Raw genomic sequence first — 52,524 nt, 5'->3', positions numbered from 1 at the left:
GTATATAACACTAGGAATCATACCTCATGAGTAGGAGTGGAACTAAAATTTTATGAATGGAGGACAAAATAATAATAAATATAAAGTTGAACCAATTTAATAGTGTCATATAAGAAATATGAAGAGTTTGGGGGGCTAATCATATTTCTTTGGAAAATTTTAAGTAAATTTAGGGGTAAAATTATAAAATTTAAGAAGTTTGGGAGGGCCAATCTTATATTTTTTTTGAAAAATTTAGAAAACCTTAAAGGTAATTTTATAAAATTAGAAAAGTTTGGGGGGTCATGGCCCCCACCCTTCTAAGTGGGTCTGCCCCTGCTCTTGAGGTGAAGATCATTAATTAGTTCTGATGGGTAATTAAAAAAAGTATATATTGTCCATAAGAGTTGTCTAAGAGATCTAGAGATCCACGTCTAAGATAGTTGTCCAGAAGGAAAAGAAGGAAAAATAGTAACATCAAGGAGCAAGGTCATCTAAAGGAAAGATAGATTGTCTACTGACAAAAGACTATGGACGACTAATACTTAGTGAATTCTAAAGTGTTTTTTGCAAACCAAGAATAGTTGCACTATGTTCCACTATTCCAAGACATGGAGTGAATTACTTGAAATTCGACCAATTATCCCCGCTAAATCCACACATCTCCCATGATGTTAGTGGTACCTAATAAGTAAATCCACTCCAAACTCTCTATAAAAGGGACCAAGTCTCACCAAACCAAGGTATGCATGACCATTCATCCACTTATCATACTTGAGTTATTGAGAGAAATATTGACTTAACCATTGGAGAGTTTTTGGCCAGTTCACTTCGGTCACCTTCAATAGTCTTTATTCTTTTTTCAGGTTGTTGATCTACCGCTGAAGTTTGAAGCATACGACCTACTAATTTCACACATCATCAAGTTTGAATACACAAATAATGATATATAGCAAAAAGAAAAGTCTTCTCACATTTATAAATAAATAAATTCTAAATATTAGATAGTTTTGTAGGTTCCTAGGAAGATGGGATTTTTACTTTTATTTATAATGCAGGCAATCAAGCTTAGGAATCTGAATCATACAATATAAGAGTAATCATTTTTTCTTCTTCATATTTTACTCTTTAAATATGACAAGATTCAGTCTTAGTCTTAGATTACTCAATTCAAATGACACATTAAGTAATCTTGTCACTTAGGTTTCATCAGTGATTTACATCTGTCTTGACGGAATCTTATCACTTAGTCATTTTTTGGTGACTTACATCCATCTAAGGAATCTTGTCACCTAGACTTCGTCAGTGATTTACATCCATCTTCGCGAACTCTTATCACTTAGCCATTTTTTGTTGACTTACATCCATCTAAGGAATCTTGCCACTTAAGCTTCATTAGTGATTTACATCCGTCTTGGAGGACTCTTATCACTTAACCATTTTTTGGTGACATACATCCATTTAAGGAATCTTGTCACTTAGGCTTCGTCAATGATTTACATCTATCTTGGCGGAATCTTATCACTTAGCCATTTTTTGGTGACTTACATCCATTTAAGGAATCTTGTCACTTAGGCTTCGTCAATGATTTACATTCGTCTTGGCGGAATCTTATCAGTTAGCCATTTTTTGGTGACTTACATTCATTTAAGGAATCTTGTCACTTATTGTTGGAAAGATTTCTTGACACTATGTCGTTTTGGACCTTCTTAAGGCCGTGTTGATATCTGCATTAAGTAGCAGATGCACTTGCCAAGACTTGGTTAAACAAGAATTTTAGAACAATTCATATATAAATAATAAGTTACCAATAGCCTAGGTGGACCTTTTTCTTATTTCCTTGTAATCCTAGAGTTTTATCTCTTTTGTGATCTACCTAGTAATGCATACATGTTTGCATTAAACCTTGCTAGGTGTAAATTCTTATAGAGGAATATAAAAGAGACAGAAATAAATGTGTTACCTTAAATGACGACATTATTTTGTCACATACCTCGATATTTTTATTGTTGGAATCTTCTTGACAAACTCTTCTCTTTTCAAGATGACGAGCTCCTCTCTTTTCAAGATTTTTCTTAAGCTTAACATGATACTTCATGTCTAAAGCCTAGATCTTTTTTGCCTTCAATTTTTTGAAGGCATAAAAACTAGGCCATGTTGTTGCCCTCGTTCAAACATGAAGAGTGTAATTCTCATTTGTTGATGGCTATAGGAATGCTCTATCATGATTAGAATTTTCTCTTTCTTTTTTTTTCTTTTTTTGCGTGCTTTTATGACTATGGTCATTGCTCTTTGTAATAGCAATTTCCTCTTCCTTCTTTCTTAATTGTACGCTTAAGACTTCAATAGTGGTCGCTGCATTTTGTTAAGAATGACAATGTACAAATATGCAATTGCATGCTATACAATTATGAATGTCATTTGACAAAGTGCATTTTATAGGAATCATAGAGAGGTATTCTATGAAAAGTAAAGCTTTTTGACCATATGCTTCTTTAAACTGATCTTTGTTAGGTGCTTGCACAGTAAATAATTTTAAAAGCAATTTAAAAAGATTTTGGTGAGTTAATGAATACAGTGGAAATTTATTGAGACTTAAACTCATGATGATATAGTGAACATGACCATCGATCATTTTAAGTCTAGGAGACTTAATAGAATTTCTCAAATTTATGATGATGAAACATATGCTACTAATAATATAGTCATATTGGTTGTGATAATTGTAACGATTTCATAGCAATATTTTCAACATGCAAGCTTGATATGTACTTAGTTCTAATAAGATCATATTTGGCATGGCTAATTAGAAAGAAATAAATAAATGAGTTACCTTAACAAGAGATCTTAAATCATGGTACTATTTTGTATGTACTTTGATCTTTTCATTGTTGTACTCAGATCTCTTTTGCTTCATTCTTTTGAAGGTGCAAGGACTAGGGCATGTTGACCATTCAAGGGTATATTTCCTTCCTTTAGGAACGAAGGCTATCCCACGAGCTTCTATCATTACTTCCTTTATCGTTTGATCACGACTAGTGAAATGACCCTTCGCTTTTTGTCTCTTTGTTGAGACAGTGGCCTAGTTGGCCAATTTCTTTTCTTATTTTTCTTGGACTATTCACTTGACTGTTATGATCGATTGTCTAAAGTCCTATCATTCTGCAATTTATACATGTATTTGCAATGTGTTTCATTAAACACATGTCATATGAGTAAAGAGACCACTGGTAAGATTTTATAGGGCATTTAGCCTTTGTTCTAGTTTGTTTTAAGGGGTGATCCCATTAAGGTCAAGATTGGCATGTGCATAGGATAAGATTCTTCTGAACACATGCCTAATTGGTTACGCATATACTATAATTTAAAAAGAGTACTTATGCTTGATACATGATCTATCATCATACTTTCACATTCAATATATATTCAAGCTAAAGTTTTAACACCATGTCTCTTACATATCATTGTGTGAACCATTATATATCAAACATATAGCATACTGATATAGCATTTTTTTTTTTTAAAAGAAAGAAATATTCATGATGCTATGGAAAGACTCTAGGCTTTTCCATGATTTTTGGCCTTGGCACAAAATTACCTTATAGTAGTGTCAACAATTATGTACAGATAGAGATATAGGGTGATATGATGCTATCATGTCACATACCTTTGATCTCTTTCTTAGCAGGCTCTTCTTGACAAGTTCTCATTATTAATCTTGTGGACTAGACAGTATATGTAAAGTCGAAATAGTCTAGTTGCTCTAGTCTAGTTGTTGTACTACATGTACTCTTTTTGTGCAAAGTGTTAGACTAGGAGCAATGATACCAAAGACTAGGAGCAATGATACCAATAAAGAAATTCACAAATAATATTAATCACAAATGTATAAAATTTTCTCTAACTTAAGGGCGATATATGTTGATGCATCTATGACATAGCGTAATATCTCTTAGTGTTTACATAACACAAATATATTTTGGAATACCTTCTCAAAAAATTAAAGCAGTTGATATCATTTAGAAAGGTTTTGAATAGTGGGTCATGATTATTATTTGTGAATTTATAATCAATCATATGCTCGTGGGATTTCTCCTAAAAAGAGAGCTAATGAGAAATATTTCTTCCACTACTTGCATACATTAGTGTATAACATATGAGATATATATATATATATATATATATTGACGAACTATAACATATGAGATATTGATCAAAAGAAAACAATGTTTTGCACATGTAATTAAATAGTGTGCTTGTGCATATGCTAAAATCTAGAATTTAGGCATGTCGTGCTCCATTTTAAATGAGCAATTAAAGACTTCAAGCTCAAAAATACCTAGTTTCATGCTTTTAAGTACCCAAAATTGGGATCTTTAAACTTTGAAAAGTCAAAAAGCAGCTTCTCTTATTTTTAGGCCTATAAGGCAAATATAAAATTGACGATTTTTCTTGAAACTTTCCTTTTAATTTTCTAGGCTTTGGATGGAATAACAAGAGGGACTATCTTAAAATCATTTAAGATTGACAGTAAAAAATAGGCATATTCCCACGCAAATAAATTACACCCGGTAAAGTGTTTAAAAAGCTATGAAACCCGATGTGTTAGCCTATTCCTTTATGGATGTGAACCATGCGGAGTTCTTATGTGAGATAAATAAAATGCATTATTAAGTTATGGTGTAAGAGCAAAACAGATTTGTGATTTGCCTATGATTGGCCTTGTGAACAATGGTTTAAGTCCAGACTAAAAACCATTTGAACTTCTAGTGAGAGCTTAATTGTGTTTTATGTGGCTGTTCGGATTGGGACAAATAAAATTGGGTAAATGGTAGCGGTTTGCTACCCACCACCTCTAGCATAACAACATCTACAGGACTTAAATTTTGATTTGATTCCATATGGGATACACATAATTCTTCTCCACAACAACAGTTATGGTAAATATTTCAAAAGAATTTGATTTGTTTTCTATTTTCTGCCATTTTCATAGTTGACTTCCTTAATAGGCACTCTCCTTAATTGGTACCATTCTTTATCAAGCAACTTTCTAGTATACTTTCTAGAAATTGCGTTGCCTCATGCAATAATGAGAATACAATTAAGATTATATACATGGCAGCTGGCTTTCCTTAACCGTTTTCTTCCTTTTCTTAAATTTTGTAGACAATAAATGGTCTTTTAATGCGGCAAAACTGTAGTGATATTGTTTTTATGCCAAAAACTTGTATTTTCAATTGCAATTTGACCTCACCTCTTTAATACCCAAAATTGGGGTCTTTAAGCTTGGTAGGACAACAAACAACCAAGCTTATTCTAAATCTAAAGCCAGTGAGGAAAGCATTTTAATTTAGAAAATTTTTAGCGTGAGGCAATCTAATATTTTGAAAGTAGTTTAGCATGAAATTAAAAAGAAGCCACATGCCAAAACAATCATATAAACATTGTTGCAACTTGCAAATATTTGGAGAGCTAGAACGGGAAATGCATAAATCTGACCTTAAGACCCAAGAATTGGGTCATACCCTTGAGGCCTTTTGAGGTCGCTTGAATTTTGTGGTCGTCTTTTGTTTAGTCCATGCCTCACAATGAGCCACCCACTTGATTACCTCCACCTTTAGACCCAAATGGATGTTATGTTTCTTTGTTTAAAGGCCAAAGGATTTGAGACATTGCATCTTGGGTCTCACATCATCGTCTACTTGTTTGGTTGAAAAGCCATGCTTTGAAGATGAAGGTGTCTTGGTGATGCCTCTTTATCTCCCCCATCTCAGCCCAATCGTAGATTAAATGAAATAAGCATGGGCAGAATGAAGAGATGATAAAAGGGTATTATCCTGTGGGGTACTCTTAAATTGGTACCGTTGTATTTGTGATTCTCCATTGAACTGAGTGAACCCTTTGTTGTAGGAATAACTAGATGACTAATCACTTCTCACAGACGGCGCCAAACTGATGATGCCAAAATCGTCAGTTGGGTCACTCATCCAATCCGGAGCTTTAGACGATCTTGTAGGACCTGCAAGATAAAGAGAGATAGATCGAAGAGACCACCAGGTTGTGCCCGGTGGGGGAGCCTCCGATACTTAAGTTAGTATCAACCCATATTTCTTGTATTCAGATAGTGTTTTGTTATAGCTTTTGACGTACCTTCACAAGTGTGACAGACTGTCCCTTTTATAGGTGATTTAGATAGTTGTTGTACATAATTAGAGGTGATTATTACCCATGTGTAACAGTTATCGTATTGATGGGCGTTTAAGACCGATGAGTAACGGTTGCCATTAATGTGTTGAATATGCTTAAGTAGTACATCTTTTGGTTTGTTAATGATGCAAGGTCGTCCATATTAAAGGATGATCTTAATGTTTTTTTTTTTGGACTCAACAAATACCATTTTTATTATACACTAATCATAATATGTTTTCTCAATAATAATAATAATAATAAAATGTGTGAAATTTGTTTGTAAATAGACTTATTAATATGAACATATAGGGGTTGAATGAGTCGTCCAAGGGCCCCAAAATAAAAAAGTAAAACTTAAGTACAGTAGTTTAAGAGCAATACATTAGACTCTTCATTTAAATTCAAACACATAACTATATTAAATTTAATTTTACTTGAATTGTTTTATATTAATTAATGCAATTAAATGTTAGAATTTAATTGAAAAACTTATTATACACTATTTTCCAAAAAGTTTTTTCCCCACCAAAAAAAAAAAAAAATCCCCAATGGCTTGCCTAATATTTGCACATGCTTAATAATATCTTCATTAGGTTAGTCAATTAGTTGATGCTAAAAATATAACTAAATACCCACAAAAACTCAACAAACTAACTCCAAAAAAAAAATTAAAAAAAAAATGTTGACAATGAACAATATTTTTTTTTACTAGTGGCGTGAGATTGTTGCTTGCCAAAGCTAAATAAATAAATAAATACTAGCCTCTAAGTATGTGCTCATGCGCGTGCCTAGAGGCTCTTCTATTTTTGGGTAAATTTTAATAATTTACATCTATTATAATTTGAGATTACTACATTTCCAAATCACCAAAAAAAAAAAAAAAAAAAAAAAAAAAACTAGGGGTTTGATGAAAATTTGATGAGTATTATGAGTTTGTTGTTGATGTGCAACTAACAAAAAATCTATTTCAATTAGGAATAATATGTGGGGAAGTTTTATTGTACACGTTTCTTTTTTATGAGAAATTCTATTCAGAAAATGTGGGAAAGGTAATTACATGTGGAGTTTTTTAAGCTATTGAGTAGAAGTAGGAATTTACTAGAAGTAGAAAGGCATTTTAATGTAGAAGTAGAAATTTATTATTTTTGTCAATTTACTATTTTAACCTCATTTTTAAGTTTTAGATAGGGGTATTTTTTACAGTAAAAAAACAATAACTAACTTTCTTTTGTCAATTTACTATTTTAACCTCATTTTTAAATTGTTGGTTAATTAAATTTAGGGGTATTTTTTATAGTAAAAAAAACAATAACTAACTTTCTGAATCCTCTTAATATATACTGATAAATTTTTTTTTTCTCTCTCTATCATATATGTCATCTTTCACTTATATTGGATTTAGTTGTTTGATGTCGTTGTATTTGGGATTCATTGTATATGGTGTTCTTGTGGTGGTGGCTCTAGGGAGAGTTTTGTTGTATTTGGTGGCGGTCTCGTATCATGGTGGGCTGACAGTGTTGGATTTTGTTCTTCCCGATTTGGGCTTTTAATTTGTGTAAATGATCTGGCTTATTCTAGTTGGTGGCCAAATCTATCATCTCCACTTCATGCAATGGTGGCTAGCTGATTTGGTTAGTTCATGGCTATGTGTGGTGGCAATTGGGTCTTTGGCGGTTGATATTGAGAAAGAAAGAAAATAAGAATATGTTAAGAGGAGAGTGAGCAAGATGAGAGAAAAATAAATATTCAAAATAACGTAAAAGATAAAATATTAAGTCAAATATGTGTAATTTAAAAAAAAAAAAAAAAAAAAAAAAAAAAGATAAACTAGAAAATTGTTTTTAAACTCTTAAAGTACACATTTTCAATTTTTAAACAACATTATATACTTTTTTACCCACACATATTTCAAAAAAATGCAGAGAACGTTACTAGAACAACGTTACCAAACGGGCCTTGAGTCTTCTTGAATTATTTTAGTTATAATTCTAAAGAAACTAATATGAATGCTTTAAATCCTTAAGTATACCAAAACTGTTAATCCCAACTTCAAGCCTTAAAACAAGTCTACTTCTCCACCCTAAAACAAGTCAACTTCGATTATCAAAAAGGTTCAGTTTCAACTCTTAAAATATCACTCCACAAGTATAAGTACTTGTGAAGTGTGGGGGATAAATGTTGAAATTCAAGTTTTCAGGGAAATTTTACACACATATACACTTTTATTAGATTATAGTAGAATTTCTATTTTTAATTAAACTCTTAAAGTACCTAGGAAAATAATGATGATGATGAAAAAAAAAAAACTTTTATGACCAAAATACCTTATTTAAAAAAAAAAAAATAAATTTGAAATCAATAAGAGAGTAACTCTATTTTTTAGACAATTTTTAGTGGAAATTAGGGTCGTATTTTTTTATTAATTTGTTCTTAATTTTGTCTCGACTTAAACATAAAAACGTCAGGATATTTAAAATAAATAAATAAATAAATAAATAAATCCTGTTCAAACTGAGAAATACCCTTAATAGTAGTACAGATATGACAGATGGAAGCACACGTGTCCAATAAGCTTCCGTCAAATACATTATCACCCGGTAGACCGAACTACCCTTATTACCTAGTTGGAATAACGAGACTGCCCCCTCGGTCTCTGTCCGTACTCTGTAACTATCTTCAGAAGCAGACAAGCCGAGGCACTTTCTTTCCCATTTCCTTAACAGAAAATTCAACTTTCAACTCACACTACATTAACACAACAATACATAAATAAAACAACGTAAGACCCATTCTTCTCTCAGCCATGTCACTCACTGTTAAAAAATTAGCAATGTCTCACCTCGTGTCCCTCAACAAAAACGCCTATATTCGTGCTTATCTCCGTGGACTAATGGTACTAGTCGTTGCAGCTTCTCCGTTTGCGTTGGCCAAACTGGGTCTGGTGATTCCTCTGATACGTCTGGTGTGTCTTGTTGAACTATGAAGTTGAAGGTGTTTTTTTTTTTTTTTTTTTTTTTTTTTTAATTTTTTTGCACTGGAACTGTTTGTGAAAATTTCTGTGAGAGTAAACCCAGTTAGAGAATAGTAGATGCCTTGCTATATACCATGTTGTAGCATGCTTGGTATGTGTTTTTGATTGAGCTTATAATGAATGCGTATTTGAATTGTACCAAGAAAAAAAGAAGAAGAGAAATACTCATGCTGAAGGCTTGTTGAGAAGTGAGCTTAGGCATTGTCCAAAAACATTAAGCACAGTGCGTAGTCTAACATTGCTGACTGCAATACAGTTACCATGAGATCATTGAGATGCTAGGTGCTGACCACATTTTATGTTATTGTGTTAAAAACCACCTCAGTAAATGCAAATGTTTATATAATGTAATGTAATAATAGTTTAGCTTGAGGTGTTTTTAATGAATGATGATTGATTTTTACTGAAATTCAAAAGACTTTGTTGCATTGTTGACGTGGGTTATGAAGTTTATTTGCGTTGTTTTAATTTCAGTGTGATGTTAACTGTCCTTATAGAATTCTCCTCGTCTTTTGGGCTTAAAATTTTTTTGTTTTTTTAAAGAATTTTATAAGCATATATTATTGAAGCTCATGTGATTTACTTCATTGACTTACATTAACTGGCATTTGTCACATACTCACATGCCTTGAATTCAAAGATTAGAGGATGGTGCTGGAATAAGTCACCAAGAATTTCAAAGATGGCATAATGGAGGTGGAACTTTCCCCAAGTCAACTTGCATTGACCCGACTGTGCTAATAGAGATGGGTGCCATAGTTCATCCAAAATCTGTTGTTGGTGCATATGTTCATACTGGATCAGGAACTGTTATTGGACCTCATGTTACAATCAGCCATTTGACAAAAATAGGGTGAAGTTTCTTCTTTATGCAGCATCAGAGATATTGCAACTAATATTATATAATTAATACAATTTGTTGTTACTATGCACTTGATATCTTATGGTAGTTATCACTTCTCATTTCTCTTTGTAGTTTCACTAAAGCCTAATTGCAATAAATATTTAGTTAAAAAGAAAAAAAAAAGAAAAAAAGAAAAAAAAAGACCCTGAATCATATATTATGTAGTAACACACTACTGATGTTGACAAGTCTTTCCCTCTCCCCTCTTCTTGTATTTAATTAAGGGTAAATTACACAAACCACTCTTAAGGTTTGGGGAAATGACAAACCGCACCAAATCTTAATGGAAATAACACTCCCTGCCGTTGAAGTTTTGAGGAAATTAACACATTAGTCATTTCCTTAATAACAGTAACAGAATATTCCACATTTTGAAAAGATGTCCTTGACCAAACCTTATGGTTGGTAAAAGTTTTTTTTTTTTTTTGGTTAAATATAGTTTATCATCACTAAATTGTGGTTAGGGTTTGACCAAAGGAATCTTTTCAAAATTTAGAATATTCTGTTACCGTTATTAATGGAAGGATAAATGTGTTGAATTCCTCAAACCTCAAGAGAGGAGAGTGTCATTTCCCTTAAGGTTTGGGGTGGCGTGTCAGTCACTCATTCCTCCAAATCTTAAGGTAGATTTGTGTAAATTACCCTTAAATTAATTGGATTTTGTTTCTTGATTAAGGCTAAGTATAAAAGCCTTGACCTTTTTGAAATATCATTAGTAGTTCCTATAGGTTGGGTGCCTTTTCCAGGAAAATAGATAATAGCAAGAACATGTTAATTGTCAAAAGAAAAAAACAAAAGGACATTTTACAAAGTTTGATTCTTTAAGTTATAATCTAGTAATAATAGGTTGAACTTCTTTTAGCTCCATTTTTTTTTTTTTTTTGGGTTCCTGTTTCTTGTGAAAAATAATTTAAAATTGTTCTTACACATGTACAAAGTGAAGAATGAAACAAGTTAGAAACTAAGGCAAAGCTAACATAATTTTGCAGTGGTAGAAGCTAGGTTTGGTATTCTGCTTCAGTGGAACTTCTAGAAACTGTGGGTTGCTTCTTGGCAGCCCAGGTGATTGGATTGGAGCTCATGAAGACAATAAAACTGGTTGTGGATCTCTGATTAGATGGGTCACCAGCCACTCTGCATCTGAATATGCAGAGAGTTGTATAGGCCCAGGTATGAACAATAGGCTAGACAATAGAGTGCCTTTGAGGTGCCTAAGGATGCGTTTAGCAAACCCGACTGACAACAAAGGAAAAATCAGGTTTAGTAAAGTTTAAGTATTGAAGGGATTCAATTAAGCTTCTATAGGAGTGAGGAATAGAAAGGGGTGTACCAACAGTGGGTGAAAGCCTAGTAGAAGAGCAAGGTTTTTGGCAAGGTTTAGAATGAAACATATGATGTTTGTGAAGTAGATCAGCGGCATAATTGGTTTGAGTTATGGAAAGACCTAAGGAAGTATGGGACAATTGAAAACCAAGAAAGTAAAATCTTTAAGATCAAACTCATTACTGAGTGAAATGGTAATGGAAGCAATAGAAGAGGGTGAATTACCTGTGATGACTGTCATCCACATATAGAAGAAGGTAAATGATGGTGGTTTGTGAAAATGAAGGAAAAAGGAAGGGTCTACAGTATAAGAAGTGAAGCCTAAGTGCAGAATATGTATTGTAAATCTTTCAAACCAAGCTCTGAGGACCTGCTTTAGACCATAAATAGATTTTTGAAGGAGACAAATATGTTGGGGATGATCAAGATGAGCATAACTGAGAGGTTGGATCATGTAAACCTCCTACTTAAGCACACTATGCAGAAATGCATTCTTCACATCAAGTTGCCCTAAAGGCCAATTGAATGCTGAATTAATCTCATAGTCGTGTGTTTGATGACTAGGGTAAAGGTTTCATCAAAATCAATACCCTGCTGTTGACGGTAGCCTTTGGCTACCAACCAAGCCTTGTACCTTCCAATTGTACCATCACTATGCCTCTTTAGCTTAGAAACCCATTTAGGACCTACAATATTCTTGTCTTAGGGTGGTGGCACTAGAGTCCAAGTTTGTTGTTGTTGAAGAGACTGAAATTCTTCATCCATGGCTATGCAATATTGAGGATATTGGCTGGCAACACCAACTGAGAGTGGTGCTGTAACATTGTAGTCAATACTGGACTTAAAGCATTGTTTAGCTTTATAGATACCCTTTTGGATCTAGTATGCATAGGATGGACATTGATTTGATTAGAACCAGTGGAGGGAACAGGATTAAAACAGGAGGTTGTGACAGGTAAAGGGTTGTCTTGGGTTGAGATTGATTTGAGGTAGTAATAGAAGACAAGTCTGTAGATAAATTATATGAAGTAGACTGAGGAAGGTGGATGGTGATGGTGATACATCTTGAGGAACTACAGAAGGAAGAGGTACTGATGGGTACAAAGGAGTAGAAGAGTGAGGTGTTGTAGTATTGACTTAGGAAGGCTTTGTTGTTGAGCACAAGTGATAAAACAAGACTAGTGATATCCAAGATTGAGCAGTGAGAGAGGGAGTGCAGGAGACTCAGTGTGGAAATGGTGAAAAGCCCATTTCATCAAAAAGGACATGTCTAGATAAGTAAATTTTGCTAGTAGAAGGGTCAAAGCAAATATAACCTTTGCAATTAGGAGGGCAGCCCGAGAAAAGGCAAGGAGTGGTTCTAAATTGGAGTTTGTGTTGGATAACAATGCAACCAACGATTCTAAGTTGGGACAAATCTGGTTTAGATTGAAAAAGAACTTCCCAAAGAGAAACAAAATTCAAAACAGTGGAAGGCAGCCTGTTAGTCAGGAAAATTGCAGTGTTAACTGCTGAGGACTGTTGAGTGAGATGTAATTTGGCTTGAAACACCATGCTAAGGGAAGACTATATAGTGCGTCTGTGTTTTCTTTCTACCAAACCATTTTGCTGTGTGGTATAAGGCCAACTAAATTGATGCATGATTCCATTCAAATTGCAAAAATTAGTAAAGGACTTAGATATGTATTCACCCCACAGTCTGATCTAAGTACTTTAATTTTGGTCGAAAATTAGTTTCAACTAAAGAATTAAAGTGCATAAAAGTGTCTAACATTTCATATTTGGTATTCAAGAGAAACAAACATGTCAACCTGCTCTAATCATCCACAAACAGTTTACAAAATTTGAATCCATTGATGGAAGTAATGGGTGCAGGACCCTAAACATCAGTGTAAACCACCTCAAAGGGTTTATTTGAATTAGTAGCAGATTTGGGAAAAGGCAAACTGTGCATTTTCCATTTCAAACAGTGTTCACACAATGACTTATCAATTAAATCATTATGTACATACTTAGCAATGAAATCAGGAAATAAAGTTTGTAAAACTTTATTACATAGGTGGCCTAATCTTTGATGCCAAAGATAGCACTTATTTGTAGTAGAACTTGAAGACAAAGCAATGCAGACACAAAACTTGTGAAGAGGACTTTTGGTAGATGTAGAATATGAAAGATGACTAGGATAGAAGGGCACAAGCAATTCTCACTCAGGCCATTGTAAAGAACCTTCCCGAATGCAAATTATGAATACAAAAATGGTCAGCATTAAAGTGACACCTACAATTAATATCTTTGCATAATCTATGCATAGACAAGAGAACTGAAGCTATTTTTGGTACATGTAAAATATTTTGAAATCTAAAATTAAAAGTTTTAGTTCTTAAGATTACATTACCTATGTTATTGAATGGCAATGCTTGTCCGTTGCCAATTGTAATATGTTTTGCTCCCTTACAAGTTGTTTGCATTGTAAGGTTGCCAAGATTGACAATTAGGTGATCTTTTACTCTGGAATCAGTCATCCATCGATCATTGGCTTGACTGTTATGTGACCCTACGTCCATAACAGCCAATTTGGCCGGTGGATGCCTTCCTTGATTGGTATAATTCATGCAATGGAAACAATCCAAGGCCATGTGTCTATATTTTCCCACAAATTTAACATGATGGTCTAGAATCATACTTAGAAGATGGAGACTGATGATAGGTGTTACCTTCTTGCCGGAAAGATTGAGAGGATTGATTAATCCTTCCTCTATGATTAGAGTTCCTTCCATTGCCTCATCCAAATCCTTGCTTGAGATGGAATTGGGCTTGAGAAGAATTAGGGCTCGTGTCCAACAGCAAACATTGCCATTATAATGGTGCGACACTGTGATTCTTAGCATTCTCATTCAAATCTTGGTTCTTCTTCTCTTCTGCTTAGAGAAGAGTATGTAATTCATCAAAGAACAAGTGCTAAGTTCTTGTAAGAATTGTGCATAGCACAAAGCATTGTATTCTTTAGGCGTTCCCTTGTGTACATTATGCAGTAATTCCTCATTATCTACATTGACTTTTTTTTTTTTTTTTTTGAGATAAAGGTAGAAACTTTTATTTATATAAAAGTATAAAGGTACAGCACCATAGCCATCACAGCACAAGCGCATAAACTCCAAGCCTACTAGAAAGAAATACATCAAAATAACAAATACCACAACAACACACAACAAATTATAACAATATTCAAAACAGAATTAATGGTTCTCCATTGCCCCTTCCAATATCACAGCAGCTTCATCATTGCTAAAGACACATTGCTAAAGACCAGACCAGCATACAAACAACCCCATTACTGCACATAATCTTTAATACTCTTCCAAGCCAATTGCCCTTTCTAATATCACAGCACTGGTGCATAATTTCAGAGCTGCTGGAGAAGTACATAAAATACCAGAATAGCCTCCAACAAATTATAACAAGGTTCAAAAAAACTCCCATTACTGTACATAATCTTTAATACTCTTCCAAGAAGCCAATTGCCCCTTCCAATTTCACAGCACATGTGCATAATTGCAGAACTGTTGGAGAACTACACTAAATACCAGAACAACACACAAGAAATTATAACAAGGTTCAAAAACATTATTAATGGTTCCCCATTGCTGCACATAATCTCTGTTATTCTTCCAAGTAGCCAATTGCCTCTTCCAATATTGCTTTAGGATGTTGTTGGACCTTCTCAAAATAGAATTTATTTCTAGCATTCCATAATGCCCACGATATCGTTGCCCATTTATCCAATTCCATCTGTGTAAGCCTATTTGCCATCATCCTAAAGAGTGCAAAGAAGTCTTGTTCTGCATTCAAACATTTTTGGATTTTCCCTTGGCAAAGTGCCCATACATTCCTTGCTAAGGGACATTCCCAAAGAAGATGACCAATGGATTCAGGTTTCTAGCAGCATATTTCACATTGGGGGTCAATTTTCATTTTTCTCCCATGCAAATTTTCTCTTGTAGGTAAAATATTTGAGCATGTGCGCCACACAAACATCTTAACTTTAGGAGGAGTCCTTAGAGTCCAGATTCTTTTCCAGAGAGCCCGGTCAGTTACTGCTCTAGAGTGCTCAACCCGATTTTTTTTTCTTTAGCTTTAAAGCAACCTGATATGCAGACTTCACTATAAACAACTTTGCTGAATTTTCCTTCCATATCAGCTTGTCCCCAGAGGCAGTCAAGGACAGAGGAATGGCTAGTATTTCTTTTCTAGTTTGATACACAAAGAGATCAAAGATCTTTTCCCTATCCCATTGCATTGTTGTACTATCAATCAAGTCACTCACATGCAAATTCGGCTGGTCATCACCCAAAAACACAGGTTTGTGTGGAAGCCACATATGGGTTGAAACTAAACATTCATAGAATCATTAACCTTCGTGATGCTATGGAGTTCAATCTTTAGATTCAAGATGTTAGGGTGAGATAAAGAAGTGAGTCTCTTCTCTAAGGTCCTCCAAGCTTCGATTGCATAATCAAATCCTACTACAACATAGAAGATAGATGGAGTGAGAGTTGAATTGATCAAGGTAACAAGTGCTTGATCAAGAATTTTCCAAGCTTCGAGCTCTAGATTGACTTGGTTCATGAAATTTCTTTTGCTATTGCTATCACGAGGATATTGTCCAGGATTAGGAATTGAATTATCAAGATGTTGAATCAGTGTGTAGGTTTTGATAATCGAAGTGATTTGGTGCATCCAAACAATGTAGTTGGAGCTATCAGGCTTCACGGACTTGAGATTACCATATTTAAGAGTAAAAATAAATTTGTTTGATTTGCAGAATGAGTAGATGACATTGACACCATTGTAGGTGCAGATTGAGTGGATGACATGGAAGACATTGGTTGTGCACATTGTATAAAAGGCAGTGATGCCATGTGAAAATCCCATCGAAAATTATGAAAAATATTAACAATGAAGAGAGGAAATGAAAGTTTGGAGAAATTGGAGGGAAAATGCTCGAACACCCCCCCTGCTAAACTTTCAAATAGTGGCCGTAACACCCCCTGAACTTTAATTTTGGCCAATTTACTCCTTATACTCTAAACACCTGCCAAATCAATACATCTGTTACTCTTCCGTTAAAACCTAAAGCTAAACAGCCTGAACCGTTGAGAGAGAGGGAGAAAGTTTGAGCTTAGTTTAGAGAGAGGGGAGATGATCCAACCAGAAGTCCATAATCACCTCAGTATCCTCTCTTCGGTGCCGGATTTCCACCGTCATCTCACTGGCTGTTCACCGCTGGTGTATTTTTCTCTTTCCCCTATTATATTTTTTTGCTGCTCTTTGTTTTTCCAATTCTCCTTGTGCGATTTTTTTTTCTTGGTTTGATAGTTGGTTGTGGTGGATTGGGTAGGCTTGGTTGTGGTAAAATGCCCATAGTTGTTTGTTTTTCCAATTCATTGTTCTTTGTATGTAAAATGCAATGCTTTTTAAGTATGCTACATAGTTGTTTGATAAAATGCCTGAGAGGGATATGGCCATTAGAGGGGTTGGTTGGTTGTTTGGCAGGATTTTAGATGGGTTTGAAATTTCTTGATAATAATTCTAGTTTATTTTGATGCATTTCTAATAACTTAATATTTTTGAGTATATTATTACGATGAATCCGTTGATGAGAATTTACTTTGGCACCATATGTTTGTGAGCTAATTGGTGGGAGAACAAGTTGGGCTACTATTATTAACTATTTACTTGGCTCTTCTATAGTGAATGTGGTATATGTAGTGTGGTTAGATGATTAATAAGTGAGCTTGATTGTTTCATATAAGCTAATGGAAATTAAAAATGAAACAAACATTAAATTTGGGACTTAAAATTAGTGTACATATCAAGTGAGGTGATTTTGTTCTCTAGTATAATATCATGCCATTCTTTTAACGATTTGCGAAAGAAAATTTGAAAAAACAGTGGCTGTATTACATTTGGTGGTTCAATAGGTTACACTGGTTTTTAAATTTTTCTTCTTCTAAATGGTTCAAGTGAGGTGATTGATGATTTCATTAGTTTAATTCCCAGAGAAAAAGAAGAAAAGGATCATTTTAACTGTCCTTGAGTTTGTTGGCGGGGTTTAAGTATGTAACAAATATTTGATGTTATGAGCTTATGACTCATCCAGTTGAGGTTGATGAAATGTAGAAAACTATTATTTCATTACTTATTTCTTCTATATGCAAATCCTTTTCATTGATTCAATTATATATTTTTGTTCTTTAGAACTTCTTTGCTTACATTATCAGAGTCCTGTTAATTGCAACTCAGTTTTGGAAAGGAAAAATTTGACAATACCCAAACATAATGAATTTATGATTATGGTTTTATTAGATTTAGTAATATGAACTATTATCAACTGCAGTTTACGTCTTGATCTAATAAGCTAAGAATAGAGCAATTAATTTTCATGACATGTGACACAAAGTTATAATTTTTTGAATCATGTGGTGAAAGTACCTGGTTTAGGGGGTGTTCATTTGTTTCTTTTTGGTTTCATTTACTTGTGTTTGGTTTCTAAGTTGTGCATAGTCTAATAAATTTATTTTTCTTTTTATTTAATTTTTTGTTGTTGCGTAGAATCATAATGTATACTGTTGGAGAAGAACAAAGTTGCAATGCACATAGAGGATCCCTAAGTGGCATGGAGTACATATCAATATATTTTACCAAAATGTCAAACTCGTTTGTCATATAGAGAAAATCAATCAACATGAAGGAGATGTTTTCAGTGGCTTTTGTAAATCTGGACTCTAGTGCCAGCTTACTATATATACATTGCAGTGACTATCTATGTAGGAGCCCCCAAAAAAGGGCTTGTGATGTAATATACCTACCTATTTAGATTAGATGTAATATAATATAAAAATATTCACAATTATGTAATGTTCAACTTATGAAAAATCATCAAGAAAATAGTGAAATTTATCCTACCAGGAAGAGGCCAATATATGGCTTGCATAAAATCATTCTTCTCAGCTAACATTGACACTATCACTTTATTTGATTGCTTTGATATACATTAAGCAATGAAATATCAAACCAAAAGGTTTACAAATAGTAAATTGTTCTCCTCAACTACCATGAATTAAAATAACAATGAGTGTTTACAAATAGTAAATTGTTTCAAAAAAATAACACCCAACGAATCAATAATTATACAAAAAATAACACCCCTTTGTGTTTGGGATGCCTCTTATCTTCCAACCACATTTTTTTTTTTTTAATTTTTTTACATCTAGTTGTTACTCTCCACTTATTGCCTAATCATGATTTTCTCTAATACACCACTCCTTTAATGCCTCCTTGAAGACTACATGTGATACAAATTTGAGTCCATTTGTTGGCTATACATTCTTCATGTCAGTGTGTTGGTTAAACTCATGGAATCTAGGCCTGGAATTCCCTTCCTCATCAGATGAATTTGTAGGAAGTGACAGTAGACATTCATACATAGCTGCAATACAAAATTAACAAGAAGATTAATAGAAAGAGATGGAAAGAAAGAACAATATAGAGAGTAGAAAGAAAAAAAAAAATACTAACTTCCCCATCCATAAGCTAAATTGTTCCCTTAAATCTAGAGATTTTTACCCGTTTTATTCCCCCCAAAAAATAGAAAAAAAAAAAAAAAAAAAAAAAAAACTAGTTTGTCCATATTCTTGCCACTTATTAAAAAAAAAAAAAAATATATATATATATATATATATATAGAGAGAGAGAGAGAGAGAGAGAGAGAGCATAATTCATTGCAAGTTCTGTGACACACAATATCCCAAATGCAAAAAGGTTCCCTTTTTTCAAAAGGAATTGAATGCAAAATCTTAACATGATCATTTGGTGTACATATTACAGTACCAATAACTATTAACTAATTGAGGTTTGAAAGCCAAGTGCTAAAATATACACACCAAGTGCTAAAATACCACCTCTTTGCAAGCATTGAAAATCAAAATGAAGTTTTTAACCCACAAAAGCTTGTAGAAATGCATCAAAATAAACTTGAATTAATATCAAAAAATTGCAAACCCAACTAAAATCCTACCAATCAACCAAACCCCATTAGAGAACCCTGGAATATGGTTACCTAACTGCCCTGATTATATCATTTGTCCAGCTTATTATTACTAATATATGTAATGTTGTTTTAGTATTAAAGAAGTAGTTCTCATGATGAACTACCTTAATTTGTAGCAAGTAAATCGTTCTATGTAGGAGAAAACAAAATGGAGCCAAAGTAGCAGAGCTTGTTCTCCCACCAATTAGCTCACAAACAAATGGTGCCAAAATAAATTCTCATCAACGGATTCATCGTAATAATATACTCAAAAATATTAAGTTATTAGAAATGCATCAAAATAAACTAGAATTATTATCAAGAAATTTCAAACCCATCTAAAATCCTGCCAAACAACCAACCAACCCCTCTAATGGCCATATCCCTCTCAGGCATTTTATCAAACAACTATGTAGCATACTCAAAAAGCATTGCATTTTACATACAAAGAACAGTGAATTGGAAAAACAAACAACTATGGGCATTTTACCACAACCAAGCCTACCCAATCCACCACAACCAGCTATCAAACCAAAAAAAAAAAAAATCGCACAAAAGGAGAATTGGAAAAACAGAGAACAGCAAAAAAATAAAATAAGGGAAAGAGAAAAATACACCAGCGGTGAACAGCCAGTGAGATGACGGTGGAACTCCGGCACCGGAGAGAGGATACCGAGGCTGTTACGGACTTCTGGTTGGAACATCTCCCCTCTCCCTAAATTGAGCTCAAACTTTCTATCTCTCTCTCAACAGTTCAGGCTGTTCAGCTTTAGTTTTTATTCCCACACATGCCTCTCACGTGAGTTTTACCGCTAGTTTATTAACAGAAGAGTAACAGAGGTATTGATTTGGCAGGTGTTTAAAATTTAAGGAGTAAATTGGTCAAAATTAAAGTTCAGAGGTGTTATGGCCACTACTTGAAAGTTCAAAGGGTGTTTGAGCATTTTTTCCAAAATTGGAATATATGGAAAATGCTTTGTGTGTTATTACTAAAACAGAGTAAAAGATATATAAAATCCGTGTGAACATTGCACAGTATCCAAAACAGAAATAAAAGAAAATCTGAACCAATCTTTTTTTTTTTTTTTTTTATGGGAAAATCTGAACAGAATTAGTTACAAGTAATCAGTAACAATAAAATACATGTCGCTTAAAACTGAGTCACACGGTGATATAATAACTTGAAACGATGCTGTATCATTTAAAGAGATTACTTCAACTCTTGAAACAATGTCATGGCAATCATTTAAGCTACAAAACAATTTCGTGTATAGTTTTAAAAGGATTGCCATGATATTGTTTGTATTTGTCTAGTGTTTAAAGGATATATATATATATATATATATATATATATATTTTTTTTTTTTCCCAACGGGGGCTTAGCTTAGCTGGGTATAGTTCGTTCGCTCTGCCTAATACGCTCAGGTTCGATTCCCGCTACCAACAGGAGTCTGTTGGTGGGCATCGCATCCCTAAACATGTGTGCTCTGCTCGGGGGATTTAATATTACCATAAACACCCCCATTTTTGGATTCTCAAAAAAAATAATAAAGGATATTTTTTGATACATTGATAGTTAAGGTTAGGAGAATTTGAATCTTGAGTGTCTATGATAAAAATATTAGGAGGTGAGTCTTTAGCAATATTAATTAAAGATAAGTTAAAAATATATAAACTGTTGGTCAATATTGGCACAATTTGTTAAGTTTAATAAATTTACTTTTTTGGTTATAAAATACGTAATTTTACATTTCAAAGTATGTTTAGTGTATTCTTTTTTATACAACCACACAGTAAGAATCTAGGTTTTTTTTTTTTGGTTTTTCAAATAGTGTTTTTCTTATAGTATATTTATTATTATATAAATATTATTAATATTTATTATACATATAATGATTGCACATACTAAAATTGAGAATTTTAAAAAATTACAATTTAAATGAAGTTTCTTTTTCATTTGTTACAAATAAACTTATATTTATTTTACAAGTAGATATGTTATATTTTCAAATATACAAATATTATATATAAACTTGATAAAACTTTAGATATAATTATTTGTAAAAGTATCTAATGTGTGCATATGTATAAGGTTACAAATTATCTAGTTACTCACATTAAAAACATGCAATTATTTTCTTCAACCTTTCATTTTTTTTTTTTAATCATGAATATTTGTTTCACTTTCACATCTCACACTTGCACTGGGGAGCTAAGCCCATTTTATGTTGAGAATACAAAAGATCGACAACCTACTAAGTTTTCCTGCTTAATTAACCTGTCAAATTCCGGATGAAGATCACTCCCATATTGAAATATCACCAAATCATAAAATTACAACTCTTGTGCCCACCTAATAAATAATGCAACTCTTTCACCAATTGGAACACATGAAAATATTTTGAGACCAGATGTAATTGGTACACAACTTCTAATTTTTTTTCCCCTTACAACTTAATTCTGATGATAAAAGTCATGCTGAAGCCTGAAACCCCGAAGAGGCAATCGTGACAGTTATCATCGTGGAGAAACATTGGATAAAGTAAGCTCATTTACAGAAGGATTTGCTGCTGAAAGCTGATCAATCTGAATTACTCTAGATATAGCTAATGCGGGATGTTTTGGCTCAGGAAGAGGTACTGATTCGTTTCCTAAAAGAACTACCACAGACGTCATTGTGGGTCTGTCCTCTGGATCCTCTTGCACACACAAAAGCCCCATATGCATGCATTTTAGTACTTCTATTGTCTGGCCAGATTCCATCAACAAAGGGTCTATAAATTCCAATCCTTTTCCTTCCTTCCACAGCCTCCATGCCTGTCCATGAACATTAAATAACAAAAGGTTTTGTTTATTAGTGCCTCAAGGGTATAGGTTTACGTGTATAAACAAAGTTTGTAACACTAGGAAGATGACATATGTCAGCACATGACTTACTAGATCAAACTTAACTTAAATGATTATATATGGTCATTTTAAGTGATTATATATCGTACTATTTTGCATGTTATCTTCCTATTGTCGGTTGTAGCTACAACCAAGCTTGTAGTCAAACTTTGTTCAATATGTATTTAATACTTTATTAAATAATGATTTTACATGTTTTCTAAAACCAATAATACCAAATTATGTGCAATTATCAAGAAAATTAACAACCACAATGAATTTATGCATACAAACCATTGAATTATAGAAAAAAAAATTTTACTTTACAAAAAGTGTACATTGTGTTAGAATATTGGGGTTAAAAAATTAAATATACCATTTTCAAATCTTCATATTTTGGGACAAGTGAAATTCACCATAGTATTATAACAAGTGCTCAAATCCTATTTTTCACTCTTTTTTAAATGATTAATTCATTATTTCCCAAGAACATAGTTAAAAAAAGAAACGTACATATCCAAGGAGTGTCTGAGAATGTTCTGTGAGAAAGAAGCCATTATTTTTCTTCCCACTTATAATCTCAAGCAAGATCATGCCAAAGCTGAAAACATCAGGCTTTATAGAAAATATGCCTTCCATTGCATACTCAGGTGCCATGTATCCACTGTATTGAGCATAGAATTACAACATCTACTTCCAATTGAAATAAGAAAATGTTTGGGAAAATTTGACAAAACAAAAATAAAAGAAGGAGACTCACTATGTTCCTGCAACTCTCGTAGTATTAGCAGTGTTTTGGTTTTCACCAAAGATTCTTGCCATTCCAAAATCTGATATTTTGGCAACCATTTCATGGTCCAACAATATATTGCTAGGTTTTAGATCCCTATGAATGATTCTTAGTCTAGAGTCCTCGTGAAGGTAAAGAAGTCCTCTAGAAATACCAGCAATAATGTTGTAGCATGTTTTCCAATCAAGTTGAGTGCGTCTTTCTGAATCTGAAATTAAACAATAGAAGAAAGTTAACTTATGGCATCATGTTTGAAGGCAATTTGTATGATGTCTTTAAGCAAATTGAATATAACAAAGCTAATAAGCAGGAGGGTGGAAGGAACAAGCCAAAGATAAAGAAATCAAGGCTTTTGTTGGGCATGAATTCATACACAAGCAGCTTTTCGTCTTCGTCTATGCTATATCCCAAGAGCCTCACAAGATTTCTATGTTGAAGTTTTGCAATAAGTATTACCTCATTTTTTAATTCCTCTAACCCTTGCCTTGACATCCTTGACATTCTTTTAACTGCTATTTCCTTACCATCTGGCAGGACACCCTGATAAGAATATCCATACTTACCCATAAAATCTAGCTTAGTGACATACAAAACACATGCATTTTGGATTAGCTTTTGTAATGTAAATTTATAGGGTTTTACTAACGGGTGCCATTAGAGTATATGTTAGTAAATTATTTTAGGAAATTTTTTATGAAAAAATGATTAACTTTTTGGATAGATTTTTATATATCTTATAAAAAATTTTCTAAAATGAATGATTAATGTGTGTCTTAAGGGCATACATTAACTAGACCTAAGTCTATATTAGATAATTTGCTTACATTCCAACAACTTTCAAGGTATAACTACATTTTTCCCAACTTTTAACATATAAATATATAAATAACATATTCAACAAAAACTAATCCAAACCCACGTGCCTATGGCCTTATGGTATAAAGGCACTGTGGCAGGCTGCTCTTAGTGGGTTTTGTTTCAAAGGAAGCTGCTAACATAAATTAAACATCCAATACAGATAGTCTAAGGTAGTAAGTAATAGCCCTCTTCCATAAACAATTGAGCAAATTGAATATATATAATTAAGCTTGCTTACAACAAAAGTAGGTGAAATAGGAAAAACAGTAAAAGGGGAATCTAATCTAAACCGCGTCCTACTTTTGACCCATGGAAATATAAAAGTCGTAAACAGGGCCAAACCCACCTTGTCCCAGCTTATTCGAATCTGTAAAGTCATCTGTAGCAGCCCTTATAGTGGACAGATTCATGAAATGGAGATCTTCAGAACCCGGTACCAATTCACCATCTTCTGTAATCTCAACTCTAGTGGGGCCTGCCAACACATGTAATAGCGCGTTTTGGTTATTCTGAAATACATTTATGATGATCATTCATTTAGATAACACTCACCTGGTTGTGTTCTCTTCTTCCGCCTATGATAAACAGCACAAGACCCACTGAGAACTGCTAGAACTAACAGCGGTACACACGTGATCACTACCACCATCCCATTCTTCCTTTTAACACCTGCGTTTTCTGAATTATAGAATTTTTAGAGATCTGGTAACTAGCTTTCAAATCAAATTCACTGTGACTCTGTAAAAGTAATATAATTAAATTCACTTTTTTTTTTGGCTCTAATCTAACATAATTTAATTGCATGGGTGTGTGATTAACTTTGAAAAAGTTTTGACCCTTGAGGGTTGGACAAAGCGCACCCCTATCCAGTCCATCCAGAATTTGGTGGATATATAGACCCATTCTTGTGAAGAAAGGGAATAATAAGATAATGACAATAATTTTTCAACATTAAAATTATCACCAAATTAGTTAATTTTAAATTGACAAGAGGATATTAAAGTTTCTCTTTTCTAAACTGGATGGCAGCATTAATGCATTGAAATAATCAAGATTGTATTTCTTTACCTGCGAAACTTGGATAGGTCAATATCAAACTTGAGGCGCTGTAGAATTGGTACGTCTCAAACCTCATATTACAATTTCTACTAAGCAAAGTTCCACCTCGAAGAGAAAAGCAGCTTGTCTCAAAAACTCCAAAGGCAGACAGCAAACAACTATGACACTTATCTTCAGACATGTCCCTAGTACATTGAACAAGACCATAAATTGTTACCGTGAAAATTTAATTTCCCCAGTAACAAACATTCGTTTAGAAGGATCATAGGAAGCCTCAGTTGAGATGTTATTGATTAAATACGTTAGGACTTCATTATAATGAACAGGATGTGATGAATTCTGCTCCAGATTTTTCAGATAATATGCATCCTTTCCAGGATAAACCATCAAGGAGAAGAACATCTGATAGGAGTAGCGAACTTCACAAAGTTCAAACCATATCATTGCATCTTCACTTTTACACTGTGTTAAGATTTTCTGGCTTGCATTCTGTATGCAATTCTGACAAACTGTGGAATTGACATCCCCTCTACAAAGTGCTTGGCCATAGACAGTATCTTGATAATCCCCATCCCCAATAGAGGTGTTATAGAAACCTGTTACTGAAGTATTGGAAGGCAATAACTCAAGAAGTTGTTTGAGGTTGTTTTCAAATGGGCTGTTGTGAGTGTAATTTCTAAAATCATTGGGACAAAAGATACCGAGAAGTTCTCCACTAGCAAGGATAAGGGGCATGAATATTGGTATAATAAAGAAAAGCTTAGCTGAAACTACATCTTTGTCCATTTTCCAAAGATAATAGCACATAGGAAGTCGAGATGCAAAAGATATAATGTAACGTCTCAGCCCAATTAAAATATATAAATATATATATATATATATATACATATATGAAATAAAATAAAATAGAAGTCAGATTTTTTGAAGCCCACACTTGACCCTCAAGCACACAAATTTTGTAAGGGCCATTTGGTTAGAGTATTTGAACAACAGTTTTTAGTATTTAAATACTGAAAAACTGTGGATCCAAAAAATAATAATAACAACGCGTTTAGTAAGGGTGTTTTTTACTGGAATGTTTGAGTTACATTGCTCATTTTAGGATGTTTAAACATTGAATTTAGAAAACTCATTTTATTAGTTTTCAGATTTCAAATAACATTACTCAATAATATTTTTGTAAATATGTTGAAAATCATGGGGCCCACTTGATTAGACAACACATAATCTGACTTCTCTCTCTCCTCAAATAAAAAAAAAAATTTAATTTGTATTGTGTTTGTCAGTTTTTTTTTTTTTTTTTTTTTTTTTTTTTTTTTTTTTTTTTTTTTAAATACGCACATACCAAACAAACAATTATGGTATTTTACACACTGAAATATGTTATTGAAACATAGTACCAACCACTTTTTTTTTTTCTTTTTTTTTTCTTTTTTTTCTTTTTTTTTATGAATATTGTCGCAACACTTTTTAAACCACAATTTTTATATCATTTTAAACAAAGTATACTAGAAATCTCCAACCAAATGGGTCCTAAATATCTCCCCCTCTTGGTCGGCTAGTTAAGGACTTCCCCTTATTTCTTTTCTTTCACACTTAAATACAAATACATAGACATCTCTATCTCTATTACTCTCCCACCGGTGCCTCTCTCCACCATCACTTTCTGGCGAGATTTACCAGAAAACTGCATAGCAACCTCTAGGCCTCCATTATCTCAAATTTTAAAGGTAAAACTCTTAACCATTTTGGTAGCTTTTCATGTTGTTGTAAGATTTCTTCTTAATCTAAGCTATTTGAGTGATATATATGTGTTTGAGTAAATGGGTTTTTGATTTGGTGGACTTATTTGATAAGTAGTTAAGGATTTTTACAAATGGTGATCATTTGGGGTTCCACGGTTAAAAAAAATTTGGGTTCCTTGAGCAATCATATGGGTTGATTTTTGGAAGTGTATTTCTTTGCATTTTGAATGACTTGGCATATGTGAGTGTGAGAGTAGTGATAACTCTGAATTTGTGCTAGTGATGTGAGCATGTGCTTTTGCATACCAAGTGTTTAATTATTTGTCTCTATGAGTTATGAGTTTTGGTTTCTTGATTTGTTGTTGTGGTATTTGTTTGTATGAGATAAAGGGTTTCACTCCATGTTTTAAATTTTATTTAACATGTGGTTTTAATGTGAATAAAGTCTCAAAGTATTTTGCTAGTATTAAAACTATAGCAATTTTCTTTCAGGAACCTAAATCAGTCATGGACAGATTTGAGTCAGCTGCAATACATGATTTTTAACAAATTATAGAAAAATTATTTTGAGTTGAATGTTTGATGGTACATACAAAACATATAAGAGCTTACCCCTATTTAATTTCAAGTTAATCAGATAGCGTTTCATGGACCAAACTATTTTTACAAAAGGGTTGACCTGTTGTGTAGTGAACCTGAAACTATGAAGAGTATGTTGGGATTTTGTGGAATTTACTTGAAACCTTTCTCGAGTGGGTTGGCTTGTAAATTCCAAGGTTTTCAGACCCGGACCGTTCATTGAACCGTAAAAGGGAGAGGTTCAAGGTTTTTGAGATCGAACCGAGGTTGAACTGGGATCGAACCGTGATGACGTCATAATTAATTTAATAATTATTTAAAATATGAATTAATATATTAAATTAATATAAGTAGAAAAATGAACTAAAATAGTCTAAATAAAAATAAAGATCTAATTTTCAAATGTCTTTTTTATATCACAACTTTCATAAGGCAAATAAAAAATATGAAATGTTAAGCAAACATAAATATTGTTTGATAAAACTCAATATTTTACTTTTTTTTAAATTTTTTTATAAGAGTTTATGTCTAAATTATCTCAAGTTATGCTCTAGCCCATTAGACCATCCAATCAATTGTTTTATGCCAAAGCCCATTTGAATATTCAACTCTTTATGAAAATTTTTAAAATAAGCAAAAGCTAGAGGAGTGGCCGGTTAAAGACTTAGGGTGAGTTTGGTTCAGTTTTTTGTAAAAGTGCATAATGAAAAAGTGAAGTTTTGTTAAAAGTGCATAATGAAAAAGTGGAGTTTCAAAAAGTTGAGTGTTTGGTAAAACCTGTTAAAAAGTGCATAATGAAAAAGTTGAGTGTTTGGTCAGCATTTATAAAAGTGGCAGTTTGAGGGATAAATTACCAAAAAGGACAATGTGTATATAAGGGAATTTATTTCATACTTTTTTTTTTTATGTGAGTTTATTTCATACTTAAATCAACTACTTCATTATACTTAAATCAAATTTTCTCTTTCTAAAAAAATTATTTTTTTCTCACCAATATTAGCTAATAATAACCTACCACTTAAGATTTATTACAAAAGTATTGTGAAAATATTGTGATAAAAATTGATACTGATTTTAATTTTAACATACCATTAAAATTATTTTTTTCTCTTTCTAAAAAAAATATTTTTTTCTCTTTCTAAAAAAAATATTTTTTCTCACTAATATTAGCTAATAATAACCTACCTTAAAATTTATTGTGAAAAATATTGTGATAGCGTTTCTTTTCTTTCTTTCTTTTTTTCTCTCCACACACGTGGCTCTCTTTACTTTTTTTTTTCCTTTCTTTTTTTCTCCTCCACACACGTACCCACACTCTTTTTTTTTTTTTCCCTCTTTAATTCATTCATACCACTCCCTTCAGTCCAGAACGTTCCACCACAGCTCTCCTTCTTCTTTCCTTTTTTTTCCCCTCTTAGCACTTCAAAACGAACGGAGGATTTTTTTTTTTCCTCAGTCCTTTTCTTTCCAGAATTTTTTTTTTTTCCTTCGTTCGTTCCACAGTGAGCTAAACCAAACTCACCCAACTCATCCAACTCCAGAGTAAATCTGTATCCTTTTCTTTCCCATTTTTTTTTTCCGTCCTTTTCATTCATTCCTTTTCTTGTTAGATTGGCTTCTATTCCGGAGACGGCGATGGCGGGGACTGTTTCGGTGCCGGTTGCTTTGATGATTGCGTTCCGGACGTGTTCTAAGAGCCACCGGAACTCATCCGTCCTCTTGGAGAGACTCTTCAACTTCTTCTCCACCGGAACTCATCCACCGCAAGATGGGTACAAACTCCATTTGAAAGATTTTGCTATATTCTGATTTTTTTTTTTTTTTTTTTTTTTTTTTTTTTTTTTTTTTTTTTTTTTTTTGCATTTTGAGGAATCCTAATTTGCAAGGGATTGATTTTTTTTTTTTTCCTTAGCTGATTTGGGAATTTGTTATAGATTTTTTTGTGTTTGGATTTGGAAATTTGTTGGGAGAGCAGAGAGATGAGATGAGAACTGATGATTTATCAAGGATAATTTCGTAATTTTTGGAAGAGCCCAACGGATCAAAATCAAAACATGCATAAGTTTTTGTTTATGGACCTCCAGAGCTCCATAAACTCAAACGCACGTTTCTTCACAAATATAAAACGCAAGTTTTTCCAAAAAGTTGCGTTTTATACTTACCAAATACTATTTTCGGGCTAGCTTTTTTGAAAACACGCGTTTTGGGCTGAAAACGCTGAAACAAACGGGCACTAAAAGCTTTACAAAAATTGATTAAATAAGGAGCCCAACGAAATTTTAAAAAGAGTGGTTGACAGAAAGCAAGCTGTCAATCATCTTCAAAGCCTATTCAAGCCTAGCCTACATACTTTACTTGACTATATTTATGGTATGTGGTTGTAAGGAATAGATGGATGCATTGTATCAAAGTGAAGAAACACTTGTACTCCAACAAACATATATTGGATGACTACTTATCAAACCAGATAGCAATCTTATCACCACAATAAAATTCAGCCCAAAATTATCTCAATTTTCAACAATATTAATATTCATGTTGGGGAGGGGCAATGAGTCAGAAACTTTAAAACTCATTTTTATCATTTTCAAGGCTTTGTCATGTCACACGTGCTAGGCTCACCAAACTAAAAAGCAAAAATAATGTTGAAAGAAGTCATCTACTTAAACTGAAGGCAGGAGAACAAGAAGAAGCAATGAAGAAACAAAGAAGAAGAAAGAGCTGCGTCGTCTGCGATGGGTTGATTTTTTTTTTTTTTTTTTTTTTTTCCTTTAAAGAGCTTGGCCTGAGCCGTAAGACCCGCTCTCTGTTTTCTTTTTCTCTCTCGCAATTTGTTTTTGTATTTTTTATATTCAAATTCTTTATAGACTGAGATCAGTTTTCCGGCCAAATATGGTAAAAAAAAGGAACCGTGCAAACCTCTAAAACCGGCCATGGTTCTCAGAACCCTACGGTTTGACAGCGGTTCGAGCGGTTTCATGCATTTTTCACATAGAACAGTTCTTAGAGTTAAAAGAACCACATAGATGAGCGGTTCGAGGTTTTTCCGGTCGGACAGTATGGTCCGGTCCAGGTTTCAAAACCTTGGTAAATTCTTGCGTCTTATTTGACATGTATTTTACTTAGTTAATTTTAATAATGGTTTGGTTTAATCACTTGCAGTAGTGTATTAAAATACTTTGGTTATGTTATAGTCCTTTAGATCACTTGTATGCTTGTTTGATATCCCTTGGGAATAGGTGCCTTGGGATAGTCAAGTTAGACTTTAGGCCCTTGATTTGATTTTAGGGGACCATTTTCGATCTATGGAGACAAATTTGAAGGTACTTTGTGATAGGCCTTGTTATTGATAGGCTTGATCATTGTGTTTCTAGGTTTTGAGATTCTTGGTGATGGTCCTAGTAATTGGATTCCTTGCTTAGGTGGTGGTGCCCGGTTGAGGTAAAATTGGTTGGCTTTTCGAGGTAAGCAGTTTTTTAATAGAATTTTCGAAAAATAACCATGTTGCATAAATTTTATTTTTGGGTCAAACACATTTTGGAAAATTATTTGTGAGATTATATTTTCTTGAAAAGTATTGTGTTGTATATGTTTTTAAACCCCTTAAAACACAAGTTGTTTAACCTAGTTATTTAGCCAAGTGATTACATAGGTGGTGGTGCCCGGTTGAGGTAAAATTGGTTGGCTTTTTGAGGGAAGCAGCTTTTTAATAGAATTTTTGGAAAATAATCATGTTGCATAAATTTTATTTTTGGGTCAAACACATTTTGGAAAATTATTTGTGGGATTATGCTTTCTTGAAAAGTATTGTGTTGTGTATGTTTTTAGATCCCTTAAACACAAGTTGTTTAACCTAGTTATTTAGCCTAGTTATTTAGCCAAGTGATTACTTAGATATATTATTTAGATCTAGGTTAACACAATCAAATCATATCATGTAAGTAATGCGGAAATATAAAGAACACACTATGTGATAACCTAGGAAAACCAAACCGGTAAAAAACCTAGGGAAGATTTAACCTAACTATCCTCAAGGTAAAATAGATCCACTATGAAAGAATTGAAGTTTTTACAATAGAACTTTGACCACTAACATCCTATTGCTACCTTATGTAGAAAACTTACTACTACAACCACGTGACAGCTTCGAGTTCACGGACTATTTCTTTCTTTAATCCACTGCAATCATAAGTACTCCCACTTGTGACTTTAAGACTCCACTCAAAGGTTTCAGATCTTCTTTAAATTCTTTATGCAGCAATTAAAGCGATCACCAAGTTCTTAACATAATCTTGATCTTGATAACTCTAAGTGTGTATAAAGGTAAACACCTCTAGATCTCACAAGATATTCAACACATAACCCATCAAAGACCTCTAAAACATATTTAGGGTTTTTCCTTTTATACTTGGAGTAAAACATAAAACCCTACACATCAAACCGGGCTTAGGCTGAGTTGGAAATTCTGCAAAAAAAATAATCTGCACGAGGTTCGATCGATCGAGTCTAATTTTCGATCAATCGAGCCTTGCAGATTTAGTCCAATAAATCCTACAGTCACTCGATTCCAACTTTACAAATAAACACACTTTGAGCAGCCTAAATCTAGACTTTAAGTTTTGATCATGGTTTGCCAACACATTACAAATTGAAGTTCTAATACATTTAGTTCTTAAAGTCTTAGAACCTAACAAACTTCCCATTTGGCAATCCGTGACAAAACACATCACAAAACTGAAATGCTCAAAGTTACAAACAGCCCATTAAAAATTAAAATGCCCAAAAACAATTCACCCTAACTACTATCTATCAGTTGCCAGTGTAGATAGCAACATGACTGAATAAACCTGTATATTCTCGAAACACTCAACAAACACATAAACACATGTATGAAAAATACAACTAAAAAAAATAAATTCTTGATTTCACAAAACAGAAAACGAAAGACATATACCATGAATAACCTCATAATATAAATCAATAATCAATGTATCACATGTGAAACAAGATACAATAAAAGAAACATAAAACATAGTGTCTCCTCCTAACATATACAACCCATAAAACTAAAATGCATCACCAAAAAATACATCATGAGCCAAAATAAAATGAAATACATCAAGAAGTTCCTAGATACAATCTATGTACCCCAAAACAAAAACTCCCCCTATCTCCATGCACAATATGTACTCCCCCTTTTTGTGACGAATTGCCAAAGGGCAATCAAGGCTCAACATCAAAAGGAGGTGGTGGAGGAGACCATTAAGCACTCACCAAATCAGCACGTAAAGCCTGAAGCTCCGTAAGCACATCCACCAAAATCTATCCATGCGCCGCCTGAATGGTCATGACAGTGTCCAGCATACTCCATAAAGAAGCATCGCTCGAAGAAGAAGGTGGAGGATCAACAATGGTGGTAGGATCAACAAACACCTCAGCAGAAGGATCACTAGATGAAGGAGGCCGAGATGCATCACTTGTGGAAGACTCAACTCTGGGGCGTTCAGAGCTAACTTTCATTTGAGCTGTTATTTGCCTAAGGAAGGTGGCACCTATGGGAGCGATGATATGGACTGGCTCGAATGCAAGAAAATCCTCTAAACCCAAATCTAACAAAATCCTATGAATGAAAACTGGAAAGAAAATACCATGCCCTTTTAAACTACTCTTATGAACCTCAACAAGTGATCGAATGAAAAGAGTAGGAAAACTCATAGGAGCATCGGTGACAAGAGCATACAAGAATGTACATCTCTCAATAGAAATGGTGTGCAAGTGAGAGATAGGTTAAATAGAATGACAAGAAATCCGGAAAAAAAAAAAAATGTGACACGAGGATCAGTACCCCACTGAATGGAAGTACCAGTGATGTAAGACATAATGTCATCGAGAGGAGGGACCTCGATGTAAGGATAGACAGGCTGCTGTACCAAAGGTACATGAAGAGTAGAGGCCACTACCTTAGGAGTAATGATATACTCTTCACCCCTTATCCAACTCGTCACATACTGGACGTTGGAATCATCGGAATGGACAAAGAGGTTCAAGTAGAACTCTCTAATCAAAACAATCGGAAGAGGATAATCTACATCTAAAAGAGGCAACCAACCCCTACGATCAAAACTCCTACGTATCTCCGGATCAGCCTCATCTAGAATCACTTTATGCTCAACCCACACCTTTCTATAAACATATAGATTCTCATAGGTTTCTTGGTTTTTTGGAGTTAGAAACCTATCACTCTGGAAACCAGGGGTAGAGGTGTAACGACCCAAGGAAAAGCGCTAGCAACATCTGCGCTATACCTCAAAAGGACTAGTCACAATTGGGGCTCCTTGTAGTTGTTAATAAAGCCCAGTTCAACCCAGTAAATAGCCGATGTGGGACTCATCACACACCCACACACATCACACAATCAATCAAATTAGGGTATCACAATCTCCCCACTTAAATCCCTAACGTCCTCATTAGGGCCCACTTTGTGGAGTAGTGTCTCCGAGCCCATATGGGGTTACCGAGCCGGCTCTGATACCATATGTAACGACCCAAGGAAAAGCACTAGCCACATATGCGTTATACCTCAAAAGGACTAGTCACAATTAAGGATCCTTGTAGTTGTTAATAAAGCTCAGTTCAACCTAGTAAACACCCGATGTGGGACTCATTACACACCCACACACATCATACAATCAATCAAATTGGGGTATCACAAAGTGTGGGCTCAGGGACACTACCCCACAAAGTGGGCCCTAACGAGGACGTTAGGGATTTAAGTGGGGGAGATTGTGATGCCCTAATTTGATTGATTGTTTGATGTGTGTGGGTGTGTGATGAGTCCCACATCGGGTATTTACTGGGTTGAATTGAGCTTTATTAACAACTACAAAGAGCCTCAATTGTGACTAGTCCTTTTGAGGTATAGCGCAGATGTGGCTAGCGCTTTTCCTTGAGTCGTTACATATGGTATTAGAGCCGGCCCGATAACCCCATGTGGACTCGGAGACACTACTCTACAAAGTGGGTCCTAACGAGGACATTAGGGATTTAAGTGGGGGAGATTGTGATACCCCAATTTGATTGATTGTGTGAGTGTGTGATGAGTCCCACATCGGGTATTTACTGAGTTGAACTGGGCTTTATTAACAACTACAAGGAGCCTTAATTGTGACTAGTCCTTTTGAGGTATAGCGCAGATGTGGCTAGCGCTTTTCCTTAGGTCTTTACAAGAGGGGGTGGTGGTTTTCTTCGCTATAGTCTTTCTAACCATGATACTAAGAGTTGGAAAGAAAAGATAGAAATAGAAAAAACAGAAAAAGAACCAAGGGCAGTCTACATTAGAATGGGTTAAAGCACAAAAAACTCAATAAATAACATTCTATATAATGCATATAATGAATGCACATATGATGCATGGTCTAATGCATTGAGATTTGTTCAATTTTACTTCATAAACCATCAATTGACTAGAACATATAGTTTTAGACCAAAAACCCCAAATTTTGAAAACCTCAATTTCAAAAATCCCAACAAATTGATCAATTTATCATTACACTAGCTAGATAACATCATATAATGACATAATTAACCAATAACACAAGTCAATTTCATCAATTTTAGCCCAATTGAACAAAATCCCCAATTTCTTAAAGTTTCAAGCCCTAAAAATTTCAATTTTTCCCAAATCACAAAATTAATCAAATTAATGCATGGAAAACATGTTAATAGCATCCAAGAACAAAAACCCATTAAACAAAATTGATTAAAAAAAAACTGATTTAAACAAAAATCCCAAAATCCCTAGGTTCGAAATTTTCAATAAAAAAGCATGAAAATGCATAAATCATGTAATTTTATTAAAAAAATAAACGGTAAAAGATACTTACTAGTGCTAGAGGACAAAAACCTTGGAGAGATTTGTAGAAGAAAACAACAAATTTGGCTTAGATCAGATCGGTCAAAGAGAAAAAGTGTAAAAGCTTTTGGAAAAATTTGAAAAGTGTGAAGAACACATGAGAAAAGCTTCTTTAAAACACTTTCAGATCAAATTTCAATTGGTCAAAAATAAACTTCGATTAATCGAAAAACAGATTCGATTGATCCAGCATTAATCTTGCATTGATCGAGCCAAGCAGATTTAAACCAAATTTTTTATCACAATTTCGATCGGTCGAGAAGCAACTTCGATCAATTGAAAATCTAGAATTTTAAAATTTTTGAAAAAAATAGCATTTTTATGTAGAAACTTCTCAAAACACAATATTTCATGAATGAAATGCATGAGTATTTGATTAAAAGTTTTTCAAAAAAATTTAAATTCAACCCAGATCTTCCAAAAACACATTTTTGAATCAATTTGTCCTCAAAAACTCAAACATAAAACACAACAAATTCACACACAATATCATGTACTAAGTTTAGTAAAGAATAACTTGTAAAGTGTGTGCAACAAATAAAAGCATGAGATACATGTGAGGTGATAAATAAATAGTAATCAATCACAATTTCTGCATTATTCATCACATAAATTTGAAAGTGACTATCACCTAAAGAGTTACACCATATAACTCTCACATCTCCTTGAAAACAAGCTTGCAATCATGTAAGTTTCTTGTTTTGCCTCATAATGTACACACTAATTTTATTTCAATGTAAAAATATTTGATTAGCCAGATAATGTACATACCAATTTTATTTCATTGTGAATTTATTATAGCCCAATAATGTACACAATAATTTTAGCATTAATCCGAGGCTACACCTTATGTTCCTTTTGTGCATGTGCTACACTTTCTCAAGCACAAAATCATACAATATGCACTAAGGTGTTCATGATTGGCTAGTAAACAATGGTGAGATGGTTATTTATGTCTTTCTCTTAGTATTTTTTTTTTTCTTACAATCAAAAGCATGTAACTTCAAAATCAAGATCATGTGATCAAAAACTATAAACAATTCCCGCTCAACATACACTACATAGCTAAAACTAGCAAAGTGCATTAAAATAAGCTCATTCAAGCTAAACAAGGCACAAAAGCATGTTATGTAAAGATAATATGGCCAGCCTTGATTACAAGTCCAAGAGAAATAATGCAAAACACATTTTTCCTTCCTTTCCCCTTTTTATTTATTTATAAAATGAATAACAAAAACAACCTATCATGAAATACATGAATGTTATGCAATGCAAATCCTAAGAAAAACAAAAAAAAAAAAAAAAAAAAAAAAAAAAAACAAAAACAAAAAACAAAAAACAAAAAAAAAAAAAAAACAAAAATAGTAAAAGAAGAAAAAGAAGAAAGACTGCGTCAAAGCTCAATTAGATTGAACATTTTGCATCCAAAACCTTTTAGATGCAACTCTTACATTGGAATTATTATTCATATTAGAATGATGAGCAACTCCAGGATTGGTATAAATGTTTAACGCCTTTACCAACTCATTAATAAGTACCATAGGATCTTATGCTTGAGGCACAAGTACTTTTGGCTTATTTGCTCGCTTTGCAGCTTGCAACTTGAAACAATTTAAACAAATATGCCCAATCTTTCCACAAAAATGACAAACCCATAAAGATCTATCATGCAACTTATCTTTAGGAAGGGTAGGATTCTTAGGTTTAGACTTTTTAAGATCAACCCTAATCTTTCTAAGAGGTGGTATAACTTCTACTAGTTTGACAATATCACTTTTGGGAGGCTCAGAAGAAGAAACAAAATTGTGTAATAAGTTTCAGACACAGAGATGCTATCTTCAAAACCTAGACCAGTTTTATCTAAAGGAGACTTTTGAATACTCAACATGTGATTAAGTTTAGAACTAGCAGACCTATTTGTTTGTTCTCTAGTAACAGATAATTCTAGTTCCAAATTCTCAACTTTATCAAGTAACAACATGTTTTTAGTCTTCACCTTATTAATCAATTCATTAGTATCAAACAATTTCAGCAGCTAATTTTTCTTATAAGTTCAAGAGAAGCAATTTCCTTTAAACCTAAGTCAACATTCATAGCATTCTTTGCAGCAACCTTGCAAAGATTATTACAGGCTTCTTGCAAATCGGCATTCTCAGAGAGTTCCCCATCAGAAGGGTTTTCATCAACCATAACACTTTCATCAACTATAGCAATAGCTATGAAAAGTAATGAAGTTTCCATCCTCATAACTACTAGACTCATGACCAGAAACTTCATCATCATTTAGAGTTACAGCCATGGCTTTACCCTTTGATTTCAAGAATGTAGGATTTTTTGATTTCACATGACCATACTCTTGACAACCAAAACATTGTTGACTTAAGGAATAATTAGAGTTTTGACCTACTTTTTCTTTAGATTTATCAGTATTGTTCACTTTAGTGGCTTCATTCCTCTTAAAATTTCTAAGTTTAGCATTGTTTTTACCTTTTGCCCTTTTGTTGTTGTTCCTAAGCAAGTTTCTAAAGTTCTTGACAAGATAAGCAATCTCTGTAGAAGAGAGTTCATCATCAAATTCATTACCATCAACATCATCAACTAACTTAAGAGCCATTAATTTGGATTTGTTTGTCTTAGATAGGTCTAGCTCATAGGACTTGAGAGATCCTATAAGCTTATCAACAGAGATGGAGTCCACATCTTTACTTTCAGTAATGACAATCACTTTGGGTCTAAAGTCCTCAGTCAAGGATCTAAGTGTCTTCCTAACAATCTTAGGTTAATCATAAATTTCACCCAAATTATAAGCAGAGTTAACAATATCATTCAGTTTAGCATAGAATTCATCAATACACTCATCATCAGACGTTCTAATACTTTCAAATTTAATAGTTAACTATTGCAGTTTGTTAATCTTAACTGCCTTTGTACCTTCATGCACAGTTTGGAGAATATTCCATGCAGTATGAGCAACCTCAACATTTGAGATCCTCTTGAATTCGTCCATAGAAACAGCATTAAAAATAGAATTCATGACTTTGCTATTAAAAGCGGGTACCTTTTTTTGAGAAGTTTGCCACTCGCTTACAAGAGTAGTCGGTTTCTCTCATCCATATTCAATGAAATTCCAAACTCTCTCATCAATAGATTTCAAGAATGCTTTCATACTTACTTTCCAATAGGCATAGTGGTTCCTATCAAAGTGAGGTGGGATCACAAAAGAGTGATCGTGTTCTGTGACAACAGGGGTCAAGGATAAACTCTTAGATCAAAGGATCTAAATACAAGAGCTAACCTGCTCTGATACAACTTGTACAAGTTTCAATTTCATTTAACTGTGAGCTATATGTCATTTTTACCCTTGTGCCATGACGTGTGATTACCCGGTGATTACTTTGCTAGATACTATAATCTTTGGGACATTGGTATCTTAACACCCATCTTTGTGACGGCGATGAGTTTCATCTTTGTGATGGCGATGAATTTCATCTTTGTGACGGCGTTGTGTTTCGTCTTTGTGACGGCAGATTAGTTCTGGCTGTGTGTCGGCGATGAGTTCCGTCTTTGTGATAGCATTGTCACATGGCCTTGGGTTGGATTTTCAAGTTTTGGAATGGTGTTTTGATAACTCACAATATATAGTATGTAATTTCATGTTGAGATATTTTGAGAAAGTTTTGTGCTACATAGTTTTAATCATTCTTGTCATTTTACCAATGAAAATGAATTTGCTAGATTTTCATTGAAATTCCCAACGCATAACATGTTTTGTAAAATATCCATTATCATGAGACTTGCATTTCCCCCACCCCTATTAGTTATGCTACTTACTATGTTCTCATCCCAATCTCCAACAATTTTATAGATAAAGTAGCTACACATTGGACATGGAGCTTAATATATTGGTGATGATGGGAGTGCTATATTAAATTAGGAGCCTTGGGCCATAAATGGTTGGTGACTCATTCTTACAAAGTTTAATGAAGTTATAATTAATTCTATTGGAGGTTGGGTACTTGAGGTTTGTTAACCTTAGGCGTGATAGGCCTAGCTTTAATGTTGAAGTTGTGTATTCTAGAAGGGATTGTGTTTTTGTGTTATCCATTTTGAGCTTTGAAATATATCCATGTATTATTTGGAGGCATATTATTTGAGTTATTGTTTGTAAATGTGTCATAGAACTCTTACTTGTAATATGGAGATTTAAGTATGGTTATTTATTCTTATCATGTGTCAAGGAGAAGAAAGAAACCAAAAAAAATTTCCTACGTTACTTCTCACTCTTAATGGTTCTTTTCTCACATTTTGAATCCTTTTGGTTCTGGGTTTGGGGCGTGACATATAAGCTGACATTTCAAACACAAAGGCTTAGAAGTTAGAATAACATGCATGACAACTTGTGCTTTAAAAATTAGACTTAGGCAGAAGTAGTGGCAATGCCATGTTTAGGCTAGAGTGTTCCCAGGAACATCTTGACTTGAAAAAAAAAATTTATATATAATAATTAAAAAAAAAATTATTTGTTTACCCTTAAAAAAAAAAAAAAATAGGAACACCGTGCTTTCAAAAAAAATTAGTAACACCCTCAAATAAAAAAATTATTTGTTCTATTTTCAAGCAAAAAAAAAAAAAAAAGCCCAAAAAATTTGTAAAAGAGCAAGCCTACCAAGGGAAAAAAGCCCAACATCAATCCTAAACAAAAGATTACAAACCCAATCTAAAGAAAAAAAAACAAGGTAAAGCAAACCCAACATGGTTGTAAACCCATGGATTCTCAAAAATCTTAAAAAAAATAAAAAAACAAAACTCAGTATACACTATTACAACCTAACCTAAAGAAATCAGAGCAACAGATTCATCAAGTAAAGCAAAACCAAAACAAAGCACATCAGCGACAACAACCAACAGACGGCGCCTTCACCTCAAGCAACACTGCAACAGAGCACATCGGTGATCACATTGTGGCTGTCTTCATCTTAGTTTAAAAGATTGAAGAAAAAAAAAACAAAAAAATATAGTTGCAGCAAGGAAAACTGGGAAAAGAAAAATAAGATGAGCAAGATGAGAGACTGAGAAAGAGAGAATGCACTGTTGTGATGGTGTCCAGCCATTTGAAACTTTGAAAAGAATATTGACAAGTGTGAGAGACAATTGAAATAAATTGGATAGGTGAGAAAGAGTGGTTCACGTGGGTGGGTTTGGGAAATGGGAAAGTGAATTTCAAGAAGATTCTATGATTTTAATTACTCAAAATGTTGGCTTTATTTACAAAAGTGTCATTAATGATTTTATTATTTTATTTATAAAAATAACCATATGCTATATGCTTACTTTTTCTAAGAGTTGAAAAAAAAAAACTAATATATTGAAGACTGAAAGCAAATGTGAGTCTCTCTCTTTGAGACTTTATCTGATTGCTTAGCTTTATCTTATCATTTTATTAATATTTGTCCCTGTTTTTTACTTTATCCATTGGTGTTGGTGTTGGTGAGATACAAGTAATTGTCTTTTAGTGTATTGTAATTTGTGATTGTGAATTTTTTTTGATTGTCTCTTGTGATTGGGGGCCATGGGGCTTGTCTGAGGTGGGGTGGGGGGGGGGGGGGGTGGTGGATGGGGACAAGGGGCTAGGGTGAGATATTTGAATTGGTGGAAGTAAGTGCACTGGGGTGTGTGCTAGTGCAACTAATAAACAATAATTTAATTAACTAATAATTAATTGAGGGAAGCAACTAATAAACAATAATTAATAATTTAATTAACCAACACATTATAAAAGACAAATAAATTAAATTATGTCAGGCTAAACAACAATTAATAATTTTATAATTAATGAAACAACAATAAAACAAATTCTAGTTTATAAAAGACAAACAAATTAATGAAACAACAAAACAACAATAATTAATAATTTTATTAATATTTCAAATGAACTTATAGTTTATTATTTATTCTTTTACTATAATTATAGACAAATATTTGATAAAAAAACAACGTAGAAGACAATTATAAACTTTATGTATTTGTGTGTGTGTGTGTGTGTGTGTGTTTTTTTTTTTTTTTTTTTTTTTTTTTTTTTTTTTGTTGTTGTTGTTGTTGTCAATATACAAATTTTTCTTTTTATTAAATTGTGTAATTTATACTTGTTGGAGAACACCCTGAAAAAAATTTATGGAGTCACCACTGGGCAGAAGCTTGGATTAGGTTAAACTGTTGAACATTGCCAGGAAAAAAATCCTCATTGAATAGTTAAGCACTGACTGCAAAAAATTTAGGACTGACCTATTACAGGAAGTGAGACTGTGAGAGTGATCACGACAAATTTCCTATATTGTTTTTAATCTTGACTGACCAGAACCACTAGCATTGCGATTTCATTTGGTTCTGTATCAATGGTCAATGGAATACACCGATTTAAAATAAAAATATGACATTACTAAACATAATTATATAAGTTGCTACTAATGTTTTAATTTTATATTGATTTCTATTAAATATTATATCTGAAGGTTGATACTATCTAAGGCCTAGTTATACAAATGGTTCATTTGTTGACTTGAGAGGTTAAATCATGTGGCCGAACTTACGTATGACCATTCAACTAAATCATGCCATCAAATCCCAAGTAAAAGGTGCTGGATTTAGAAGTCATAGCATTTGGTATGAGAATATGTCGCTGATATACTGAGTGACGCAATTAGGTATTGGCAGACTAAGGAAATAAGATAAATATACCGAATACATAAAATAAAATTCTACAGAGCATTTACATTAAAGTTGTCAAAAAATTTGGCTTTAAGCAATTCAAAAAGGTTATTTGATCTATTTTAACAACTCGTTTTATAATACACCTAACATGAAATGTGTTAAGTTATAGTTTTTCACATAAAATTTATGTTGGCTTTATTCCATGACAAAAAGTGATGTAATTTCATTAATTTCCTTGTATTTTGTGAGATTTAATTGTAATAAGTTTCGACATAAGTGGTGAAGATTTGCTTAAAAAGTTGATCTCAAGACTTGGCTCATGAGTGGTGCAACCCGTGAAAGGTCACATGAGAAGCACATACTGAGAGCTGAAGAGTCAAGTGTTAGACTGTATTTCGAGATTCACTTCACAACTTAGCTAACCCATGAGTGACCTGCAAAACTTTCTACCTGGATGATTTTAAGTGTAACTCTTATATCCTTCACCTATACTATATATATCCTTATTACTCACAACATTGTAAGGAGGCTATTCAAAAGAAAACTGTAGAGAAGTTTCTACAACATCCACCATTTTAAAGAGAACTTCTCATCCTTAAGTGAAAATTTCTTTGTAGTCTCTTCTCCTTCCCCTCTCCCATTGTTATACATTGAGAGGAGATTTGTACTTGAAAGCTCAAATTTGTGTGAAAACACAAGAGCTGTTTAGACCCCCAAATTAAAAATTACGGCTTGGTTGATTTTACTCTAACTTAAACTAGTGCGGAATAGAGTAAATGCGAGCAAACAAACAATAAAACTATTCTAAGCCATATTCATCAAAACACAGCAGTAAAATGAAAGTTAAAAAAGTAGGAAAGAAGAATGCAAACACAAGATAACACGTTGATATGTTATCGAAGAGGAAACCGAAGAACTTAGTGAAAAACCTCTCTGCCGCCCTCCAAGCAGTAAATCAATTCACTAGACAATAAATTGGGATACACGAATAGCAAGAGACTTTCCAAGCCTAATCTACCCAATGTACCTAATCCCTCTAAGCTCCTACTCCAACAAGACTTCTCAGAACCGTGTCTTATTTAGCTTTTCGAATCCTACAATACGCCCGATTGTATCTGCCAAGCCTCATCGACTTCTTTTGGCAAATCTTCAAAACTTCCCAAGCTCCAAAACACTTTCTACACTCTGAAAATGTGTGGGTTGTGTTTAGGTACAAATCTCCTCTCAAGGTATGACAATGGGAGAGGGAAGGAAAAGAGGTTCAATGATTTCTCACTAAGAATAAGTAGCTCTCTCTCTAAAAGATGGGTGTGTGTGTGTGTTGTAGAAAACCTATCTTGGTTTTCTCTCTCTGAATGATCTCCTTACAATTTGTGGGTAATGAGGGTATAAATAGTATGAATGAAGGGTAAGAAAGTCACACTTAAAAATCCTCCAAGTAAAGAGATTTATGAGTATCTCACGAGAAGGCCTTACCCGCAAGACACTCGCAAAATCCTCCAGACTGGCATGACTCTTCAGCTTCCGGCATGTGTTTCTCACGTGGCTCTTTCGCGGATAAACTTCTAGTGAGATACTCGCGAAATCCACTGATTCTTCATTTTATGCTTGATTCTTTACCAACTTAATGCTAAACCTAATATAATAAAATCCCACAAAATACAAGAAACAAAATTAAAGCAATTACAACACTTTTTGTCATGGAATAAATCCAATATAAAACATAATTGTAAATCACAACTTTACAATTTTCCCCTTTGGCTATTCCGTGACTAAACACCCTATAACAGACTCTAGACTTAAACGTGAGTTTAGGAACAATGAAAAAACTCACTCACACCTAAATCTAGAAAATGTGATGAACTTTGAACATATATACTTGTAACCTGAAACACTTGCACAAAACACATTAGACCCTCAAAGTAAAGCAAGTAATAAAAGGACAAGTATAATGTAACAAGTAAATTACGATCAAATAAACATGATGTGAAACATATGAGCAACTTGATCATACACCAAAACAGTCATATGGAAATGACCACAATAATCATATAGCAAAACAAATGATCATCCGAACATGCAACCAATAAAGCACAATGGCATATGGATGTATGCATGTCCAACACATAAGCATGATGCGATGAGTGCAACAAAGCATAGATACTAAACATAACTCAAAGCACTGTAAAACAACAAGAAAACAAGTATAAAGTAAAATAAAACAAAACAAGATTTTCTCATAAAAGATGTCTTCTCCCCCTTGGTGTATGCATCTCCCCTATGGCTTTCTCCCCTTACAAATGTGCACGAGGTAGAACTTCTCTCCCTAAGAATGTGCACATGAGTCATATAGAAATGACGAAACACACCGATATACTCTCCCCCTTTTTGTCACAAAGAGACATATGAAACAAGAGAAAGGAGGGAAAGAAAAGAAGATATGAACAAGGGTAAAAAATGATGCATGAGGGATGCAAGATGAATGAGAAAATAAAGTTTAAACGAAAGACAAAAACATTTAAAAAAATGCTACAAAGCATAAAGTAAACATGACATGCGAAGGATGATGGAACAAGGTGTAGACCAAGGCATGACATAGACACAAGAACATGTTATATGTGCTAAAAGGTCTAAAAAGACTTAACTAGTATGACTTAATGCAAAACGTGTCAAGTTTTAGAGTGTGTGCAACAAGTTGCATCTAATGTGCATGTAATGTGCATGTGAGATACATAACCAATGCATGAGCAAGGCACTCACGGGGCAAAGTGTATAAAACACACAACCAATGATCAAAACATGACAAACATGCATAATCATGGTAGTCCCCAAAAATTAGTACTCATCGGAGTCCAAAATAACGAGAAAATGTCATTTGGGCATTTTATCAAACACTTAGAGTGCACACACTACACATGTATGTTAAATAATGTACGAACATATGAAAATCTTGCCTAAATACATGTTATTTTTGCCACAAGGAACCAACATCCAAAGAAAATCATAATTTAAAACAAAACCTAATAAAAAAGATTAACAAAAAAAAAGTCTTCCAACTCTCAACTGAGAAAATTCCAACTATGAATATAAAACCCCCAAAAACATACTCTAAGGATCAAAATCAACGAAGAGTTAAAGATTACCTTAGAGATGTTTATGGAATATAAAATACTTGAAATTAGTTGGGTTTTGATGTTGAAGCATTAAAAATGGGTTTGGGAGAAGATGGAAGAAGTTTAAAACAAATGTCCCACAAAATGCCCTTTAAAAAGCTGATCTGGAAATTTTCGTGGGAAGTTGGGAATTTTCGCAAGCCTTACTTGTGAAAATTTTCATAGGTAAATCTTACTCATGAAACTCTTTGTCCAAAGTTGAAAAACATGAGAATTGGACCATTTAAGTCCTAGCTGAGCTTACTCATGAAATGAGTCACGAAAACACCTAAAAAACATGTTTTTCACACAAAAACAACTCAAAAAACTTTGAAAAACATGGGTAATACGAATCACTTCCAAAAGCAAACAAAAAGAACAAAAATATTTTTGGTTTGATCCACATATAGTTGAGCACACACACATCACATTTGAACATGTACAATCACACAAATGAAATAAGCATTCATTGAACAAAAGTCTTGTGTGTTGTGTGTGAGTATCAAATGTGGAATAGTCCTTAGTCCAGAGTGAAGCTTCAGTGATCAATTCAATCAAGTCATACACAAATGGTACTGGGTCAAGCTGTCTATCTCAATTATAGAAATGAACATATATGACCTCTTATAAAAATGATTACATATCTTTGAAGCTATTTATTTGACTTCTTTACAATTCATAACATTTGATCATTTTTTGAACAATAAATCTCATTTTGAGATCAATGGCTGAAATTTTTGATATTTCAATTTTGAGAATAAACCCTTAGCTTTTTAGGCACCATACATTTCAATACATGTCGCTTTCCTTTTTACCTAGTTAAATACTAATATGTACGACAGCTTTTGCAGCTCATTATCTCTTTTTGAGATTTGACATTTGATGAGCTATAATGCAAAAACATAAAAAGTGTGGAAAGATATATAAGCATAAGTCTATGCATGTATCAAAACCATCAAGACTCTTGACCAATCATTCAGGACAAGCTTGAAGGGATTTTTAGCAAAACGCAAAATGCCCAAAATAAGCTTGTTAAAGGGTTTTTCGTGGTTCTTTTTGTTTGAAACTTCTCTCATCTTCTCCCAAACCCTTATTTCAAAGTTTATACATCAAAACCCAACTTTTTTCAATTGTTTTTCATTCCATTAACATCTCTAAGGTAATCTTTAACTATTTTCATTGATTTTAATCCTTAGATTATGTTTTTGAGAGTTTTGTGTTCATAGTTGGGATTTTCACCATAAGGGTTGGGAAAACTTATTTTTTATCAAATGTTTGTATGGTATTTGTTTCTTTGATGATCTGCTCTGGATGTTGGCCTATTGTGGCAATTAGAACATGCATTAAGGGTAGATTACACCATATTCATGCATTTCATTATATATAGGGTGTTAGTGTGCAAGCTAGGTGTTTGATGAATTGGCTCTCAGGCATTTTCTCATTCGTTTGGACTTCTATAAATACCAAATTTTGGGGTTTTTCATGTTTCCTCATTAGGAACTTATTTGGTTTATTGGTTGTGTATTTTACACACCTTGCCCCACATGTGCATTTCTCATGCCTTGTTCATGTATTTCACATAGTCGCCTCATGCACAAGCCTTTGCTACCCTTGCTAGGCCTTGGTTTATATCTTGTTTCTTCACCCTTAACATGCCATGTTTACTTTATACTTTGTAGCATTTTGTTTTTAAGGTGTTTTGCCTTTTGTTTTCACTTCATTTCTAATTCATGTTGCACCCTTCATGCATCCCTATCCTTATTTTTTTTTTTCTTTCATTTCTTTCCCTCATTCTTCTTGGCCCTTTGTCTATTCATGTTAAAAAGGGGGGGAGTATATTGGAGAGTATACTAGAGAGTCTATTGGACTCGTGCGCATTCATAGGGGAAGAAATTCCATAGGGAAGATGCATATACTAGGGGGGAGAAGACATATTTTTATAAGAAAACCATTTTTGTTTTTTACTTTATGTTTGTTTTCTTGCTTTCTTTATGATGCTTTGAGTTACTTTTAGTTTCTATACTTTGTTGTTCTCATCGAATTGTGTTTATATGTTGAACATGCATATATCCTTATGCTATTATGCTTTAATGATTGCATGTTTGGATGATCATTTGCTTTGCTATGTGATCATTGTAGTCATTTCTATATGATTGTTTTGTGTTTGATCAAGTTGCTCATATATTTCACATCATGTTTACTTGATTGCATTGTTACTAGTTACTTTATACTTGTCCTTTATTACTTGCTTTACCTTGATGGTCTAATATGTTTTGTGCAAGTATTTCAAGATACATGTATTTTGCTCCAAGTTCATCACAGGTTTTAGATTTAAGTGTGAGTGAGTTTTACCATTATTCCCAAACTCATGTTTAAGTCTAGAGTTTGTTATAGGGTGTTTTGTCCCATAATAGCCAAAGGGAGAGATTGTTAAGTTATGATTTTTCTCATAACATTTATGTTGGCTTTATTCCATGACAAAAAAGTGTTGTAATTTCATTAATTTATTTCCTTGTATTTTGTGGGATTTAATTGTAATGGATTCAAACTTAAGTGGTGAAGATTTACTCAAGAAGTAGATCTCGCGACTTGGCTCACAAGTGGTACAACCCACGAAAGGTCACATGAGAAGCACATTCTGGAAGCTGAAGAATCAAGTGTTAGGCTGTATTTCACAAGTCACTTTGCAACTTCGTTAACCCGCGAGTGACCCACGAAACTCTCTACTTGGATGATTTTAAGTGTGACTCTTATATCCTTCACCCATACTATATATACACTCATTAACTAGAAAATTGTAAGGAGGCTATTCAGAAGAAATCCCTAGAGAGGTTTCTACTACACCCACCATTTTAAAGAGAGCTACTCATCCTTAAGTAAGAATTCCTTTGTAGTCTCTTCTCCTTCCCCTTTCCCATTGTCATAACTTGAGAAGAGATTTGAACCCAAACATAGCCCACACCTATTCAGAGTGTAAAGAGTATTTTGGACCTTGCGAAGCATTGGGTATTTGCCAAAATAAGCCAGTGAGGTTTGGTGGATGCAATCAGGAGATATTGTAGGATCCGGAAAGCTAGTGAAGACAAAATTTCGAGAAATCTTGGTAGCTAGAACTTGGAGGGCTTAAGTGCTTTGGGTAGATTAGACTTAGAGCATCTTTTTGGTATCTTTGCATTCCAACTTATTCACTAGTGGATCATTTCGACTTGGAAAGTCGCAGAGAGGTTTTTCACCGAGTTCTTCGGTTTCCTCTTCGATAACACATCGTTGTGTTATCTTGGGTTTGCTATTCTTTTACCCACTGCCCTTTCCATTTTAGCATTGCACTTATTTCTTCATCCGTGCAATTCTTGAGTGCGTCGATTAATTAATTTGCTAATCACATATATTCCGCATCAAGTGTGTTTAGATTAAAATTAATCAAACCATAATTAAGAATTAGGGGTCTAAACAAGCTATAGTGTTTTACACTATTTGAGCTTTCAAAATGTTATTTTATTTTATTTCTTTTACCTTTTCATTTAAATATTCTTTTTTTATTTTTCAATATATATTTATTTCTCTCTCTTCCTCTATGTTTCTCTCTCTTCTCTGATGCAAGACCTTCCAACAAACTCACACTCTAACTTCTCAATCCAACAAACCCATACCCACCCTAGCCACGACCACCGAAACCGATTGATAGCAATACTAGACGAATTTGATTGGAAGGGCTAAATGCATTGCTACTTTATTAAAGGAGTGATGCAAACAATGGGGCATGAATAGTGGTTTGGGTTGGCAAATTTCTTATTCAATTTTATGACTTATGACCACCTCAACATCATCATTTCACTTTTTAATCCCATACCCTGTCTACTATATTGGGCCAAATTCAATATATAATCAAAATATATAATTTCAAAACCACAGATATGTAAATTATTGGAATGCCAACCATGCTGACCCTAACCAAGAACGCCGATCTCCGATCTCAACCCCAGCCACACCGACCCAAGAATGCCAACCATGAACCTAGAAAGAGAGAAGAGAGGCGTTGGAGAGAGAGAGAGAAAAAAAAAAGGAAGAAAGAGGAGACCAGATATAAAGAGAAAAAATGAGAGAGAAATATATTTTATTAAGAGAGAGAGAAATTTATTTTATTGAGAATGAGAGAAACCTAATAAATTTATATATATATATATATATATATATATAGTAAATTGCCAAAAATGGTAGATTTATAGCTAGGTTTTCAATTTTTTTTAGTATAACAACCTTGATGTGAATGGGTTTTTGAGGAGATAAGAGCTAAAATGAGTTTTTAGTAATTCTCACACCTTTGATGTGAATGCTCTTAGATTCTAAATATGTAATTGAAATCTATGACCTATTCTCGGATGCTATATAATTGATAATTTGAAATGAAAATCTAGTCTATTTTCCTTTGGAATTCAAGGGGGCACAAAAGTTGAAATCACTTTCAATTGACAATATGGTATAACAAATTCAATATTTACACTACAATCTGTATAATATCTAAAAGTTGTAGTGTAAGATTTATTGTTACTGTTAGGTTCTAAGACTTTAGGAACTAATGTATTATAACTTCAATTTGTATTATGTTGGCAAACCATGATCAAAACATAGAGTCTAGGTTTAGGCTTGCTTAAAGTATGTTTATTTATAAAAATTGGAATCGACTTATTGCAGAATTTATTGGACTAAATCTACAAGGCTCGATCAATCGAAAATTAGATTCGGTCAATCGAACCATGTGCGGATTTATTTTTCTGTATAATTCCAATTCAGCCCAAACTCTACTTAAACGTATTGGGTTTCAAGTGAAACACTCCTAGTATGTGAAGGAAACCCTAAGGACGTTTTTAATAGTTTTTAGAGTGATTAGAGTGCATCTTGTGCCTCTTTTGTAGATCTAGGGTTTTATACCTAAAAGCTCTCTAAAGTTGTTGTTTATGTTGTGTGTGTGAATCTCTTGTGAGATCTAGATGTGTTTGTCTTCATGCATACTTAGGGTTATCAAGATCAAGATTGATGTCGAGAGCTTAGTGATCGTTTCAGTTGCTGCATAAAGAGCTTAAAGAAAAACAGAAGTGAGAGTACTTGTGGTTGCTGTGAATCCCAGAAAGAAGTAGTTCGTGAACTCAGAGCTTTAACGTGGTCGTGGTAGTAAGTTTTCTACTCAAGGTAGTAATAGGATGTTAGTGGTCTAAGTTGTTATTGTAAAATTTCAATTCTTTCATAGTGGATCTGTTTTACCTTGAGGATAGCTAGGTTAAACCATTCCCAGGTTTTCTTCCGGTTTAGTTTTCCTAGGTTATCATATCGTTGTGTTCTTTATTTTCTGCACTGTTTCATTGACATGATTTATCTGTGTTAATCTAGATCTGTATAATTTACCTATGTTAATCACTTGGCTAAATAACTAGGTTAATCTTGTTTGTATTTAAGGGGTCTAAAAACGTACAGTTACTACTCTCTTATTGAGCTATCAGCATAGTATCTTGGCCAATTCGGTTCACTATGGTCCATTTAGTCTACTTCAGTGATGCTTTGGGATGAAAAATTTGTGTAGAAAGAGAAACTTTTTCATTGACAATTATGTCACATTCTAATATAATGTTGGCAGTTTTTGATAAAATTCCATTTTCTTATGTTAAAAAAAAAAAAAAAAAAAAGGATGTTATATTATTATTAATATTTACATTTTCTGCACATCTTATAGGTTTACATGTATAAAGTATAAACCATAAAGGGAAATGTTAACCAATGCTCTTAGAGCACTGGTTTATGAGCAATTTTTAGAAACATTTTATTGAAAAATGATAAAATAATAAATATTATTGATAACTTTTCATATTTCTGATGAAAGTGGTATTAAAATTTTCTTATTATAGTTTATTAACAAATTAACAATTGCCCTTAACATGACCCAACTATAAATGACACACATTATAAAGTCAATTACAAGAGAATAGAGACTTTTATTTCTATACAGCACAAATGAAGGCATTAATGAAGTTTCGAATTTATGAATCCTTCACCGTGGCTCAATATTGGAAATTGATAAGCCGTAGACAGAGCGACATTCGGGACCTGGTGCGCCATTATCAGTGAATCTCCCCATAGAAAAGGCAGGTCGTTCAGGTTGGCTAAGAGTGACAGTTTCACTTCTCAACATTCCAACCACAGCTGACATTGTTGGCCTATCACACGCATCTTCTTGAACACACAATAGTCCAATATGTACGTATCTTAGAAATTCACCTCGATTGAATGAGTCAATCAGTAAAGGATCCATTAGCTCCAATGCCTTTCCTTCATTCCATAGTTTCCATGCCTGCACCATGATTCATTGTGTTTGACAATTTTTTACTGCAATGTGAACCTCACAAGTATAGTCTTGACTTAAAACAAATAAACTTACATATTCTAGGAGGCTGGGAGCACGTTTTGATTGATGGAAGCCAGCATTTCTTTTCCCAGTTATGATCTCAAGCAAGAGTACTCCAAAACTAAATACATCAGACTTAATAGAATATAATCCTTCCATAGCATATTCCGGAGCCATGTATCCACTGTATATTCAAGATAACAAATAATTAACCAGTAGTACAAAATTAAATAATAAAAGACACTATCATTTAGAATTACGAGCAAGTGAAAGCATATATATCACGTAGGGGTAGGGCCTTCTCATTGCTTGGGAGTAATACCTATAAGCCTCATACTCTTCTCTTTCATTCATTTACATATATGGCACAAAAGGTAAAAAAATTCAGAGCCTTCACTTTGGCTATCTTTGTGTAAACAAAAATTAATGTACGGATTAAGCAAACTTAAATAGGCATGCTATGAATTTTGTTTCTGGTCAACATAAATGTAAGAATACTTTTCTACATACCAGGGAGTTATTTATTTATTTATTATTACATAAGTGTAATCAGAATATATGGCATGGTATGATTTTTTTCCCCCCTAAGAAAGAGTGCATCACGATAAACATCCAATAGACTCCAAATGAAATCGAAAATTTAGAAAGCAGCTTACTTACTATGTCCCAACTATTGTAGCTGTATTAGCTTCACCTTCACTTCCTACAAAGATCCTTGCCATTCCAAAGTCTGAGATCTTAGGGTTCATGTCATAGTCCAACAACACATTGCTTGCTTTTAGGTCTCTATGAATAATTCTAAGTCTAGAATCCTCGTGAAGATAAAGGATTCCACGTGCAATTCCAATTATAATATTAAGACGTCTCCTCCAATTGAGTTGTTCACGTTTCCTTGGATCTTAACCATCAAAAATGGAAAGAAATTC

The 52,524-nt window shown here is 33.6% G+C and overlaps 1 protein-coding gene, 2 long non-coding RNA genes and 1 pseudogene across 4 annotated transcripts in view; 1 reads left to right on the top strand and 3 right to left on the bottom strand.

The window, feature by feature from the left end:
• Positions 1-8,865: 8,865 nt before the first annotated feature.
• LOC115989469 lies at positions 8,866-18,304 on the top strand. Of its 2 annotated transcripts, none has more exons than XR_004091946.1 (3): positions 8,866-9,130; positions 9,845-10,052; positions 18,039-18,304. It is a non-coding gene; the product is annotated as an uncharacterized LOC115989469 (long non-coding RNA). The 2 variants fall into 2 exon arrangements; XR_004091945.1 differs by having other exon boundaries at positions 9,840-10,052.
• Positions 18,305-18,682: 378 nt separating this feature from the next.
• On the bottom strand, positions 18,683-20,473 carry LOC115992490. Its single transcript, XR_004092535.1, has 2 exons — positions 20,131-20,473; positions 18,683-18,915 (listed from the first exon to the last, which is right to left on the bottom strand). It is a non-coding gene; the product is annotated as an uncharacterized LOC115992490 (long non-coding RNA).
• A 1,559-nt stretch (positions 20,474-22,032) lies between these two features.
• Positions 22,033-25,894, bottom strand: LOC115991135 (annotated as a pseudogene).
• A 25,350-nt stretch (positions 25,895-51,244) lies between these two features.
• LOC115991134 (cysteine-rich receptor-like protein kinase 10) overlaps positions 51,245-52,524 on the bottom strand; it is a 1,511-nt gene continuing 231 nt past the window's right edge. The window contains exons 2-4 of the mRNA XM_031114877.1: positions 52,259-52,496; positions 51,632-51,782; positions 51,245-51,544 (exon numbers count right to left, since the gene is read on the bottom strand). Of these exons, the coding sequence (XP_030970737.1) occupies positions 51,245-51,544; positions 51,632-51,782; positions 52,259-52,496 (689 nt within the window). The remainder of the gene's footprint in view (positions 51,545-51,631; positions 51,783-52,258; positions 52,497-52,524) is intronic.

Source organism: Quercus lobata, chromosome 5 (assembly GCF_001633185.2).
Source record: "Quercus lobata isolate SW786 chromosome 5, ValleyOak3.0 Primary Assembly, whole genome shotgun sequence".
In the NCBI taxonomy this organism is placed as follows: Eukaryota; Viridiplantae; Streptophyta; class Magnoliopsida; order Fagales; family Fagaceae; genus Quercus; species Quercus lobata.
The sequence above is the reverse complement of the archived record's forward strand: the minus strand, read 5'-3'. Positions and strand labels throughout refer to the sequence as shown.